Source organism: Bacillus rossius, chromosome 1 (genome assembly GCF_032445375.1).
Source record: "Bacillus rossius redtenbacheri isolate Brsri chromosome 1, Brsri_v3, whole genome shotgun sequence".
NCBI lineage: Eukaryota > Metazoa > Arthropoda > Insecta > Phasmatodea > Bacillidae > Bacillus > Bacillus rossius.
This window is the reverse complement of record NC_086330.1, coordinates 356,772,831-356,844,919: the sequence shown is the minus strand read 5'-3', so window position 1 is coordinate 356,844,919 and position 72,089 is coordinate 356,772,831. Positions and strand designations below refer to the sequence as shown.

The 72,089-nt window shown below is 36.0% G+C and overlaps 4 protein-coding genes across 10 annotated transcripts in view; 1 reads left to right on the top strand and 3 right to left on the bottom strand.

Annotated features, from left to right (window-relative positions):
* The first annotated feature begins 25,580 nt into the window (after window positions 1-25,580).
* LOC134528279 (NADH dehydrogenase [ubiquinone] 1 alpha subcomplex subunit 8) lies at window positions 25,581-30,467 on the top strand. Its single transcript, XM_063361770.1, has 3 exons — window positions 25,581-25,790; window positions 28,126-28,301; window positions 29,909-30,467. The coding sequence occupies exons 1-3, from the start codon at window positions 25,662-25,664 to the stop codon at window positions 30,129-30,131; spliced, it is 528 nt and encodes a 175-aa protein (XP_063217840.1). The 5' UTR covers window positions 25,581-25,661; the 3' UTR covers window positions 30,132-30,467.
* A 1,369-nt stretch (window positions 30,468-31,836) lies between these two features.
* On the bottom strand, window positions 31,837-53,184 carry LOC134528278 (guanine nucleotide-binding protein G(f) subunit alpha-like). 7 transcript variants are annotated; one of them, XM_063361769.1, is made up of 11 exons: window positions 52,985-53,184; window positions 49,433-49,584; window positions 45,824-45,896; window positions 43,754-43,928; window positions 42,479-42,576; window positions 42,050-42,104; window positions 40,319-40,465; window positions 37,801-37,931; window positions 37,024-37,151; window positions 36,871-36,929; window positions 31,837-35,386 (listed from the first exon to the last, which is right to left on the bottom strand). In XM_063361769.1, the coding sequence occupies exons 2-11, from the start codon at window positions 49,545-49,547 to the stop codon at window positions 35,384-35,386; spliced, it is 984 nt and encodes a 327-aa protein (XP_063217839.1). In that variant the 5' UTR covers window positions 49,548-49,584; window positions 52,985-53,184; the 3' UTR covers window positions 31,837-35,383. The 7 variants fall into 7 exon arrangements, with proteins under 7 accessions (XP_063217839.1, XP_063217833.1, XP_063217834.1 ...); XM_063361763.1 differs by having other exon boundaries at window positions 31,837-35,365; XM_063361764.1 differs by having other exon boundaries at window positions 31,837-35,365; window positions 36,871-36,926.
* Window positions 53,185-56,207: 3,023 nt separating this feature from the next.
* On the bottom strand, window positions 56,208-67,373 carry LOC134528464 (guanine nucleotide-binding protein G(s) subunit alpha-like). Its single transcript, XM_063362113.1, has 6 exons — window positions 67,174-67,373; window positions 63,623-63,774; window positions 60,014-60,086; window positions 57,945-58,119; window positions 56,670-56,767; window positions 56,208-56,295 (listed from the first exon to the last, which is right to left on the bottom strand). Exons 2-6 carry the CDS (start codon window positions 63,735-63,737, stop codon window positions 56,208-56,210), a joined length of 549 nt encoding a protein of 182 aa, XP_063218183.1. The 5' UTR covers window positions 63,738-63,774; window positions 67,174-67,373.
* Window positions 67,374-71,720: 4,347 nt separating this feature from the next.
* LOC134528277 (coatomer subunit zeta-1) overlaps window positions 71,721-72,089 on the bottom strand; it is an 8,864-nt gene continuing 8,495 nt past the window's right edge. Inside the window, exon 5 of the mRNA XM_063361762.1 lies at window positions 71,721-71,851. Coding sequence (XP_063217832.1) covers window positions 71,804-71,851 — 48 coding nt within the window. The 3' untranslated portion in view covers window positions 71,721-71,803. The remainder of the gene's footprint in view (window positions 71,852-72,089) is intronic.

The window sequence follows — 72,089 nt, the reverse complement described above, 5'->3', positions numbered from 1 at the left end:
AGCTTAGAGCGAGTTTCAGATTATGCCTACTAAGGTAATTCTGCAGATTTGAACTCCAAAAATTATTTTCCATTTTTTAATAGCTACAGGTTTATATAAAAAAGATTTTTTGAACCAAGGTTTAAGAAAAATTAAGATGGTTTATAATAAATTCGAACAATTTTGATAGTAAAGTGAAAACTTCTTAAGCCGCGTTGAACGATTTTTTGGTAGGGGGAAAACTTATGGGTTCGCGTCATCGACATGGTAGTGACGTGTTGCGCCAGACTGGTCACGCGCAGCGGCCTGTATACATGTATATATAATAAATATATATGTGTACATATACACACACTTAAACATTGTATATACTCGACTATACCATGTGCGTGTAGGACTCTTTTTGAATGGGTAAAATCTTGTGAGTTCACGTCACAGACATGCTGCAGTAGCAGTAAGCGACCACGTGAAAAGTTTAATTTGTGTATACTGTGCATTGCCCAGTGAACACATGACCTAGGTCTGACCTCACTGGTAAGTCATAGCTAGGTAATGAATTATTACGTAATTTTGACTTACCACTGACATCTGTTGTGACTAAAAAATGATAAATGATATCAGCCTGACGTCATACTGACATTTATAGAAATCGCGGTATAGGGAGCTGAGAAAATCGGTATGAAATCTTCTGAAGCGCTCGCCAGATAAAATAGAAATCAATTATTTCAATTTTCTTATTTAAAATTGTTTACAATAATCCTCCGAAAAGTAAACAATAAAATAGAAAATAAGGATATATTTTGTAGCCAATAAGTCCAACTTTTATACAATTGCCAACTGCGTACATAATAATTTTACATGTGATCGTGACCTTTAATCCCTTCTCCTTTAAATATTCGACATAATGCATTGTCATTTGTAGAGGCGTGGTTTACAACTACCTTATATAAACTTACTAAAATAATATTATATAATTCGGTTGTGTAGCGTTGGGAATAGCACATAATTTTGTTAAGCGGTATGTACTAGGTTCGGATACCGAATGTTCCTATTATTCGTCTAATTTTTTTTTATATTTGAGTCACATTAGTTTATTATATATTTATAATTCAATAATAATTATGATTTCATAAATATATAATTGTATACAAATTATTATTTCAATTTAGTTGTATTGATATTTTGTACTGGACTTGTGCAGCCCATCATATGTTTTGATTAATAAATAAACTATATGAAAAGTATATAATTATTGTTCGGAGTTCCAATAGATGTGAAATCCAGACTAACGGTAATAATTTGAATTTACAAATTATAAAATTTAAATTATACAGACTATAATGAATGAATGTTTTATTAATTACTACCTCTCATTTTACGGCATTAGTTCGTCTCAACAAAAATTGTTTTACATAATGTTTAGAAATTAGGAATAAATTATAACCGATTATAATTATAATGGTTGGTTACACCGCTACTACCAATACCTCTCAGCAAAATGGTGTCGACTAGCTAAATCACAGCCAGCTTTACTTAAGCGAATGAATTAGACGTCTAAGCTTTTATTTTTCTTGCTATTTGCATGACAGTTTTCCCTCTGGTAGGAAACCCTATGTTTGTTTATAAATCAAAAACTCGAAAAAGAGACAAAAAATAAATAATAGTTTAAAAAAACTAAAAAACACGCTTTAATAAAAAATCTAATTAAAAAATAGAAAATAAATTTTAATAAATTTGAATTAAAAATAGTGTAAAATAAAAAAATGTATTTTATTTAAAAAAAGCGTGGGGTGCTTTTTATGATATTATCAAAATGATAATAAAATAATTAATATAACTATTGACACCATGCACCCCACGCTTTTTTTAAATAACATACTTTATTTACACTAATTTTAATTCAAATATATTAAAATTTATTTTCTAATTTTTAGTTGGATTTTCTATTAAAGAGTGTTTTTTAAAACTATTATTTATTTTTTAACTAAACACACTCTTTTAATATCAAACATTTGTTTCATAATAACTTTACCATCGACGGTGCAAGCTCTTACAAATTTTTTACTAGTCTATATTTCTATATAATTATTGTACAGCGGGACTGTAAGTTCGTTTGCAGGAAATCATCTAAAAAATTGCGAGACAAGTTACACAAATTATATTTCACTGTTATGAAATTTCACAATTCATGCTGAACGAAGAACATAAGAATACATTAATTTGTTCGTTACCAAGCTTAGATGTTACTGCACGTACTGCAAGTGTTATTGACACACGAAACTACAGTAAACTCGTGGAATAACATCATGTCAGTGTTAAAAAGACTGCAAGTATCCGCTCTACCACTCTGGTTCTGGGGTAGAGCGCCTGCCTTGTGACTTGTAGGACCCGGGTTCGCGCCCCGGCTCCTCCAAGGCGGATTGCCCAGACAAAATGGTGGCATTTTATCTGGTAGGAATACAATCCCTTGCAACAAGTCAGGCTACCAAAAGAAACGGTGGGTGGAACAGAAAAAAACCTTCCAGGTGGCTTCCAAATGGGGAGCCCGTTTCTTTTCTTGGGCTCCCCATGCGGTGGCCATTCCGGGGGTTTCTCCGGGGGAACGGAGTTTTGCAAAAATATATATATTATTTTAATTTTGTAGCGTTTTAGTTTTTAGTGACTGTAAATAAAGCTCAAACAAACATTTAATTTTTTTTTGCTTTTGTACATAAAATATTTGAATTAAGTCTGTATCAGTCAGTGAGTGGATGTATACCGATGTTGTTCAACCATTTATCGGTATATATTTTCTTGAAGTATTATTGACAGTTAAATTTTAGTCACAAAATATTGACCAATACCTTTGTTATGTAATATTTTAGAAGTTTTCGACAAAAAAAATATTTATAGGCACATAGATTTTATTCCAAAAAATATTATTTCTGAATAACCACATAGTTTTCAAACAGGAATACTCCATTTATTTCAACATGAACAAAGCCTTTGATATATTCCAACACAATCTTATGATTAAAAAATTATCAATTTTAGGCCTCGTCAAGAAATTCGGGGTACATATATGTTTTAATTATCTTACAAATAGACGTTTTCCAGTCAAATTTGCAAATGCAATTTCATGGTATTAGGTGTTCCGCAAAGTAAAAGCTTATCTCAACTACTCTGTAATATTTAATAAATGTCATTCCAACTGTAATCAGAATTGATCATGAAAAAATTTAATTGGGAAATATGTTTGTGAAACTATTCAGCAAGGTATTTCAGCTGTCCAGATCTGATTTTCAAGATATGAAACGTCTCTGAATTACGATAATTTTAATTTGAATAGAATTGAAAGTATACAGAAAAAATATCTTAAATTAATATTTAAAAATATCAGGCAATTAAATTATTTTGAATATGCTACATTCCTACATAAACAATTTGGATTTTCTATTTATTAGACGTTCAATCAATGATGAAAGTTTTATTATATATGCTACATTGTATTACCATTTTTGTTGGTTCAGACACAATATCTCGGTTTGGATTAAAAATCCCAACTTGCAATTACAGAATTAGTGACACTTTTAAAACCATTGGTAACTATAAAACGTGTATAAATTTATAACTCTTTTTGAATAATCTAGAAATATTAATTTGTAAAAATTTTTAAACTTTTGTAATCTACATATTTATTTTGTATACACCATTTTAGTTTCTGTTTAAGTATTTATTGAAAACCAAAGTAACCAATTAGTTAACATGAACTGTGTGTTGTGTTGTTTTTTGTTGTTATTTTATGTGTCATAATTCGTTTATAGGTGCTGTAAGGCACAAAAAAACGGAATTTCAATTTGATCTGAGAGTTTTAATAAAGCATAATAATATGCTACGCATAATGATATATTTTTATTTCCTAATAAAGACTGCAAGCCTGTGCAAAGCCCATCAACATTCGATGTACGAGCCAATGTCTTGCCCTGTGCCAACCAACTACACTACAGAAAAATATTTCCTTCGCATTTCAGCATTTTTGTGTTCTATCACCCTAATAATGAAAACATTACATAAGAAAACCCTTGAATATTTGCGTTGGATTTTCAATCATTAAATAATGATCTACAATTATTTTATTTATTCCAATGTGGAAAAATGTAAATTCTATGAACCTAGTTACATAACGATTTTACGAGTGAGGCGTTTTCCTCGTTCCGTAGAATGTACCTATAAGAAATTCCCCTTTGTCCTTTTAATTTTTTTTTAACAAATCGTCGTAATAAGAATTCAGTGCTGCTCCCTATAACACATTTTTGGAAACTTTTATTTCTACTAGTGCGCGATCTATGCGGTAATTTGTGATTGAAACTATGACAGTCAGAAGCATTATCTGTAGGCTTTAAAACTAACCTGAGAAACAGCTAGAGGGTTGACAGCGCTACCTACCGAGTATTCTATACACTACTTCGAGAGCAATGCTGCTGTACTCATTCCATGGAGTCTTATGGCAGTTTTCCGTTATGGTACCTTTTCGCCTTTTTCGAAGATACTCGGCGGAATTTCTGTAATTATGGTAGATGGTAGTCATCCGCGCAACCAATTCCGATGTATGAATTTTTCCTTAAATAACCTCATTTACATACTTTACAACCTTTGGAGATGGATTTCAAACCAAATTTATAGAGAAGTATTATTATTACTATTCACTTTCGCTTGCAAAGTATTAGAGTTACGTTTCTTTTTAATTATAAAAACTAAAATTACCCCATTTTCATTCCCCTAACTACATATTTAATAATAATAATTAAGATTCTGTAACGGAACATAATTGTAGAGGTTTGGTTTCGTTTCAACTCCGTTGGCTGAATATGCTGAAGTTTGAGTGTTTTCGTAGATTAGCTTCTTGTAATAAGTCGTCACTGGAGTCTGTGTGACCATAATATTTTGATTGGCCCTCTGGGCTAGTATGAATCCCAAGTCATCGCAGTCGGGCGAGGACCATGGTGAGAATCGGGCAGACTTTAATGAAAATGGGATTCGCGGTGATGACGATTTAGGATTAAATCCACACTTGAAAGGTGAAACCGTACAACAATTAGTCCTGAACCACCCGGGGAGGGAATAATTTTCTACGAGTGGGAGATCCCTACCAAGGACGGGAATATCGAACCTGGGACCGTTGGCTCGCCAGCCAGTAGCCACAACCAGAGGCTGAACCGGAGTTAGCTTGCCTGACAAGTTGATTCGAATATTTGTGGGGAGTATACTCGAGTCGTTCTGGTCTTAGGATGCCGTTCCCATGTGGCGAGACGTTGGAGCAAGGATTAGACCCGAGCATGATTCGTGATTCACGAGCATCCATTGTGAACTCGAGTTCGGAGCCAGTAGTAATATCGAAGGTCCACTCACGATAACTGGAACCACGGTAGTAGAGCGGTCGGTACGCTCGACTTCAAGAGGCAACCCAGGTTTGATTCCTGGAGAGTTTGGGGCCCGGATTTTATTTATTTATTTATTTATTTTTGCAAGCGGGAGATATAGGGTTGTTTTAGTTAGTCCGAGTGTTCTCGGGGTGGTATCATTTTCTCAGCATTCCGTACATCTCCATTCACATTATTTTATTTTTAATCCAGCTTTAATGACCGCCGAGCAGATAAGACGGACTATTTTATTCATGTAATAATTTTTATGCATAAAAATAAATGTTAACATAACAACAATACACTTTTCATTTCATTCACCATCATGTTATCTTGAAACTGACATTTTCAAAATAAATTTAATATATGATTTTTATTCCTTGTGTTTTTCGTTACCTATTTTTGTAAACAAATGGTAAAAAATCTTGGTGTCCAAACTGTTAACTGGTGGAATAAATGTTGATATTAACTCATTTTATAAATAATATAAGGCACTCAAATTAGCAGTTGTTTTACTGAAGAAGTATCTTACTTAACTGTGATGAGTATTATAAAAGTCATCTCCTCCTTAGATCTAATTGAATTGTCACCGTATCGATTTTTTTAGTTAAAATTAGAACGCGCTTGTGCACACTTTTGCACACATTATTGCGTACTTTTGCACACATATTAACAAGTTGAAACTCCCGAAAGAGGAGACGGCTGGGGAATTAAGTTCTTAAGAATGTTAGTGTTAAGAATTATGTACAGTGAAATATAATTTTTTGCATCTGTGTATGTTAAGCATCTATTACCAAATTCAGCTATAACTTAACATTTCAAAAAATTAGTATTGCGATTTCGTGGCCTACAGCAGCAATGGCAATATCGTTTAATTTTTTAAAAACAAAAAAGAAGAATTTTGATGAACCAGATACTACCAAAGGTGACGCGATTCTACTTAGAATTCATGATGCCTGAAATAAATAGCCGCATTAAAGGGAAAGTGTAATGTAGAGACCCAAAAGCATAAACAAATGGCGAGTAAAACAACGTAAATAAATAATAATTTAAAAAAAACTAATAAAACACGCTTTTATAGAAAATCCAACCAAAAAATAGAAAATAAATTTTAATAAATTTGTATTAAAAAAAAGTGTTAAATAAAAAATAATGTATGTTATTTAAAAAAAGCGTGGGGTGCATGGTGTCAATAGTTATAATTATTTTATTGACAGATATGAGTAGAAGAATTATAATTTTGATATCTTAAAAAGCACCCCACGCTTTTAAAATAACATACATTTTTTTATTTTACACTAATTTTAATTGAAATATATTTTCTATTTTTTATTTGGATTTTCTATAAAAGCGTGTTTTTTTTTGTTTTTTAAATTATTATTTATTTTATACTTTCTAGTTTGGTTTATTTATAAAAGCGTGTTTTATTTTTAAACTGTTATTTGTTCTAATCTACTATTAATTCCGTGATAACTGTAATTATTTTCCAAATTATTAATGTGTACAGCTGTATTGATAGTCAGTGAAGCGTTCCACATTTACGTAACAGGAATTTTGGGAAGGATAAGGATTGAGAAAGAATGATGAAAAGACCTTCTCAATGAGAGTGTATAGAATATGTGAGAAAAATTCGGATAGCCCGGACTGGGATTCGAACCCAGAGCCTTCCAATGACATGTCGGCTGCTCTACCATCGGGCGCTCGATGTACGATAAATATGGAACAAAGCGCCCTACGCTTTTTTCACAATAATACTAGTATTTTTCATTCATTATTGTTTTAAGCTTATTTTAAAAAATATTTTTCACTTTTTAGTTCAATGTGCCTTAAAAGCGTGTTTATTAGTTTTTTTTAACTATATTTATTTTCACTATTTAGTTTGAATAGAAGGATTAACGAAGTCCCAGACGAATTACAGTTGGGTTTACGGCACCAATCCCAAAATTTGTTGAATAGAAAACAAAATAATATTTTTTTACAGCTGTGGACAGGATAAGAGCCCACGACCGGTGTAACCATAGGTTGACGTCATCGAAGACTCGCTCCTTAATCCGCTCGGCCAACAAATCAACTGTCGAGGATATATTGGAATAATACTAATACCCAGAGTGCTCGAGCTGGAAAGTAGGTAGACGGTACGCATGAGCCGACTGCACGGTTGTCTCACTTGCTCTCACCCATAGGCTGGGTGAGGAAATTATTTAATCCTGTCGATCCTAATCAGTATAATGAGATAACCTTATTAAATTAGTGTATTTTCACCGGTCCTCGATAAGTGTACGAAGTTTAGATTAAATCTGTCCGTTTAAAGTGAGTCAAAATCGAGTGCAAAGGAGTCGGTTACAAACATACAGGTGAAGCTAATATAAAGCGTGTAAAAACTCCCGCGCCTTTGTCGACGAAGCAAAGTTCGGCACGCTGTTGTTTCAATCACCGCCAAATTGGAAAAAAATCTAAAATCAAATATATGTAGACATTTTACACACGTTAAAGTGCGTTATTTTTTAAAAGTGTTTTGTGCAATTCTGATAGATTCACAAGCTTAGTTAAAATAATCATAACCCACTCTCACGTTTCATTTAATTAAATCAATATTTAGTAGGCTTTGTTTATATCGCGCCAAAGACGAACTGAAAGAAAAGAGTTCGCACATGAGCGAAATGGTTTTCTTTACAATGTGCGAACTCTTTTCTTTCAGTTTGTCTTTGGTGCGATATAAACAAAGCCTACTAAATATTGAGAAATTATATAAATCTTATTTTGTAAGACGAATAATGGAATAAACTTATCAAATCGGTCCTCGATAAAACTGCAAAGTTTGAATGAAATCTGGCCGTTTAAAGTGGGTCAAAATCGCACCCAAAGGAGTCGGTTACAAACCTCAGTAACGAGCAAATTCTTGTGTTCTCGTGTAGCAAATACACTTGAAAACACGAAACTAAATTTCAACAAGGAAATTTTTATCAAAAAAACCTCCCATCTTGTTAAAATTCACTAAACAGTTAATACTTATAAGGTTTCTCTTTGTCTTGTGCCCACCACAGACGGCAGCACTGTGGTCGTTACCCGTTGCCGTTCCTTGATTTCCGTCGTATTCACACAATTACTCCCACCATATACAGAGATGTATCGATGTTACACAGCACTATATATTTTAAAAGAAATCAACTTAGTGTTACTGCTTCAATTAACTTCAAATAAAAAAAACGATAGTTTAACGTTACAACGTCATAACAAAACATTGATGAAATTATTGCATAATAAAATTGAATCATTCTTAATGAATTATCACTATTTTGTATGGATACAAAGAAGGAGTGAAATGAAATATACAATTTAATTGATAAATTTACTTTAATTTGCACTCATTAATACAAATATGTTTATTACTTTAAGAAGAGATTATTTTTAACTATAACTTTTATACATGTTTGCTATTTAACTTCTTCCAATCTGTGTTATTCTGTTAAGGATAGGACGATGATAGGAAAAGTAGGAAACGAATGGGAGTGTTTCAAGTTTAATGTGCCTCGAAAAAGTCAAATCGATGGTTGTTCCAATCGAGTGGAAGAGAGATATATGCGGCGCAAGCGTACAATAAGCGTAACGGGACACAGCGTAACGGGACAATGTGCGTAACGGGACACTTTTTCGTGCGTGCAGCCTGCGTTTATCGATTTAATAGACGTCACGTCAAAAATATTTGGAACGTTGAGAACAACCACGTGGTGCCAACATGCACAGACACGTTCTGCTGCGACAGGGCCCCATGTTTGCCGAGAGCGCTGGGGAGCCAGGCTCGCGCGGAGGAGGTCGTGGGTTCGACCCTGAAGCCCTGGCACGACTCAGCTCACGAGCACCGGGTCGGCAGCCAAGAATGCCTTCCACAATCTTGGTAGCCTACGTCACATCGCCTTAAGCCTCTACGCAGAGCCGCGCGACGTAACACCCTAGCATTTACCCCTTTTTTTTATTTCCTGGTTAAAATCATAACCATTGTCTGCAAGACGACTCCTCGTTTGTTTTTGGCGCGGTGTTGCCATTCACCCCGAGGGTAAAAAAAAAAAAAAACTTGTTACGACGCGAAGAACATAAACAATAGATGACATCTCCGTGACATTTGGCAAACCACACAATGCAAATGAGAGAGAATGAGAGGGAAAGAGCGGACGAGAAGAGTTCTTTGAGGTGGATGAGGCAGATGGAAGAGAGAGAGAGAGAAATTGCTTCCGTCATTAACCTCCTCTGCATGCCGGCGTTGCGTGCGCCAGCCACAGCAAGTAGAAAAGCTACATTTCATTTGGCACGTGCTGCTCTTTCTTTACTTAACACCCCCCCCCCTCCTCCTTCCCATACACGCATCCCTGCCCCTGGCACCCTATTAACCCTGCACGTACCACACCTAAACGCCTACAGCTCATCTACTCTTATCTGGACACTTTTGAAACCAACCACTTTTGGGGGGGGGGGGGGCGGGGGGGTTAGTAAAAAAAATGTGAGTGAGTATTTCAGTACTCGCCAGAGATGTGTAATATCTAACCTCGGTAACAAGCAGGTTCGTGTGTCCTCGTGTTGCAAATACACTTCCAACACGAAACTCGGACACGAAATCTAACATTTGACCTCCTTTAAAATAATGACGAGCGTGATAAATATATACGCAAAAAGTGTTTTCAACTACATTTTATGAACGTGAATCACACGTAGTTTCCGCATCCGCCGCTAGAATTCGCTGCCGGAGCGTAAGAATTAATCGTGCTGAGGAGAAAGTGTGTCATAATGCTGTGATCGCTCCACATGGGATGGCTATATCTCGATAAAGAAGGGTCCAGCATTCCGCAAGGTAACGGGCGTTTAACCCAAAGACGTGAGGGGTAAGCATCATTCAAGACCGAACAAAGCTCTTAATGATGTTCGCACACATATAACAGGGCACATACAGTCATTCAGGTCCATGCATTCTCATTATCCCCGTCGTGATGATACAGAGTGTATTTACCAGAATGTTTTAATGTGAGTGCACAAAATATTCATTCATGAACTAAGAGTGAATGTGTCATAAAAACTTTATCATTCTGTTCTCAGTGAATTTAACACTAAATCTGGCATTCTAAGAAAAGAAACAAATAATAAATGTTATTGCAACAAAGGCAGTATTCTAGCGGTTAATTTAATTAAAAACTCTAAACCACACGGTACAGTGCTCTTAGTTCATGCTAGGGTTAAAATTACAATTTACCTTTATATTTCCATATGCCATTAAAAAATACCTCTTCAATTAATTAAAACATAAAATAAACTTTATTGTGGTTGTATTACGAATTTTTTTTTAATACATGAGTAAAAACACGAAATTATAGGCGCGTGCAGAGCTTCAGAATCACCCATGCGATTTCTTTATGTTCGCGAACAGCATTTAGGAATATGTCTAGTCGGAACTGGAATATTAAGGTTTATTTTTCCCCCATTTCCTTTTTTATCTGTACGCTCCCGAGAGTGAAAATGGCAACAAAAAAATTGGTTGTCTGTAAAGTCGGTTAGGGACGATAGTTTAACGTGACAACGTCATAACAAAACATTGATGAAATCATTGCATACTTTTATGAATAAAATTGAATCATTTTTATTGAATTATCACTATTTTGTATGGATACAAAGAAGGAGTGAAATGAAATCTACAATTTTATTGATAAATTTACTTTTATTTGCACTCATTAATTCAAATATGTTTATTACTTTAACAAACAGATTATTTTAATTATAACTTTTATACATGTTTGCTATTTAACTTCTTCCAATCTGTGTTATTCTGTTAAGGATAAGACGATGATAGGAAAAGTAGGAAACGAATGGGAGTGTTTCAAGTTTAATGTGCCTCGAAAAAGTCAAATCGATGGTTGTTCCAATCGAGTGGAAGAGAGATATATGTAGCGCAAGCGTACAATGAGCGTTACGGGACAGTGTGCGTTACGGGACACTTTTTCGTGCGTGCAGCCGGCGTTCATCGATTTATTAGACGTTGTCACGTCAAAATAATTGATGTTTTCAGCATAATATTCAGGTACTAAACAGAGATTCAATACACCTTAATATTCATTTCTACGCCGGGAAATGTTGAGGTCACCACACACGATTATCGTTGTTGTCCTAAAGCACGACGTAAAGACAGCGCGCCAGTTCAGAGCCGTGCGCTTAAGGGCGATACCGCGCCAGAGGCAGATTCGAGCGTCGCACTTATCATTATGCATCACCGGCGGGGGGAGGGGAGGGTGTAGACATAAACCTCCTCCTCTACAATGTCTCAACGGGGCGCGGGCGCATGGGCCCTCTTTATCTGATCGCCAGAGCCGTCGCTCGGGCTGATTTACTACCCGCGAACAAGCCGCGCCTGTTCTCCTGGCGCCGGCAGTTACGCCACGACGCGAAACAAACAACTAACTCCCCCTGCTCGTTCGGAGCGAATTACCCTCGGGTTTGAATACTGCAACCGCCGGCGCGATTTCCGTTTCTTGCGCCCGGTATACGCAACCAACCACGCTGTTCTCGAGGCTCGTTTTACAACCGGACCTGTGCTACATATGTCCGCGATGTACGGACACGTAACAAACGGCAACCTGAGAAACTGAACTTTACAGTTTTTGAGGTTCCAGGACAAAACACGTTGTAGGATTTACAGATTTAATAACAAAAAAATTGGTTGTCTGTAAAGTCGGTTTACAGACGATAGTTTAACGTGACAACGTCATAACAAAACATTGATGAAATGATTGCATACTTTTATGAATAAAATTGAATCATTTTTATTGAATTATCACTCTTTTGTATGGATGCAAAGAAGGAGCGAAATTAAATCTACAATTTAATTAATAAATTTACTTTCATTTGCACTCATTAATTCAAATATGTTTATTACTTTAACGAAGAGATTATTTTAACTTTAACTTTTATACATGTTTGCTATTTAACTTCTTCCAATCTGTGTTATTCTGTTAAGGATAAGACGATGATAGGAAAAGTAGGAAACGAATGGGAGTGTTTCAAGTTTAATGTGCCTCGAAAAAGTCAAATCGATGGTTGTTCCAATCGAGTGGAAGAGAGATATATGTAGCGCAAGCGTACAATGAGCGTTACGGGACAGTGTGCGTTACGGGACACTTTTTCGTGCGTGCAGCCGGCGTTCATCGATTTATTAGACGTTGTCACGTCAAAATAATTGATGTTTTCAGCATAATATTCAGGTACTAAACAGAGATTCAATACACCTTAATATTCATTTCTACGCCGGGAAATGTTGAGGTCACCACACACGATTATCGTTGTTGTCCTAAAGCACGACGTAAAGACAGCGCGCCAGTTCAGAGCCGTGCGCTTAAGGGCGATACCGCGCCAGAGGCAGATTCGAGCGTCGCACTTATCATTATGCATCACCGGCGGGGTGAGGGGAGGGTGTAGACATATCCCCTCCTCCTCTACAATGTCTCAACGGGGCGCGGGCGCATGGGGCTGGCTCCCTCTTTATCTGATCGCCAGAGCCGTCGCTCGGGCTGATTTACTACCCGCGAACAAGCCGCGCCTGTTCTCCTGACGCCGGCAGTTACGCCACGACGCGAAACAAACAACTAACTCCCCCTGCTCGTTCGGAGCGAATTACCCTCGGGTTTGAATACTGCAACCGCCGGCGCGATTTCCGTTTCTTGCGCCCGGTATACGCAACCAACCACGCTATTCTCGAGGCTCGTTTTACAACCGGACCTGTGCTACATATGTCCGCGATGTACGGACACGTAACAAACGGCAACCTGCGAAACTCAACTTTACAGTTTTTGAGGTTCCAGGACAAAACACGTTGTAGGATTTACAGATTTAATAACAAAAAAATTGGTTGTCTGTAAAGTCGGTTTACAGACGATAGTTTAACGTGACAACGTCATAACAAAACATTGATGAAATGATTGCATACTTTTATGAATAAAATTGAATCATTTTTATTGAATTATCACTCTTTTGTATGGATGCAAAGAAGGAGCGAAATTAAATCTACAATTTAATTAATAAATTTACTTTCATTTGCACTCATTAATTCAAATATGTTTATTACTTTAACGAAGAGATTATTTTAACTTTAACTTTTATACATGTTTGCTATTTAACTTCTTCCAATCTGTGTTATTCTGTTAAGGATAGGACGATGATAGGAAAAGTAGGAAACGAATGGGAGTGTTTCAAGTTTAATGTGCCTGGAAAAGTCAAATCGATGGTTGTTCCAATCGAGTGGAAGAGAGATAGATGCGGCGCAAGCGTACAATGAGCGTAACGGGATACAGCGTAACGGGAAAATGTGCGTAACGGGACACTTTTTCATGCGTGCATCCAGCGTTCATCGATTTATTAGACGTTGCCACGTCAAAAAACACAAAAGTAATGATAGAACAAAGATATTCTTAAACTTGAAACAAATTTTTAACGTGTTTAGAAAATAATAAACAACCGCGGCTAAACTCTCGGTTTCTTTTGGTCCCAAGGAGTAACGTAAACGTAAGAGAAGGAGTAACGTAAACGTAAGAGAAGGAGTAACGTAAACGTAAGAGCTGGGCATTGCCGAGCTAATCCGTTCGGGTCCCTGTCCGAATGCGGGCCATCGTAGATACTCCGTTCCTTGAGATCCGCCTCCGCTTACGTGTCATTGTAGAACGGGCCTTATTGTTTAATTTAAACTGTACATAAAACATGATGTTTCTGAATGCGACCGACACATTTCGGCTGCAGGATTACCACGAAAAATTAAGTTGTAACGTACAATCGACCTACGGTCTGAAGTGCTTCCCACATCTGGTATACGTCTAGGAAGTTGGTTATAAAGACTTATATATATGTAATTAAATTAGATAATAACCCGCGTCAGTTCAGTGCCTGCGCATAGAGGCGAAGAGACGTTGTAGCGCGAGCCGGGTTCGTCCTTATCGCTTTTAGAGCTCATGCTCCCGACCAGCCGGCCAACTCGGCGCTCGATTACCACCTGAGAGTAAATTTTGGAGACTGGTCTGGTTTTATATTTTCTCGCTAGCAAGAAAACTTTTATAGGTACGAAAATGAACCTGCCTGAAAACGTACACATGTATTATTTTGTTAGTAAGTCTGAAATAAAAAAAATTAAAACAACTTAAAAAACAATGATATTCCATGAAATGGGTATCTTTTCTATATTTGAAGTCAACTGATTAGCAATTGGATAGCCAAAAAAAAAGGTTGTTTTTAAGGTTGTTTTGTTTAATATATAGAAAAGAACTCGCTAGTATGACTCGAAAAATTGCAAGAATGTACTACATATTGCTTAAAAAATCATGATACTAACATATCCACAAGGATTTATCGTTAGACTTCATTATAACCATAAGTTGTTTTGTTTTGCAGATAGGAAAGAGGGATGAGGGGTCGTTCTCATTTTGACTTCAAGTTTTAACATGGCTAAGATAGCAAACATCAACCCTCTTACTTCTTACCCCTGTGTTATATTCAAATAATGAAAATATATTTCACGAGAAATCATATTATGAGTGTGGTGGCGCTGTTGTATGCATGCGACAGTATTTTAATAATTTTTCCTTGTCGAAAATCAGGTCCAAAGCCGGGGGTAAGTACATTTTGACCAGTATTTTTAGCTTTTATCGGAGCCGTTTCATAATATAGTTTAAAATTTCTCTCTGCAAATCGAATGATTCAATACGATAGTCGTATTAGCTGCTCCGGCAACGAATTCTAGCGGCGGGCGCGGAAACTACGTGTGCATAGCGTCGGGAAATTTAGTTGAAAACACATCCCCCGAAAAAAAAAAAAAAAAAAAAAAATTGGTTGTCTGTAAAGTTGGTTTATGGACGATAGTTTAACGTGACAACATCATAACAAAACATTGATGAAATGATTGCATACTTTTATGAATAAAATTGAATCATTTTTATTGAATTATCACTATTTTGTATGGATACAAAGAAGGAGTGAAATTAAATCTACAATTTAATTGATAAATTTACTTTCATTTACACTCATTAATTCAAATATGTTTATTACTTTAACGAAGAGATTATTTTAACTATAACTATAACTCTAAAACTATAAAAGTATACGTGTTTGCTATTTAACTTCTTCCAATCTGTGTTATTCTGTTGAGGATAGGACGATGATAGGAAAAGTAGGAAACGAATGGGAGTGTTTCAAGTTTAATGTGCCTCGAAAAAGTCAAATCGATGGTTGTTCCAATCGAGTGGAAGAGAGATAGATGCGGCGCAAGCGGGACAATGAGTCATCCTTTTTCCGTGCGTGCAGCCGGCGTTCATCGATTTATTAGACGTTGTCACGTCAAAAATTCCCGTGTCCGCCACTGCGCCCAGTGTAAAATCGAGGCTCGACTTCGAGATCCTCCGAAGAACCGAACTGCTCGGAAGTGCATCGCACGCACGCGACAATGCGACGGCGGACAGACGTCTGGTCCTCTCCGTCCGATGTGCCGCCTGCTGTCGCCGGACGGACGGCGCACCAAGGCCGCGTCTGTTGGGGAGACGCCCCGAACGGTTCCTGCGGGGCGCCCACACGTGTCCCGCGTCGCGAACATCTTCGGCCCCGGGGGAGATCCTGCCCGGCGATAAAAGTCAAGGCGCCTCAGACACTCTTGACCTCAGCGGCTCTCCGCGAGAGAGAGAGAGAGAGAGAGAGAGAGAGAGAGAGAGAGAGAGAGAGGCCGGGAGTGAGATCTCGTCGTTTCTTTTCATTTTCTTGGCGCCGCTGGAGGCCGCTGTGGGTTAGTGGTCAGATCACTCGCCTCACCAAGAGGGGATCCTGAAGAAAAATTAAGGCTGAAAGCTCTCAACCTTGTCCTACAGACAAGAAAGCTTGTGTGTGCCCGGAGTCCGCGCGCGTTAAATGTGAAACTTCTTGCTTATTATATATATTCAGGGGCGCAACAACAGCGGGGAGGGGGAAGGGTATTTTGCCCCCCCCCCCCTCTGAAACCTTGAAGTGGGGGCAAACGAGGGCAAAGAAAGTGCTGTGTAATCAATTTTTAGATAATAAAACTGCTTAAATAGCACCATTTTCCACCTTGAAATACAATTTTTCAAGGGGGAGGACCCCCGGACCCCCCGCTTCAATAGGGGGATCGATGATTCTTTATAAAAAGGTATATTGCCCCCCTTCGGAAATTTAGTTGTTGCGCCCCTGTATATATTACTAGCTTTTACCCGTGGCTTCGCTCGCATTGAAGCCATTAAATAAGTATCAGAGATCATTACAATAGAAATGAATCAATAAAATATATTTCTCTGTTACAAAAATAAATAATTTTGAATTTTGAATTTTTACCGTCGATAATACAGTGCAACGGTATTACAGTACTCAGGGTTGGAACTTCGTAACTGGAATACTAGATGGCGTTAAAGTAGCTAGATTTTGAGATTTTTTGACCAACATTTTTTTTTATCTTTCGTAAAAAAAAATTTTTATTTTCAATAAAAAGTATCCTATGTTACTTTTAATACCTCCAAGAAAATGTGTACAAAGTTTCATGATGATCGGTTAAGTAGTTTTCGCGTGAAAGCGTAACAAACAAACTTACATTCACATTTATAATATTAGTAGGAATTAGGGATAGGAAACACAATTCTCCTTGGCTGAGGTCGCAGACCAAAAAAAATTTGCATGCACTGTGCGAGCGCTGAATGTTGCAATTGCGCAAGTGTGCTAGTGTTCAAGAATCAAGTGTGCAAGTATTCAAGCGTGTAAGTACACTGCGTCGTTTCTATACATCTTCCCTTCCGTCTTCTCCTCCACCTCGTTACTATTTCCCTCGTGCGATCGGAATTTTACGTAACGATTGAAAATTGTAGCCCTCCATCAGCAAAGAAGTTTCACTTAAATCCTTTTTTGATGAAATAAAAGAAGCTGGATCAGCAAACATATAGGGACTCTTTGACGAATCAATTCAAATCTAATGCCGAATGATGCAACAAGAGACTTTGGTAAAAAAAAAAATACTAGCGAACTAAATAGACTTGCTGAAGAGCAGAAATTCGATTCCCTGCTGAGTCACGCTCGGGGTAGGTATTCTTTTTTTTTTCCTGTGCGTACACATTCTTTACTCTTTCACTATACAATATGTGCAGTGTAAGTGTGTGTATGTATGTATGTATATATATATATATATATATATATATAAGGTCCCACTTTGAAGCGACAGATATATATATGTATGTACACACTAAGTACAAATGGCCCTACTTTGTGGAGGTCAGATAAATTATGTAAAGCTACTTCCTATACTCTTTGTGGTAGGAAGGGCTCCACTTTGGGTTTTACAATAAAATTATATGAATTAACCTCTGTGTAAAAATCCAATGCTTGGACCCAAATCAGTTGACATGTGTTATTACTACTAGGCCACAGTTAGGTATTTGCTTGAAAGTCATGGGTATGGATATACTTGTAATGGGTAAATTATAAATAACATATAACAACACACTAGCAATTTTAATTGTTTATTAATGGAAAAATTTTTGGTTTATTCTTAATAATAATACTTATTTTTTTATTACTTTCTAAATTCCTAACCATTGGTTGGCACTGCAGAACACATAAAAAAATCAAATGACTGGAGTGACGATGCGCACATTCTTTTTTCTAAGCAAATGTCTTTTAGTTCGGGTTCGAAGATATCTTACACAAGTTCATTTCAAATATTAGGGTTCATAAAAGTTTTTACCGCAGCTAGCTCTCGCTCATCAGACCACTGGGTGATTACAGTTGTGTGTAAAAATTAAATATATCAAATTATATTCTCGTGGTTAACATTAACATTAGTCCAGTTTATCAATGTTTATTTTATATTTAGGCCGCGATGTGACGATGTGTAGGTGAGAGACGTATTGATTGACATATAAATGGAGTAACTGACTCTTACATTTCTTACGTATTATTTCACAGCGCGCGATCAGTCCAGCGCCCAGTTCGGACTGCTCAAGTTCAGAAGCCTCCCCCTCACACCACCAATCTCGTGGTTGCTGTTGCTGTTGGACGTATCGTTCCATCGTAGAATACGGGGGGGAAAACCCTTATAAGTTGCAGTTGCAAAACATAGAGAATCAACCAAAGAGTATAAACAAATATGTCTGCTACGACACTCAGCTGATGGACTGATTGTTTGGACTGCTCCTACACACGGCAGTTCGGACTGAGTTCTTTCGAGCCAACATGGGAAGCATCAGCTCGTCGGTTCATCAGTTCCGGCTGTTCAGTCCGCTGTCCTTGCTCACTCACGGCTGTTCTGACTGATAAGTTCTGACGAATAAGTACGAACTGACAGTTTGGACTGATCGTGTGTGTGTGTGTGGGGGGGGGGGGGGGGGAGCTTTAGTCCTAGCTCACTCGCGGCTGTTCCGACTGATGAGTTCTGACGAATAAGTACGAACTGACAGTTCGGACTGATCGTGTGTGTGGGGGGGGGGGGGGGGCCCTTTAGTTTTCACAATTTTGATATGCAGCTTATCTAACTAGGTACCTGTGTATCCAGTGGCGGATATAACCCCTCCGTTGAAAGGAGGTTGGGGAAAATATCTTTAAAATATCAGCAAAGGGGCAGTATGTTATTTTGGGTGATGCAAGTGACACCTGATATTTTTCAACTGTTTGAGAAGCCGCGTCGCCTACGGCTAATACTGTAGGTCCATTTGTCAGTATGTGCCAATAGTAATTGAGATTTTTAAATGCACGTGTTGAAATCTTAAATTTATATATCTGTACCTCGATGGCATAAGACACTATGTCACGCAAAATATTTTTTTCACGAGAGCAGTTTACAGAGTGTTAAAATAATACCTCACTTGTTCACTCAACGATGGTTAAGTTTACGGTTAACACTGCTCTTTGACCAAAAGTGAACATTTTTTTCCACCCCACCATTGAAAAAATCCTTTATCTCCCTCTGTATGTATATGTATGTGTGTGTATATATACACACACACTCACACCTAAACACAAGAATAGAAATGCATTCTTTCATTTCCACCCATACAGCACTTAATTAACATTGCAGAAACATCAAAATGTTTCAGTAAGTTAACATTACATTTACGAAATAAATCTGAAACATTGTATGTTGTGTGGGCCGTTTGTGGGTAGCATTTTATTTTATTTGAACGGTTGATATTAAATTTTTAAAATGTTTGAACGAGCCTGATATTTTTGTTGTCCATCTTTGGAAGGGCATAGGTATTCCAAATAAATTCACTGTCACGGTAATGAAAAAAAAAATATATATATATATATATTTGATTTTCAACATCTTATCTCTCGGTATACAGCATTTGGTAGGAAAAATTTCGGGAATGCGACGGAAGTTAAGGAACGGAAATGTGTATCAACCACAGTGCTGCCATCTGTGGCGGATGGGGCGACCCGTAAGAAAAAAGAGAAACTTTATAGTATTATCTGTTTAGCGAATTTCAACAAGAAGGGAACTATTTTAATAAAATTCCTTGTCTTTTTTTTTTTACTCCATCCGAGCCATTCCATTAAACAGTTTGAAATTTCGATCTGCAGATGGAACGATTCGATAGTCGACGAAACTGCGGAAGGGTGCGGAAACTATATACGTGCGACTCGCGTCCAAAAAAAAATGTTGCATGTGTTCATCAGGCTCGGCATTATCCCTGAAGAATTCCGCGATGAATATTTCGTGTCCGGGTCTCGTGTCGTTGAGTGTGTTGTTTGCAGCCAACGAGAACACGCGGGGGTTTTGCTCCGGCGAGCACCGAAGGACTCGTCCACACGTGCTGCGAGTGCCTGCCGTCTGTTGTGGGAAGCCTTCTTTTCACAGACGAGAGAGCCAAACACCCGATCGTGCATCTTCGGTTTTTTTTTATTCATTTAAATAAATATGGCGGTGTTGATAATAGGAAAGACCATAAACAACGCAACGGTATTTATTTGTACACCGCCATATTTTTCGTTTGCCGTGTGTCCGTGTGTGAATGTTTATTTTGGACAACTCATGATAACCAATGGTCAATTAGGTTAGGTTAGCTACATACTAAATACTTTAAAACATTGTGGACTGTTGATTTGGTAAGGATAGCTACATTAAAGCTACCGTGAAATCATGTAAACGGTTTCCTAGCCCTGGATAGCTACATATTAAAAAAGTTATTTGCTAAGCAACCATAAAATGATTTTACAGTATTTTTAATGTAGCTATACTTACCTAATATGACCAACCATCCACAATGTTTTTAAAGTATTTATAATGTAGCTAACCTATCCTAATCGACCGCAAAATTTAATGCCACACCGGTTTATACAATGAGATAGAACGGGGGGGGGGGGGGGGGGGGGGAAGCGAGCATGAACTTCGGGGAACTTCGGGTGTGGCTCTCTCGTCTGTGACATGGAGGCTTTCCGTCGGTTACGCCCTTGTTGCCGCCGGGTGACGCCAGCGGGCGCTGCGCTGGGTCGGCGCCCAGAGACTCCGCGCCAGCCCTCGACGGGAGACCGGCGCCGTAAATCCCCGGAGGACCGATGGCGGTCCTTGTGCCGGTTGGCTGCGCCGAGGACGTCGCTCTCTCTCTCTCTCTCTCTCTCTCTCTCTCTCTCTCTCTCTCTCCCTCTCTCCCTCTCCCCCTCAACCCTTCCAACACAGCAGAAGCGAAGAGAGAAGAAAACTCGGAATTTTTGTGTCTCGTGTTTACGTGTACATGGACACGCGCATGGACGTGACTACATTATTTAAAAGGGAGAAGGGGGAGGGGGTAAAGAACCAAGGTAGGGACGTAGCCAGGGAGAAGGTTCCTTGGGGTGCTTGGGGTGTGGACCCCTCCCTTCCAGGATTAAAAAAAAAAAAAGCATGTGTAACTCAGTACACGTGATAGAATTGAAACTTCTTTGGCAATTAAAACCTCGACTCGTAAGTACATCGTAATGGTTAAAATGGCAGTGAGGAGAGAGAGGGGGTACAGAGAAGGGGGGGGGGGGGGAGAGTGAGAGAGAAGACAATTTTCTAAAAATAGTTTTATTTTTGTATTTATTAGGAATTTTATTAAAATAAAAATAGAACCTGTTAGTACTCCACATTTTTAAATTAGCGAATTCTTAGTTGTTTACACGCTCGTGAACTTATAATTATAATAAGATGTATGATTTAGCTAATCAAGTAATAATTTGTGACAAATAATTACCCTGTCTAACTAAGTGTAAAAAAGTATCATACTATAAAAAAAAATATTTAGTTACAAAGCCAAATAAATACTCATAGTAATTAAAATAATGCGTAGTTACTTGAAAGAACGCCATTTTATTGTTATAAATTGTACAGATTTCTGTAAACGGATTTCTAAAAGTTTGCTATCCCTGGGATTTTAATGTGACAACAAATTTTTATTAATTCAATTGTAAAGGAAAATTTCCCATAGAAAATGATATAACGGTCAAACTGGACACCCTCCTTCACAAGACCCTGGCTACTCCCCTGCCCAAGGAGTTACTAACGGCGGCAACAGCTCGTGCTTCGAGTGCTACATCAGTGGTTTGTTTAACTCTAAGCACGATGTAGTCAGTTAGCATCAGAAGCATATGTTCACAGGGTTTCATTTCTGGAAGGGATGTTTTAAAACTAATATTCGAACTTGGTATCCTTAAAAGTGCTATTTTACACACACACACACACACACACACACACACACACATACACACACACTTTTATATATATATATATATATATATATATATATATATATATATATATATATATAGCGTGACTACCAAAACAGTAAGTAAATTTGACCACTTTTTATTTTTGGAGGGGGGAAGAGAGAATGAGAGAGAAGCAAATTCTAATATATTTACTCCTCCCCGACTATTCCTGGTATTCGGTATTCAGTGTTTTGGTGTTAGTATCCACACATATGGGACTTTAATTATCGTCTCTGTAATTAAACTGTTTCAATGTGTAACGTAAATATCCATGCTAAGCTGTTATATAATTTCTTAGATAATCACTTGGAAGGTTTTAAGACGTCACGATTCTATAATCATGGGTTAAAAATTACAATCGTCATGCACGAAGTCTTGAAATTTGTCTTCGGGACAAGCTTTAAGCTAGTGTACAAATAATTATTGTGGTTTCCCGAGGGGGGGGGGGGGGGGGAAATGGTGTAATATGATCAATTTGCACAACATTTCCGCAGAAAGGAGACGGACTTTCTAGGTGCCTTAGTTTTTCTGGTGGCTGGGATTGACCAGCAACCTTCAGCTGTAAGCATGACATTTAGTTGATCATAGCGACCCATAAAAGTAGACTGAGGGAACACAGTAAATGATCAAGCTTTCTGTTTCAGAACCATTATATTTTTTCTGTATAATCATACTTAGGTAGACTGCACTACATACCTACTTGTTTATAAATTAAGTCCATGATCATGCTGATGTCTTTTTTATCACTGCTGAAGTTTTTCTCACTAATATCTCCAAGTAATACCCCTGCACTGGTATGTTTTGGGAAAAAGATTATGCATTTTACCTCCTGAGTTTTTTTTTTTTTATGTATAAACATTTTAGCTCGCGGTACACTGCAGTTGATAGGATTAATTTCGTGAAAGGAACGAAAGTCGATTGGAATGTAAATATGTAAACACGGTGCTGCCATCTGTGGAAGTCTAAGAAATATCTAAATATGGCGGACCCGCGTGATTTGACGTCGTCCAACCGAAGGCCACCCTAAAGCCCGACCTGCAACCGCCAGTATCCGACCCCGCTAACGGAACGCGCCCCTAGCCATGGCCCACCCAAGTTAGACGAGCGCCGCGGAACTTAGGTATTATCAACGCCCTTAACTTAATCGGCAAGACAAACCGAGTCATGTACACTGTAAATTCACTACACTTTAATGAATACGCCACTTTGAATTAACAACACCGTGGAACACAAGTGCGACGTAGGAGTGCCCGGGTCACTCACCTGTAGTTTTTTACTAAAACAGCTGTGAGTGCTCCCCTTGCGGCCTTCAGCCTGATTTCAATAGTGTAATATGTGACTTAACTCAAACCGCCCCAAATTAGCATTTATGATTCGCCACTGGAGCAGTCATCAAGCGACGAACAGTCTCCAGTGTGACTCTAATAATTCAAACTTATTTTATACAAATTTATTAAATGTCATTTCTAAAACATATATATATTAAGTTAATCATTAAGTTTTATTGTGTGAATTTAGAGCCACTTACATTTTGTTATTAATATAATTTTTTTACGAATAACGGAACTTTAGAACCTCTGGCGCGACCGGGAGCTCACCCCTCCCCTCGCACCAGAGCCAGACGCCAGTACAGCGCGACTCGCGGACCGGGATGAGCGCACGTCCCACGGGGAGCCATCATCTCTTTGTCTTCATTGAACTTCCATCTGGTAACTATAGTCAAACCCTGAAACCTTTTTTAACTACTCCCCGTGTGCGCCCGGTCCTTTTCCGGTGTAGGGCCTAACCCAGCCGCGTCAACTTAACACGCCCCGCACAACGCATTATGTGGGGCCGTGCAATATACGGTACGGGCTGACTCCCACCACAACAGACTTTTAATTAATCGCCGAGTGCACAGGCACTGGCTACATCTAATCGTAGACTTTACCTAATTTAATAGCGAGCCGCGGTCCACCCAGGTGGGCCCGCGTGTCACCGTTCACCAATTACAGGATTAGCCACCTCTAATCAAACTCTCTCCCTCAACCTCGACTGGCGTGAGGACGTAACTTTAGTAACGGCGCGTCAGAGCGCCCAGTGTTTAATGACAGTGTACTTTTTGTAGGGAAATCGTGTGAATGTAATTGCAAGTGTAATTTGCCAACGTAATTAAACGTCCACTCCGCACACTCTGTGCGCGGCGTATAAACGACAGTGCAAAGCCGTGTACGTTATTTCTGAACCTCACCAATCCAGTTAGGGATCAGCGTCCTATGCTGTGTAGGGCCAGTGGTACAGCAGGCATTAGGGACCCCTAACATAATCACCACCGCCGCCATTCCTAGTGGGCCACGCAGGGGCTTTCGGACCTCACGACTCACCTCGTGGCTAACCACCACGTTAGCCTGGCGCCCTCCCGGACACGTTTCCCTGCAAGAAAACAGCCTTCCCGCTAGGAACACCGCCGAGTCTCGAACACGAGAACCCAGGCGATGGCAGATTAATCCATATATATTAACTTTCGCGAACATCGGGGATTACTAACCCTATTGGTGAGCCAAAATATACTTTATATTAGTACAAGTATATTATATATACTCTATGTTATAATTTATAGTCTTATAAAGAAATAATGACTAATTAAAAAATACACATCACAATTTTGACAATCCTTACTTAACTTTGAAATGTAGAGAGAGGCAACCATTCCTCATAATGTTGAGACACTTGTACCTACCCTAACTATATTCCTAGTGCACTATAGTACACAGCCAGTCCCTTATTTTTAGGCAACGGATTCTGGTGTCCTATCCGTTGCCGTTCTGTTGCTCAAATTCTGCGCCTGCACAGAACTTACTTTTTCACTGGTTTCGTCCAGATGGCTGGACCGCATCTGGCCCCATTAACACGTCTATAGTCATTTTTGTGATCAATGGGGGATGTACCAAGTGTATTATAGTGCCAAATAAAACTTTATGGTACCTAGCGAAACCATCCTGGAATACATTTGGTACACTTTAATGACCATAACAAAATAATAATAATTGAAACTTAAAATTACTTGAGGAAACTAAAATTACACCATTTATTTTGTGCAGTAGTGCTGCTATCTGTAGGACTTTTAGCACAAAAATTGAATTATTGGTTGTCAAACGTTCAATAGAATGCATTGAAATCATATTATAGCCTCTTGCAGGACACAGTTTAATGAAACAGTTGCTTTTTCTTCACCTAATAGGGTTTGTGTTTGGAAACGTTCTGGAATACGGCCTTAGATTTTGGTTAAAGTTGTATCAAACAAACATACCTACCTTACGCGAATTTTTGGAATGCCATCCTAAGTTGTTTTTTTTTTACATTTTTCCTGACAATGTTTTGTAACGAAAATTTAACTACTACACTCTGACACTCACAGCGTTGTAAGTTTAGATTATCTTCATAAAATAATATTTGTATACGTGTATTTTCTCTCTGTTTTCGTAGTTACGTTATCTATGGATATAATCTTCATTTCGTCTGCTGTTTGATGTTGATTTTGAGACGTTGACTGCTACAATTAATTAAAAAATAAAAATGGTTGTTACGAACTCAGTAACTTTACCCTCTGAAGAAGAATTAACTGTCCAAGAAATAAATATTAGTGGAGCAGCTCTTAAGGCTGGTGCGTTCCATTTTGGAAAGCAGTGTGAATACCAGAGCAATGTAAGTAGACTATGAATTGCCTAGGAATGTTAAGAATATTGAATTCGTTGGTATAACATATATATAGTCTCTCGTTGTAAGAGAGAAAAAAAACAAAATTGAGTTTTTAAGTTGTACAAGTGTTGCGGAACATATTTCAAAAACATTTTTTTACATACATAAATTCTGATTTTGAGTAACCTTAAACACCATTTCAAGTAATTGCCCTTCGCTCAATCTACGTGCTTAGAATGTAAGAGTTATTCAAAACCACACTTAAATACTGGGAAGTACACTAGAATCTAGTGTATATTATGATACCCACACTGGTTTCATATGAAAAGTAAAATTCTCGCGTCGCGGCTTTTCCATAAATAAAATAATAAAATTCGGAAAATACATTTTTCAAACACTAAAGACAATTCCTCCATTTACCTTGAAAACAGGGTTTCTAAATTCCGACTTTTTTCTGACAGTTAATAGGTTACATAACAATACTTGTGCATTGACGTGACCGTCGCCATTTTTTGCTTTCTAGTGTGAGTCAATGTGTTTGTTTTGGAGAAATTAAGTCAAATATTGAGAATGGTCTATTAGGTTAGGTTAGCTGCATTAAAAATACTTTAAATCATTTTGGACGGTAGCTATACTAACCTAACTAACTGTCCACAATGTTTTAAAGTATATTTAATGTAGCTAACCTAACCTAATTGACCATTCTCAATATGTGACAATTTCTCTAAAACATAATCACACTGATCCAAATGGGAAAGCAAAAAATTACGGCGGTCGCTTCATTGCACAGGTATTGTAATGTAACGTATGAACTGGTATTTTTTCAAAAACCAGTCTGAATTTATAAATTCTGTTTTTAGGGTAAATAGAGGAATGTTTTTATTGTCAAAGTGTTCTTGGAATTTAATAATTTATTTAAGCAAAGCCACGACGTAAGAAATTACCACCATCCACAATGTATTTTACAGTAATTTTAATGGAGCTATACTAATCTAAATGACCATTATCACCATGTAAAAAATTTGTAATTTTTGTACTGAATACACAAACACAACCTCGGACTGGACTATTGTGAATATTAGGTTTGCTGATTCTGTGAATCTCCATGTATAAGGACGTAAAAAAAATGGCAATGGCTGCATCAATGCATAGTTATTTTAATGTAACCTATAAACTGTGATTTCACAAAAACCAGTTGGAATATAAATAGATATTTTCAAGGTAAATGCAAGAACAGTTCTAGTTGTTTTTAAAAAAAAGTATTTTCTGAGATTTATTATTAATTTCTGGAAAAGCTGCAACGTAAGAAGAAATTATATATATATAATTATATATATATATAATTATATATATATATATATATATATATATATATATATATATATATATACACATACACACACACACACACACACTTTCCAAATGTGGGGTTTTTGAAAACTTCAGATGTTCCTGTAACTACCCTGAAAACAGCATTTCAAAATTCCTAATGGTTTCCAAGAAATTACAGTTGATAGGTGACATTAATAGCCTGTGCAGTGACTCTGCCGCCTTCCTTATTCTTAGAGTAGCAGAGATGGTTTTCCATGAGAGATTGGCCGGACTGTTTTCGCCACCATACATACCGTTTTCTTGATAATAGTCAGCGGCAGTTGTCATGTTGTGCTTTATTAGTGTGGCCAGGACTGTTTTCAACGAGAGATTGGCCTAATTGTTGTCGCCGTCATACTGTTTATTTGATACTAGCTGCAACTTGATCCTGTGGTTCTCCAGAGATATTTGGGAATACTGCGTAGCCGAGGATGTTTGCTAAAAGACAGGGATTTTTACTGTCAGTATATTACGGCTGGGTCCAAAACTTTTTTCCACCCTTATCGGTTTTCCACTCTAATTAGACACCATTAGGGTGGAAAACAGTCTTGGACCCGGGATCCAGGGGGCTCCATTGAGTTTCCAGATTGTTAATAGGATACATATGAAACTTGCAAGTTATGTGATGCATGCGGATCACATTTACATCTATTGCCGCAGTAATGTTTGCATGGTTTTTTTTTATAGTGGTCTTGAGTGATTATCGAAAATTTGTACATTAAACAATAGACAAATAAATATTTGCCTCCAGGTCCTTAGTTTTTCTCAACGGCCCTGGGAGGAAATAGTCAACATTTCAAAGCATGTTTTGCTGGGATAATTTTTTGTAATATTATTTAATTTTTTAAGGATAGCCTGATCATCATACCATTTTAATGATTTCTAGAGTATTTTACTTTCCCATTGTATTTAGTTGTTTTTGGATCTGCAACACATTATAAAATAAAAAATTTGTTTTATCTGTCTACAGGAATTCATGCTGTGTCGAAAGGAGTTGCAAGACCCAAGAAAATGTTTGAATGAAGGAAAGGCAGTCACTGGTTGCGTCTTGGATTTTTATCAGAAAGTAAAGAGTTCGTGCTTCGATGAATTTACCCAGTACGCGAACTGTTTGAACAAGTCCAGCGGAAATTTCGCATTAGAAAAGTATGTATTTGTAACCAAGAAGTTTTTTTTTTTTTAAATTTAATTTATTTAAATTTGTAACATGCCCACCAACAGTTGCAAACTTTTTAGGTGGGCAAAAATACAACAAAAAAGTACACAGCACAGTGTAGACCCAATAGGCATGCAAAATGCCGATCCTAGGTAGGCACCATCTGCAAGGAAATGACTAACGGGTAGGCACTACCAGCAGATAGCCAACAAACACTGCCAGGCACTTTGTACCTGCATGTATTAAATCATACAAAGAAATAAGACACAAAGTACAATACATTTAGACAAGATCAAACCATTACAGTTACAAATGTCAGCAAATAATATTGTACCATCAGAATATAATATACATAATAAAGTACATAAATCACGAGGGTGGGAAAAATGAGCAAGGATTAGAACAAAATAATACAAGAAAATTGCAATACAACTAGGCTAATATTTGATACAATATGAAGGTAAGTTGTAAAAACCTATATAAAAATAAGTATATATTTCAGTTCAGACAAAAGATTGATCGAATAATTAAATTATTGCACTTTATCACAACTTTTTCATGTCTATTTTATTGTCAAAAAGTTTAGCATATTTGTATACATTATTGAAATTGTTAACCAATCTGTATATTATATTAATATTGGTAAGAATACTATTCTGTTCTATACTATACTATGCCTGTGATTGTCTGTTATATTGAGGAACTCTGAGCCCAGAGTTATCAAGTAAATAATTACAGCTTATTTTGGAACTAAGGAAATTCCGAACAAAAAAAATAATCTAATAGCTTTCTGCGATCGTTTAAGTACAGTAGAAAAGTCTTAAAAGATGCTTTTGATTTATAATTTTAAGAGTTTTAATTAAGTATATTTTCATGTTTGTCACTCTGAAGAGTTGATGTTATTCAAAATTATGGAACCATATTCTAGTTTGGTTCTAATTAATGAAAAGTAAATTGTAAGTAATGAGTCATTTTCTGATGCAAGGTAAGTAAAGTATTTAATCAAAGCTAGAGCTCTGTGTGAGCTAGATATCAAAGTGTTCATATGTTGATGGAAATATAATTTAAATTCAAGTGTAATGCCTAGGTGTTTAATACATTAAGTTTTAATCATATTTATATTATCAATCTTATATCATACCTTATGAAAAAAAATTTGTTTCTCTAGGATACAACTAATGTTTTATCTTTATTAAGAGTGACCAAATTGGTGTTACCTACACCAATTTCAGAAATGTTATGTTGATTACTAACTTTTTACTATATATGTACTTGACTGTGCCTCAATATGTGAATTAGGTAGATGAACTGTCTGATTAATGTAATATATATATATATATATATATATATAAACTACTTCAAAGAAAACCCTATTTCCTTTGTATCCTTTAAATTTGATGTTACTAACATAGAAGTTACTAGTGAGTAGCGCTGGTGAGGCAGCGGGGAAGGGAGGAAGAGGTGGGGTAGGAAGGGGAAAGGAGGACAGGGGAGGGTAAAGGATGGGAAGGAATGCTGTGCAGTGCCCACAATATGGAGCAACTGCTTCAGGCCAACACCCGAGACTGCGTAGTGAAGCCGGGGGTGGTGTGTGCAGGTGCCGCAAGACGCAGGCGGTGTACGACAAGTGCGTCACGGACAACCTGGGCATAGAGAGGCCGCCAGTGGACTACTTCAGCAAGGTGCGTGTCCACAACACGTCGCGGCCCAAGCCGGAGCCCCCCAGGCCGGACGTCTACCCGGACGCCACGCCCCGGCTGCCGGACGACTACCCCCGCGAGCCCGCCAAGTACGGCTCCCGCTTCCACTGGCTCAACTGAGGCCCCGTCGCAGCTCGTAGCGTCATTTCGTTTACGTAAAATAAACCACTAGTTGCTCAGCAGTCTGTTACGCTGGTTCCTTTCCTTCGACTCCTGCCGAGGCGATGTTCAAGCCCGGGGTTTTTCCCAAGGGGTACTCCTCGATGCTCCATTCTCACCTACTCACTACTTACGTCTCTAATGACCCCAGTGGTAGCGTGAAGCTGTTAAAAAAAAAAATTTAAGATATCCAATATTTCAACATGATATCCACCACATTCTGGAAAACCAGGGAAGTTGGAACTGATCAGCGATTGTACTTGGGTGTTTTAATAAATATTCTTACAAACTATAAAATGGTGTAAGGTTCTATTTCAAATTAAGAAAGTGGAGAGAGAACTGGGCCAGTTATGGGGATGATGGAGGCTGGATTGTCTTGTTTCTTTCAAAAATTTTCAACATAGCTAAAAAAAAAATTTAAAAAAAATGCTCTGTGAAATTGAACATTTTGGGCGTTAAATCAGGGAAATTTTATTACAGATTTGTGTGGACAGCCTTGTTATATGTATGCATATAAGGTAATATTGCAAATACATTTAATGATACATATGCTCAAATACTCAATTCATAAAACAGTAATTCACAGAATGAAATACACAATCAGTACTCAATTAGCTGGAAAAAAAAATTCTTGTTCTGAAATTTTTATTTTTTGTTTGTTCTTTGTTCCGTGGATCCCACATGGAGTTAAGGCTCCGGATATGAAACATGTAAAGTTCTACAAATCACAATGCAGTATATGTGTATGTATGTGTATTAATGTGTGTGTGTGTATATTTATATATATATATATATATATATATATAATTATATATATATAGTATATATATATAGTATATATATATATATATACACACATACATGTGTCTATATATGTATATACATATACATATATTTATGCACAAGCATTACTATTTACTTAATATTAAAAAATTACAAATGTGTTAATGTACTTAAAATACAGTATACGTACACTGTACAGTAGATACATGATAATGGTACCGTTAATTTTTGATAAATATTTTTATAAAGGGAAAAACTATCACTTTATACAATAAATGTAGCTGTCAACAATAAGTGTCAGGTCAACAAAACAAAGGTTCTATCCAATTAAAGAATTCCTTTTGTTTTTTTTTTTTTGCTGGGCTAGGATGGAATCATAAGAACATATAAGTTTTAAGGGGTATTTTATTAATGTGGTAACTACCTAGCACTCTTGGAATTAAACCATCATAGTTTTAAAACTTTGCACTGCACAAGACAATTTTAAAGAATAACATTATTAGTTGAGCTTTTCGTGTACTAATAAACACAATCTTTTTGTTTTAAATGCGGAATGTCAAATTTTAAATTTACAAACTACATAATATGATATATAACTGATATAGACAATATCGCTGTCTCCCCTAACAGTATTTCATCAGAGTGGAAACCATATAGTTTCCTAATATGGTAACAAAAATTTTTTTATACTTGAAAGAATGCTAAGAACTGAATACTGCTGTTAGTTCTTAATTTGAAGAACATTACATAAAATTGAAAGTATTTCCCATTTAACGACAATTGAACTTCTCCCTTGTAGAACACCTATATTACATGTTTTAAGGAACCAAGAAAAGAATTTCGTAGATCTGCAAAAAGTATAAATTAAGGTAAAACACAAAAGTTCCTTGTGGATTACTTTAATACAATCTCACATACACTATACATGCCATTTATCAACTTTGGCTCTATCTTCTTATAAAATCTGTACCCTTTAAAACAAATACATATATACAATATTAGTTTTAGATCCTAAATAATAAATTTAACAAATGGAAGTGGATCTAACGATATTTAAACTATGTGTTTCATTACGTAGTAAAACTGCAAATGTCTGTCAATCAGAAACATGTGTACTCACAATAAAACATGGCTGTTATGTGTATTTGACAACGGTACATTATAAACATTTGATATTAAGTCAATCATTCATTTCAGCATACAGAAGTACATATAAAAATGCAAACACTTTTTTCAAAACATCACAATGGACATGCAATAACTTACCTACTTTGCGATTTTGCAACAAAAAAAATCTCCCTTTCATCACTGGCAAAGTGTTAAGTGACCAGCGCAAAATATAATTACATATTTTAAAAGCAGGCACTAGAAAAGTAAATCGAGGGAAGCCATATCCATATGGAATGCATAGTAAACGCAAATTGTTAAGGGGAAAGTTTAAATGAGGCAAATGTGAAGTCCAAGTTCTACTTTATGTTAAATTTTATAGAATTAATATTTCCTATTCGCCTGCCTTGTTTTACATCTTCGTCTGACAAAATCTTTCCGTCCCGACTACCTCGCAGTCTTCAAATAATACAGTAGAACTTGGATAATTCGAACCTCAAGGCACCAGTCAAAAACTTCGAATTATCCAAAAATTCGAATTAAGGAAGTTCGTAGTATAAATAGGGCCAAAACAATAAAAGTCATATTTTCTATTAAAACTCTTTATTGGTTGACATTTTTTGAATAAATACATCGATTAATGCCTAAACGATACATACATATTAAAATTACCTTAAAACTATTGAACTGAAACATAAAAGCAACCTATTGTTTTTGAAAAAAAGATGATATTTTGGCCTGTTTTCTCGAATTAAGGCTCTCGGCCATTACAAAAGATTCTAACTTATTCAAAGAGATGAAGTATGAATCACTTACATTAATTCGGCTCTCAAAAAAACGTCTAAGTTCTTTTATGTGATTCATGGCGTCAGCTGCACTCGGCACCGGTTCTTCTTCTACTCCAGCGATCTCTTCTTCCGAACCTTCCCCGTCATCGTCTTGCTTCTCACTGCCGAGCACCTCTGCGATGATTTCGGTGTCAGTGACGTCACCGCACACCGCAACATCTTCATCGACATTGAGAAAGTCTTCGTACGAGATGGTCGGGTCGGCTCCCACATTCTCCCAGCCGTCGACTGCTGCTGGAATGGCTTCCGCTTCAGTGGCTTCCACAGTTTCGTCCTCGGTTTTAACAAAACCTGCCTTTTTAAAACAGTTTTTGATTGTTTCTGGCTTCACTCTGTCCCACGCTTGCTTACACATTCTGGAAGCTTGCAGAATATCGAGCTTTATTTTCAGGGCGTTTCCATCTCCGGACAGTATTTTTTCTACCAGCAAGGTTCTGTAGAAATGTTTCAAATTTTTTATTATCCCTTGGTCCGTTGGCTGGACAACAGATGTCATATTGGCTGGGAAAAAAACCACTTTAACACATTTCAACACTGGTATGGTGTTATGCGCAGTACAGTTGTCGATGAAGAGGACCACCTGACGCTTTTCTTTAATAAACTTCTTGTCCAACTTTATTAGCCACTTTGAAAACAGGTCGCCTGTCATCCAAGCGTTTGAGCTGTTAACGTAATACACCGGTTTCGACTTGACATTCTTAAAACAACGGGGATTAGCCGATTTTCCAATCATCAACAAGGGCAGCTTTTCTGAGCCGTCCATGTTTGCTCCGACTAAAAGCGTCACTCTTTCTTTGCTTAGTTTTCCACCATGACATTTTTCGCTTTTAAATGCCAATGTTTTGTCCGGTGTGCATTTAAAAAAAAGGCCAGTCTCATCAACATTGAAAATATTGTTTGGGTCTCTATCTTGGATCATCTCTTCTAAATCTCGCTTCCACTGGCCGGCTTCTTGCTGGTTCACTGCCCCACTTTCGCCACAGACTGCTTTGAACGTAATTTTATTACGTTCTTTGAAACCATCCAGCCATCCAGTGCTAGCTTTGAAATTTTGTTTGCCCAATTCTTTAGCGAATTGCTCGGCCTTTACCCTTATTAGGGGACCACTCAACGGAATTTTTTTGTCTCTGGCTTGCTTGAACCACTTAAGAACACAATTGTCGACGTCTGGGTTATCTGGTTCTCGTAGTCGTTTTCGGTCTTTATCAAATTCCTCTGCACTGCTGAGAATTTTATCTCTATTCTTCAAGAAAGTGAATAGAGTGTTGGGTGGAATCCCAAAGTCCTTCGCGATTTCCAATTTCTTTTTCACGCCTTTGTCCACTTCCCTAATCGCCGCTACTTTTTAAGCTAGAGTCAAAGTTTTATAAGCACGGGATTTTGTAGACGAGGTCGACGCCATGGTTGCTACTCTCACAGTTCACTCACTAAACGTCACTGTACGTAAAAACTACACGTAATCACACATCAAAAGACAATTTTAAATAAGCTACAGTACACTGTATGTTACAAAACAAACGATACACAGAACGATGCACAGTTGTACAGTACGGAGTGGAGAGGGGTGAGTGTGGGGAGGGGTGACCTTGGAGACACTACTGCTGCGTGTTGTTGCTACGCGCAGGCGGTCGGCACTCGGCACAAGTGTGCGGGAGGGGAAGGGTGAGTCATCACACTACAAGCTACCGCGCATTTGGTCAAACGCTTAACTTTTGCCGAGTATTGTTTGTAAAACGTATTTCCCGATAAATTTACAATTTTTTGAGCCGTAGTTTATAATTTATTCACTAAATTAGACGCACCAAAAATTCGAATTATCCAAAATAAAATTCGAATTATCCACGATTTTTAGCATTGTTTAGATACAAAATGCTAGGGACCAAGAGGAAAATTCGAATTAAAGAAGATTTCGAATTAAAGAAGATTTCGAATTAAAGAAGTTCGAATTATCCAGGTTCCACTGTAGTCATGTTTGCCCTTTCTTATCACAATGTGGTTTTGCATGCACCCTAAAACCTATTACTAGAGACAAGATTTTGTTTTATTTTCAGTCCAATTTCGTTTTTAAAACAGAATATTTCAATGTTACAGTTTATATTTTGAGCATTTATAACACTTGAAATATCACTAAGGTGTAGTTAGAGTATTGCTATTTTATGTTTAACTATTAAATTTAACACTTCTAGAGTTATTTTGCTCCATACCACTTAAATTTGTGGGTTTGCTGAAAATGTTCGGCAAATCGCATGCTTGTGGTCACTGTATGCCGATAGCTTGCAAGTTCATTTCAATTATCATGCTGTGCACATCGTCAAACACTTTCCTGATGTTGTCGGTGTCTGTGGCGGTCGTGAAGTGGTAGTAGCACTCGCGAGGCTTCGTCCTGGCCGGCACCACGAGGCCGCTGTTTCGGAGCTGATTGTCCAGCTGGGTGTTACGGCGCTTCCTCGTCACCTCCTGAGAACAATCCGTTTCTCACTGCAAAACCAAACATCATCGGACGTTCAGTAAAAAGTTCTTGATGGCCCCGCCTGCCAGAGCGCACATACAACTCTGAAAAAAACCATGCGATTTAAGAACCGCTCAATACATTAGAGGGGTGTCTGTTTACGAAAAGGGCTTAGGAATACACTGAAGGCAGATGTTTAGTTCCGTTTTCGTAGTTCGTTTGTGAACCGTATTCTTAGGCATGAAAAACTCGGTACAGATTCTTGAAAGCACTCAAAGAATTTCATTACACCTTTATCTTCATTCCTCCACCAAATAATGTTATGGTTACCGCTCAAATATCATAGTTGCCCTATCAGTACACAGCCTTGCACTTAGAGGCAACACCATGCTAGAAGCACCAGTGAGCAATGCTCGTATCATCCCACCTCCACCACAAATATATCCCTGACTAGGCGGGCCCCTTAAACTAGCACATAGCAAAGTGGCAAGATAATATACAGTACTTGCATTCTGTTCAAATCTGAATTTTCCGAAAACCGTTCCAGGATACCTCATCAAAAATAATTTGCGTTAGTGTTAACTAAAATATGTCAAGGATTTAGGAATTTCTTGCAGCACTCTTTAATCTGAAATTATTTGGTTCTGCGCTCATTGTCATCCAGGTAAATTTGTGTGTTTGTTGACAATGGAAGCTATGTGATATCAGAGACTTTTTATGAAGTAATGCTCATGTACAATTTATTCTTTTTTGTTTACTAAGCTCAATACTAGAAATTTGTTTTGAATGTCATTTTACTGTATCAATTTTTCTTTGGTATTCCCATTAAAACTACATTGGTGTTCGATATTCCGGCAAAACCGCCTATATGTCACGGCCTTGGTCTCAGAGGTGCCAGATAAAAGAGCATTTACTATAAATATTATAGCATATACTATATTTGCTTGATGCTTTCTTGGTTCATCTGAAAGAGAAGGGCAGGTCTCACCATGAAAGACAATTCGCTTTATTCTTGACACTTCCTTCGGCTAGTCATCAAAAAGTTTTCTCAGGAATAAAAAAAATGTAGAACTGGTATTTTTGTCTACAAATAAATTAATGGTAAACGTACAGATTTTTTTTTTTTCGATTAATATTGTATGTCCTTTTTGTTTCATTTTACATAGTGTTTAAAAAATTCTTATGTTTGCTTTAGTTGATTTAATGACTCAATTACTCACTGCCACAAATCATCTAAGGTTGTTGAAAATATTTTGTGTGTCCTTCTACCTGTGGAGAGTCACCAGGTCCTTTCTGAATTTTTTATATCATCCATAATTAATATTTTTATTGTTGCCTCATGCAGGTCCTATGATCAATTATAGAGAATTTTTATTGTTATTTTTTAAGCCAAAATGGACTGGGAAAGGGTTGCATATCATATAGGGTGGTTATTAACTGCCCAGTACTTCCCCTTAAGATTATGCAGCTATATATTTTATATGGAAATTTTTTAAGTTGTTTGTGTACTCACCACGAAAAGATCTCGGATGAAGCATTTCGTCTTTGTGTATTCGTCGAAAGGAATGCCTGCTGTAATCAAAAATTCAAATATGCAAATTATGGGAATCAGGTGTGAAACCTCACTGCGGGTTTGTTAGCTCCACACAAAGACTTCTTCACGTACCCTTCTTGATGAATTTGTAGTTGTGGTACTCCGGGAAATAGTCGCCAATGCGTTTCCCCGACTCTGTTTTCTCCTTGAGCACATCCTGTTTGTTTAGGAACATGATGTACCCGGCTTCTTGTAGGAACCTGCCGCAGAACGCATGCGTCACTTTTCAGTTTGTGGATATTTAAGGTGCTTCCTTTGTTTGCATTTACTGATGATGTTTGCAAAAACGTTAGTTCGTGTACTTAATTTCACATTTTATTGATCACATTCTGAGTTTTAAAAAAATGGGATCTTCTTACAATCAGTGGCATCTTAAGATTCAACAAATTTATTTGATTTTGAGACACAGTATTTTATTGAGCTTTGAGATTAGAAAATTAAGTGTGGCTTACAACTAGGCTTGAACTTAAAGCCTTGTTTGAATTTGTACAAATTGTAAACAAATTACAAAAATGAGTTTTTTATGGTCAAATGTGTTACTACAAGTGTATATTTTAAATTGTTGGTGAATGAAATTTGCTACATTTTATTCAGTATAAATTTTAGTACAATTTGCGTAGTAGTATTGACTTTGATGCATAAATACAAAGCATTAACTACAGGGCAATGTAATTTATGACACGAGACAATGGATAAAATGACAATGTTTTCCAAAGGCTGTAACTAACTTGTAGACCAAATGTGACGTGTTGGGTGTTTGACAAGGAACCGCCACCAGCGTGACAAAAAAACTTGCGGAACAGTAGCCACGTGACACTGCAGGGGTCTTCCTGGCGACAGGGTGCTCACCTGCTGTTCCAGACGTTGTCAAACAGCTCAACAGTTTCCCGTAGCCTGTTCACGGTCCTGTCCTCCCTCAGCACCAGGTCGTAGTCGCTGGCCGCGGTCAGGAACAGGATGGCTTGGATGCCTTCGAACACCTGCAGTCAACCACAGCTGTGTGGTGCCTCGTCGGGGTTCCCGCGGTCAGTGGAAGTTGCGAACAGTCGGGATTTTGAAGGAAAAAAAATGTGCAAAGAAAATCAGGAGCTTGGCAAATGGTGTGCAGAAGTTGGAATTTTGAAAACTTATGAGTTAAAGTCATGAATTTGAAATATAATCAGCAAAAAACAAGATTTTGGACAGCGGTCAGTGATAGTTGGAAATTTGGAAACTGTTCAGTGAATGTTCATAATTTCAAAATAATGGTTAGTCAATCAGGAATTTTTTTTTTTAATTCACTTGAAAATATGGTTTTAGTAATAAAAAAAATACTTCCTGCAACTATTTAAGCTAAAAAAAAAAAAAAAAAAAGAATAAGAAATAAAGTGTGAAAACTCTCTTAATATTCTTTTATAGTAATCCAAATAAACAATTGCATAAATTTGTTTCTCTGCTGCAGTCTGTAACTAAGTTACCAATGAATGTTTTTGCTAGATACAGCCTTTAAATCATCAAACCGATCACATTGGTGAATTTATCCAGCACGTTTTTCTAATGTCTCTTTCTATTTTTGCTTGTTATTGATTTCTTTTTATGTTCCAGTACAGCTTAAATGAGATGGGAAATTTTTTCTGTTGTGGTCAGGAGAAAGTGTGGAGTTTGTAAATACTAGTCAAGTGTCGTTGGGAACAAGCTCATGTGGAAAAGGTCTGTGGTCACTAACAGTGTTTTATAAGAGCCATGCGGTCAACGCATCTGCCTCCCATCATGGCAGTTGTGGTTTGATTCACAGCAGAGTCTTCTTTTTCACATGTGGAGAAAATGTCTGACTTTGCTGATAGCTGGCGGGTTTTCTTGGGGTAATATCTTTCCTACCTTATCTTCATTACTTACCCCCTCACCCCCCTCTGTTCTCTTCCTATCCCTTACAGTACAGGGTATTATTTACAAATTATTGGTCTCAAATACTGAACCATTAATGTTTTATAACAGAAAATTTTAACACATAACACTTTCTGTCACACTGCCAATTCCAAAGATATACCAAATTTTAATTTTTTTATTGTAACTTAAATTTATTTTTTGGGATTTTTCTATATAATTATGTATAATTATTTTATATTAATTAATAAACATAAATTAAAATGTATTTATTTTATAGCCATAAAGTATGCTGTCTACTAAAACGTAGGTGCATCCTAACCCACGCATTCTGTGTATCATTGAGATGTAAATTGTCCACTTCAGTGGACGTATAGACTGAAAGAGTTAACTACTTAAAATAATCTGGTTGCAGGAGAGGCTATGCCCCGCCTTGATTAAACGAGGTTCCCAGAACCGATGTGAAGTGCCGTTCCTACCAAAGACTGTTGAATGAATTGCTCGATGACCTAGAGAATGATCTAACCTAACTGTTGACGAAAGCCGTAATAAAATTAACCCCAATGGTGCAACTTACTGGTTATGCGAATCATAAAGTGATGTGAAAGAATTCACACTGAAAAAAAGCTGGGAAAATGTTACCCTGATAACTATACTACTGAGCCAACTGAAAACCATGGTAATTTTTAAATTATATCCGTGTTATCCAAGATTTTGCTTATCCGAATTTTCCGAGATCCACATTAACCGGTTAATCAAGAAAACTACTGTATCAATTTTTCCATTGAGGTCATAATCGCTCATGTCTTATTTATGTGGGACTAGGCAAGGGTAGTGGTATAATTTGATCTCAACTCCTTGGAATGACTCATAATTAATGAGCATGAAGTCACAACAAAATATTTTGGTGATTCACGTGAAGTAACAGCTGAACCTTTGCCAAGTGGTTGTACCCACCATGGAATTCTCGTTCTCTCATAGTTTTCTGCAGGAGTTACTAAATTTTTGGGCAGGAATTTTTAACTGGGTTGTTTCACAATGGGTCACAATACAATGTGGGGGGGGGGGGGGTTCATATGGTATTCCTGTTTACTATCAAGTCTTTGTCTCATTGTTGCTTAGTCCTCATTTAAATTTCACCTCACACATCCTTTCAAGGGCGTAGATTTCGGGACGCCTGGGCTCCTTCGGTGGAATTAAGAAGCCCTTCACTGAGGGAGGCCCTCTTGAGCTTGCAAAAGGGTGACTGGAAAACTTCCTGTATACATTATAGTTTTCTGCTGATTGCTTGCATTTAGGCCAAACTATGGGAATCGTACAACAAACAAGCACCCTATCCAGAGATGACTTGAGTCGGTTCACCCCAAGCGCAAAACTCTCTGGCCAGACGGGTTCCCCCCACGTCTGCAAATTTCTGCGGGAGAATCTTACAGGTTTGCACCCTTGCATCCTGTCAAACTGACTGAGGATAGGCTGCAGATCAGATTGAGGCTGACCCGAGTACCTGGATCCACTTGTGCCGTTCACCCCTCTGACCTCCCACGTCGAACATCCAGAAAGTCTGTGAACCCCCGCCGTACGACGCGGGGACTTTCACGGTGAACTCTATCTTCTGGATGCCGGTAGTTCTCTTCCTGCTGTGCAGGATGTCCTGGCACGGGAAGAGAACTGTCACCATTTTCGAACAGCGCACACATTGTCTTGTCTCATGGATGCTGTTTCCGTATTTAGTTTTTAAATAGTATTCTTGGAGGAGTGAAAATTGCTCAAATGTATGTTTTCAGAATCATTTTTAGGAATGAATCACCGGGTAAAGATTCTTGAATGCACTCAACGGACTTGCAGTACACCTTTATCTTAATTTCTCTGCCGTATAATAGCTGCATCCGAATACTACCCTAATGGATCCCTTAGCTAAAGAATCCACTATAATTGCATCGTAGTGGACGCGGTCATCTTTGCATTGCTTCCGAATTCTCACAAGGGATGCATCTGCATCCCTATATGCATCCACTGAAATCTAGGTTTCTAGGGATGCGACACTCGCATACACTAATGCATCCCTACATCCATTAGCTTTGGTATTGTGTTTTATTTTGTTTGTATATAATATTACTTTAGATTTTCGACATTAGATTTGTTTAAAATGTTATAAGTGTAAGTATTAACTCAAAGAGAGACAAAAACCGAAATAAAAATTACAGATAAGCTAACTTAAATTCACAAGGGTATTTAATTCTAATTATAAGTATTTGTAATATTTTTAGATTCATAACAAAATTTTAATTTTGATCGTTTACATTTATAACAGTCACACTAAAATAAATTTTTAAAATTGGTGTTTGTTATTTAAGTTTTGCTGAATATTCGTAGATATCACGACTCAAAATGGCTACGTGCACATTAGTATGACCAAAGGTCAACAGGTGATGATAGCAGTAAAAGTATTTAAATACTGTCCATTCATTAGAAATGTGTCCTTCACATTGTGGCTACGTTTGCTAAGGGATGTAGGATGTGTGTGCTATGGACGCATCCCTGTGTATTCAGATACAGCTAATGTTAGGGTTACCACTCAAATATACGTCTTGCACTTAGAGGCGATTCTGTGCTAGAAGCACCAGCAAAGGTGGACCTCATTTACCCATCTACACCTCTGAATAGGCAGGTCCATTAAGTAAGTCAGGAAAGATAATTAAAAAATAACTAACAGGGATAATCACTTCAAAATTATTTCTATACCTCAACGTAACCTCCACCAATATATAATCCCATCTTTGGGTTGCTGTCTCAGCCATATTAGAATATAATGCTGCTATACTATCACACAATCATTGAGCACCATCGTAATTTTGAAACTGGATGACACATGCTACCTGGACAAAATTAAACGAATATCATAAAGCTGAATGATGCAGCCATCTATTAACGTTCTTGGAAGTATCTTGCTACTAATTTAAGATAAATCATATCAATTTGTGACTTGTGGAGTGCCGAACCTCTGTAGTGCAGTTGTTTGAAGCACAAACATCAGTGAAAGGAGTTATGGGTGAGAATCTCGGGTTAGGCATGAATGTGTGTGGCATTTTTTATTGTGATATTAGCCTAACATCATAACAACGGAGGTGTTGATAAGCCCAGTAAATTAAAAAAGAAATTTTAAAAATTGTGTAATTTTGGTTAATCTCAATGAACACTTATTTTAATAAAAGTAGCAACTGTTTGGATACTGCACCTGGTCGGAAGGATTGTACCCCGGTAACCTCACTTTGTCGATCCGGTCCAGGAAACTGCAACATCCCATCACAACACTCATCCACATGCACCGACAACATACAGCAGGCTCAGGAGGTGTGAAACCGTGGTATTCTTGCACAAGGGGGCAACAAAAAATGATTGACCGGGTCAGTATATTAGCCATGAAAATTCAATAATTTTAACATGAATATTTCGACACCGCAGTATAATAGTGTTAAAATCTCGAAATATTAGATTTTTCAGTATACTCATTTTAGTAAATTGCTGTTTCTTCAACTGGATACTGTAACATGTTCAGAGTTATGAAATCAGAGATTTACTAAATTATTTTTTTTTCCATACGTGCTCAGTTTACTGTGGGCCAACGACAGTAAGGGGCAGGTCAGACGCTGATGTGTTAACTCACTACTTGGCACTGCTGATCAGCTGGAACTCGCTGGACCGCCTGTAGCACTCCTGCACTCCGCTGTCTCCCCAAAGGATCTGCACGTGGTCGAAGTATTGCTGAAACGGAGATCAGTCGCGAGTGTGAGTCAAGCACGGGCCAGAGAAGCCAAGTTTCCTCAGAGTTCCAAAAGCATTACTGAGAATTTACAAAGCAAAACAAAAAAAATTGTGTTCTTTGTGGTTTTTATTTTTATTTTTGTGGATCACATTAATTTTACTGTGCGTAAAACTCTGCACTTGACATCCGTGCATCTTTCACAATTGTGTTGTACCATAGTTTATCTGACACACAGTGAAGGTCTCGAACTTACAGTGATTCCTGGGGGAAAATAAATCTCGAATGATAGTTCTCTTGAGTTGTAAAACTGACTTGTCGCGACTGCAGCAGCCACTGAGAAGATTTATTCCAATAAATTGACTGTATGTGGGCACCAGAAATCTGGCTTATAGTTAATTGAACTCTTTCTTTACTCTAACTAGAAATATTTGCCTAAATAATAACTACATAATTAATTTTGTTTCAGAACTTCCACGCATAAAATTTTTACTGTCATCATTTGACTCACGATGTTGCATGCAATATCAACCCTGTACGTGAGGGAAGTGATGAGCATATTGTTAAGTGTTAACTAAAATTAGCTGTATCATTCTAGTTATATATATATGCCCAGCTTTTTCTTGGCAAACTTTCAAGTAGATTGACAAAATAAAATAAATGGAAATAAACTAAGCTCTCAGCTATATTCTTAAAGAAATTGACGTTTGAATTTTAGTGCATCGATGTCGTACAGAAAGTCCAGAGTTTCTGCTGGAATTTTCGGGTGCCATCTTCAGGCTAGCGCTCTGAAGTTTTGGTTGCTTCTCAGTAGTCAGTAGTCTAATGCTCAGTAGTTAACTGCATTGTCAGCAAAAACGTTAGTACTGACATCGCCAGAAAGCCAATGATAATGACTGCAAAAGCCTTAAAATTATGTTTCCGGAATGGTCAAGAGAAATTTCTTTTGAGTTCATTATGTGTTTCTGTTATTTGAAAAAAAAAAAATTGAAATTTAAAAACCTATATTTTGTGGCAATTAATTCATTAAAAAACATAACTTGCTGAAACTTTACTTCGTGGATGAATAAATAAATAACTTGTTTATTCAAACTTAAAATCAACTCATTTTATGCTAAAGTATTCTATAGTAAATTGTTTAACAGTAAGAAATTAAATAGTGAATCTTCTCAAGCTTACGGTATCAAATTTTTGTGGACCCTGTTTTCCCAGGTCTAGTATGTACACAGCACTGTTTCCACTCTGGTCGTCGTCCAGATCGATGGGTGGGTCTAGTTGCGTCATGTTCCTCACTATATCGTAGATGGACTCGTGCACATTTTGTCGTATCTGAGAGACGATGGCAAGTCGCTCACTGGAAAAGGAAAAACAATTGAATTCCATAGTTATTATTATTGAAGTGACAGGAAACTTCTTTGGGTAGATTAAAGTAAAATTTAAAGGCCGAATTTCATTACAATGTTTTTTGTGAAACATTGTTGTGTACAGATAATAGGTACTTCGCCAAAGAGATATAAAGAGAGCACTACGCAATATACGTTGCTGGGCTCGTTTTCGTTCTCCTCATGCGATGATTCATCACCCACCCAAAAAAAAATTAGAAATGACAGGGATAGATGAGCGAAATAATAAGACATTGTACGCATGCACTTGTTTCAGAAAATAGATGTAGGTGTCCTACGCAGTCAGCTTTGAGTGCCTTGAACTTTGTTTGCTACCAGCATGCTCGCGTTCCTCCTTGTTCAACCAGCAGCGCAGAGAGAGTTGTTGAGACAGTCCCTGCATTTCCCGCATAGATAGCACTACCTATTATGAATTTCAGGGGCGCAACAACAGGGGGGGGGGGGGTGCAAGGGTATTTTGCCCCCCCTCCCCCCCCCCCTCTGAAACCTTGAAGTAGGGGCAAACGGGGGCAAAGAAAGTGCTGTGTAATCAATTTTTAGATAATAAAACTGCTTAAATAGCACCATATTCCACTTTGAAATACAAATTTTCCTGGGGGAGGACCCCCGGATCCCCCGCTTCAATGGGGGGATCGGTGATTCTTTATAAAAAGGTATATTGCCCCCTTTTGGAAATTTAGTTGTTGCGCCCCTGATGAATTTCATATTTCATTCAGAGGTTTGGCGTGTTCCAAATGGCAGAATTGTTTGAATAATTAGTGATATGCATAGTTTTTTTTTATGGTGTATCTCAACAGTGGGTAATATTTATTGTTAATTAATCATTATAGATTGATCAATAATTATTGATATTCCGAGCAGTTATTTTGAAGTGAATAATAATTTTTTTTAATTCATGTTTATTTAGAAATTTGACTTCTTTCTCTCTTTTCTCTCTCTCTGCCCTGTACCCTTACGATAAACTTCCGCGTCGGGGTTTTAATTGCCAAAGTAGTTTCACTTCTGTCACGTGTACTGAGTTACAAGCGCACTTTATTATGAACACAAGAAAGTGACATGTTTAATTTTTCTTCTCTGCAAGGTGACAAAAAAATCCTCTTGATAAATCCAATTCGAAGACCTCTCAAGATAATACATCTTGGCAAGTAAATCTTTGCATCATGGAGCCGCCAACAGATGGCGCGTCATTACCAAAAGAGGTTAGATAAGGGCATTGGGTCCTTGTTTAATATATCGTGTGAAAAAATTGACTTTGAATATTTCCTCACTGGTGAACTGGGAAGGGATGCTTCCACAGGTTAGAGTAACGAAACATTACATATTTTACTTTGTTCTTAAATCAATTATTTGATGATTTCTTTAAGACAAGTCATAAATACACACATACTGATGTTATTAAATACATGAAACACACATGTCAATGTATGAAAGGCATGCTTAAAGTAACACATGTGCAAACTGGCTTTAAATACAGGCTACTTGGAAACACAATCGCTTCAGCTTCTGTGTATGAGGCATGTCAGGCTATGATGGGGAGGAAATACATTATTGTAGCCCACTAAGTATTACAGTAATTCTTCTAAAATAATCTATAAGTAGCTAATTCTATCTTTGCTTGTTTTTTTTTTTAATACTGGAAGGGAGGGACCGTACCCTACGGACTCCCCCCTCCCCTGGTTACATGCCTGAGTGTTAGCAAACATTTGAAACATCAGTGATGGTGGAGATTGACATCCCATATGCTTGAAATCACTGCCTTCTCTCATCAAACCAACCATGTGGCCTTATGAGTCTTGCTTTTGCGACATTCTCAGTACGTAGCTATATCTGTCTCAGCTTTGCTTACCTGTCCGAGAAACCTTTGATATGCAAGATCTTCATCTGTTTGAGTATAGTTGTCTTTCCAGATTCCCCTGGTCCTAACACAGAAACAAAAAATGTATGTTAAGTCCTACATTTCATTACATACAAAATACTCCATTTTTCAATAAAAAATAAGTTAATTCAGTTTGTCGATTTATAGCACTCGGTAGGCAAAGCATTCATAAACACCAACAGGTTTAGCATGCAAAACCACTATGTTTGGCACACTACAGTTACTATCAAACTCATTTTTTTGTGAAAAAAAAAAATATTATGTTTATATATTTTTTGTTTCATATTTTCTCCCATTATAATTGAAAGAGAAAAAATCGGATGTTGAAATGTTGTGTTAGATTTTCATTTTACCACTCAAAAGTTTTTTTAAATATTTTATTATTCATTAATTGAATAATTCGCCAAGGCTTTGCAGTAGGACAGTTGAAAAATAGTTGTTGAACCTAAAGCCCTTATTGCTCGGTCTTCAATCCTGCAGTTCCCATAGACTCTTGTTTTTGGCTTTTGTTAAGTGAGGATCATTCTTCAGTCAGATTTGCATCACCAGGTCCTTTATAAACTTATTGCATGCATTTCTTGTTTTGGTTGACTTAACTTAAAATATAAACTGTTTAGTCACAGAAGTCCGAGAATTGTCTTTGTTCATCTCTCGCTTTTTATTGATTATATTCATGTTATCTAATCTCTGCACAGGAGCAAGTCTGAACTTTTTACTGAAGATTTTTATTTTGTCTGTTATCCAGCCTACAAATGAATACTTTCACACTTCTCCTACCGTATCATTTTCTTTATTAAGTATTTATTATGATTGGTGTATATGAATACTTTTGCTGCAATTACAAAATAAACACCCTTCCTTCTTCACGCATTGTATTTGCTTAGTTAAAAATTAAACATTTATTTTAGAAAATATAAAAGGAAACAAAATTTACATGTCCAAAAAGTCTCAATACCATACTTGGTACTCACTAGAAAAACTGAACAAATAATTAAAATACTAGAGCTGACAGATGAACAAAAAAAAAAGTTTTTCCCCATGATTAAAAAGGTGCCATTATTAAATTTTATGAGACATAAATAATTAAATGAATATATAAAATGAAAACAAAGTGATTAGGTGAGTTTTTAGTTGTATATGATGGTACACTTTTACACCCAACCTTATGCCAAAGGTACCTCATTATCAAGTAAATATTTCATTTTTAAATACTTCTCACTGTAAAGTATGCATTTTCAAATTACTGTCAGATAATGTTCATTTGATTACAGACTTATATCAATTACTTTCATTCTTGAGAATCAATAATGTGTACACTGTACTACATTTTTAATTACAGTATATTTTAATTGTCACTCTCACATTATCCTACAATTAGGATTGTGCATTGAATTATCCACAAAAATACTTAATTTTTGAATGATCAGGCATGACTTTTGAATGCCTTTGAAGTTATATTTAATGCCCTTTTCATCGCTTTAAACACAGAAAGTCATAACCAGACAAAAGTCATTTACGGCCATTAATCTAAATGTCAGTCAGTATAAATGCAAGATAATGATACAAGTTACCAGTAATGTCAACGAAATGTTCAACACAGCTAACAGGTTTGTTTTACTTGCATTCATTTTAGCTCCTTAGGAGTTGTAAGAGCTAGGAGCAAATGAACCTAGGTAAAAAAAAAAGTAGGGGGGGTGGTAACTCTCATATAGGCAAAGAGAACGACTTAAAGTTTTGTTTTACCTGGCACAAAAGCAGACTTCTTGAAAAATACAATTCCAAATTAATATTCGTCTTGCAGTGAAACTGCTTAGGTAATACTTAATACTGTGCCGCAAATTATGAGAGCTTAATCAAATTATGCGTGTTTTAACGTAAGTTCGTCAATATGAGTACCGTATTTACTCGCATGTAAGTCGCCATCGCAGATAGGTCACACCCATAATTTGAGGTCTTGAATTTGGTATTTAAGATTCCCCCCATATAGGTTGCACCGGTAATTCATTACCGCGCCGTGTGCCGTGCGCGGAGAAAGGTCATTGTACTCGATCAGCTGGCCAGCTGCTGTTACGGCGTGCCTGCTGGCTCTCTTTGTTCACTCAGCTGCGCATGCACAGTATAACTCACTCAACGCTCCGCCCAGACTCGTGACCTTGCATCAGCAGCCAGCCAATAGATGCGAGCTTAGCGGAAAAAAATATAAGCTCCACCTCCCGTGTACCAATTTTGTCCAGTTCTAATACCAGTTTATTGGTATACGCACCAGTTTTCTCGCTGCCGTGACGTGTTCAAGTTTACGTCCATCTTGATGTCTTGATACCAATAATTAATTAATTAAGATCCCCAGAAATAAATTATTTTAAAAAATATTTGTCAACTGTACAATACTTCCGAAATTATAAAATACGTATAAAACAGTTACCAAGACTCCGCTTATTTTATCTTGTGAAGTTTATGTCTCGTACCAGTATTTCGGCTAAGTTGTGACATAAATACAGTATCAGAACTTATAAGCAGTCACATTTATACATTCATGAGTTTACGTTTTTCCCTCGTGCATTTTAGATTGTCTCCTGCTATAATTACTCGGACTTTTACACGCCTAGGCTGAAATTGTTACTTGTTTAGAAATAAAAGCAACTTTTCATGTTATAAAATATGTATATTTTGCGATTTAAAATGTTCATTGCCGACTAATAACGTTACGTTTTTCAAGATGTTTTTAGGCCTACTAGCTAATCTTATCTACTCTTAAAGTACCCACAGTATTTTCTGGTTGTTTATGGTTGTTACGTGACGTAAATAGCGGGATGGATTCGATTTTTGAGTCGTAATTTGCGTGAAAGTATTGGGAACTTAACGGGACCTGAAGAAAATAGTGCAAATAACGGGAAAACGTAAATAACGGTAAAGTAAATAAGGGGTTTCGCTGTATGTGTACATTGTAAATAAACTTGCCTATACCTATATAAACTTCTTTTTCGCATTTTAAAGCAAAATATTGCAAAAAAAAAAATCCTCGAAAATTTAAAAAAAAAATTTTCTTCACATATAGGTCGCACTTCATTTTTTCCCCATCAAATCTGGTAAAATTGCCGCGACCTATATGCGAGTAAATACGGTATACTCCACATAACCAGTAGTAATTAAATACTTTATTTATTCAAAATTTCGTGAGATCATAGAGAATACCTGGACAAAGAAAGATGAATACAAAAAAAAATCAGAGAATACAAGCCAAAATCAGTTTTCGTCAAATTTTAGGACAGCACAGAGAATTATGTGGAAGGAAGTAGTCAAAACAGTATCACAGTGGGCTGACAAAGATGAAACAGTTCCAACAATTACAGACAGTTAATAATGGCCAATTTTGGCTTCTTTTTTTTTCTGTATGTTTGTGTATTTCATCTTTCTTTTTCCGTTTTCGGGTTTATCTCTGTGACGTGCAGTGCATTCTAGCAGTGTGGCGTATGCCCACAAATATGAATTTGAACGGTGGCGTGGCGATGTCACGACGCAACGAACGTGTTTCCCCGAGAGGGAAGGTGGGTTCGGGGGTTCTCGAGAGCGACGCCGCACCTAGGAGCAGCAGCTTGATGGCCTTGTTGTACTGCTGGCTCCACAGGCGGATCTTCTTGTCCAGTTCCTTGCTGGCCTTGCGCTCCTCGCTCTGCTGCCGGCCCAAGCACCGCATTTCCCCGCGCCGCTCACACTGCAACTTGAGGTGCACCCTGTCACGACGGTTAATACTGTTTTATTTCCCTTCGTCCAAGTTGAATATCACGATACTCACGAATATTGAATATTTGTCAAATTGAATTTCAACACAAAGTGAAACTTGCTGTTCACACTTCACAGGAAAAATTTATCCAAAATACAGTAAAATAAAAAAACAGAAATATACATGGGACATTAATAAACAGATATAAATTAAAGGGAAATAAAAAAAACTGGCAATACATTTTCTTAAACCAGTAAAATTATAAGTTAAAAAAAAAATTTTAAAAATTGGGGCGGAATTGTTGATCTTACTGCTTATATATTATGTAAAAAATTATTATTATTTTGAATTTCAAATCATAAATGATTATTTTATAAATATACAAACAATGTGTGGAGTGTGAAAAAACTAATCTGTCTCAATATATCATCTTAACCTCATGCAGATTACATTTTTTCAATAAAATTTTTGTGAATGAATCCCACATGGTGTAGGTCTAGCTATAATTTTAAAGAAAAAATCAAATTGAAATGTTGAGTTGAACATCAAATCATTCATGAATATTGAATACCAAATTATTCACGAATATCAAATATTTTTTTGAGTATTTACATACCTCTTGTTTATTAAGGAGGAAAAAATCAATTTTTCATGCAGGAAAAATGTTATAAACTGGAACCAAATTTTCGGGACCTCTATTCTACTTCACTAACTTTTTTTTTTCATTATAAATTTTACTGACAAGTCAAATAGAGTTTTAAACACAATTAGTACTGTTGGGTGTTTATTAGGTTTTTTTCCCCCGGTTGCAATTTTGGTATAAACCAGTAGGTGACTAATTAGCTTGATTGTCAGTCACAGTGTAAAATTTATGTTTAATGTTAACATTTTAAAGCTTACTTTACGATGTTACAAGTAGGAAATTTATGCCTCTCCTTTGTGGAGAAAAAGTTAGGACTTCAAAATAATGGTGTTACAAGGAGGAATGTGTTATAAGAAGGAACTTGTAACTTTTTACTGTATTACATTCCTGCTAGTCTGGAATTCTTGCCAAGTGTTTAGTTTCAGTTTTTAAAAAAAATGCATTAGAGAAGGAAGCAAGAAAGCTATTCGTCCCAATGTTTTCAGGTAGAACAGTTGTTTAACAGGAATGACTGTCAGAAGTCTGTTAAAAATGTTCATATTAGACGGAATGCACTGTTAGTAATAGGTGGTTATTATTCACTCAAATAATTGAATACACCAAAAAAAATCATTATTGAACACTATGAAACAAAAATTTTCAGATGTTTAAGACATTTTCTGTAGCTTCACACACGTTTTACTCTCATCTGTTTGCAGTCAATAGATGTAGTTTACTGTTGAGATATTTATGTACAAGTCCAGTTTGAAAGGTGTACGGAGGGAAGTGCACTTAGCATAACCATTTCAAATCTAGGGTTGAATCAATATACATGTCAGAAACTCAAATATATAATTTTGAGAATAAATTCCTAAAATGCATTGCATTCTAATTTGCTTGTAAAATTGAGTGAATTTTTAGTTTTAAATTACTTCCTACTTTTTCCATAGGTAGTAAATTCAACTTCATTTCCATTTTTCATGTTGTTAAAAATACATTTTTGTATTTTATATGAATGGATTCCACAATTTATCATAATTTATCTGTACACATTTTGGAAAAAGTTTACATATAGGTAGGAACATTCTTAACCAAGTGATATATTTAGTGTTCTTAATAATTATGCAAAAAAAATTTATGTGTAATTATCAAGTTTGTACTTAAAGAATGAGTGATGATAGAATTCATAAATTTCGCAAGGCCATTTCTCCCAATAAATGAAATTGAAAACCATTATGATTATTTGTACGAAATTAATGTTCAAAATTCTATAGACACCTAAAAATTTAATTTTCAAATGTGTTTAAAAAATGTGAAAATAATAATTTATTAGAAAATTTTAATCCCAAGTAGTTTATATATGTGTGTGTGTGTGTGTGTGTGTGTATCAGGGGTGCCCACAAGGGGGGGTAACGACGCAGACTGCGTCATTAAAATTTCAGGGGGGGGGGGGGGGGGTTGTGGTTAAAAGACAAGAAAAATGTATATATTATTTACATAATCATAGCTTCTAATGTGAAAATACGTTTCTGGTGCTTTGATAATTGAAAGGGATCTTGTAAATCAAATTGGCAACCCCGCACTTTCCTCAACAAAAGTAGTTTGGCATCTGTCGGTTCAGGATGGAAATATTACCTGATATGACCAGAACTATTATTAGAAAATCAGTTTTAATTAATGCAAAATTTGATAAAATATAATACTAAAAAAGTATAATATTATAAAATAATTGAGTAAATCATTGAGAAAATGGCATTAAAAATTTCGGGGGAGGGGGGGGGGGCGCATCATTAGGTTAGGGGGGGGGGGGGTTGAGTCATAGTGTTTGGGGGGGGGGGGGGCACCTCTGTATATATAGTGTGTGTATGTATGTTCATAAAATTGTAGATGTTAGTTGGTAACAATTTTATGAAGACATAGAAATGAAGAAGCCAAGGTGGTTGAGTGGTCAGATCATTTGCCTCCGTGGCAAGAATCGAACCTGGATTTTTCATAAGAAGGAAACTCTCACTTCCCTCCCCCTCAGTGAATTCTCCTCTCTCCTGATCAGGCGTCCTGTCAATGCTCCAACCATCGCTAATTAACCAGCTTTCCATGAACCTTTAAGCATTTATTCAGTCATTCATTCAATCATTAAAATAAATCACTTCCAATTCTTAAAAAAAAAAAAAAAAAAAAAAAATTAATTTTAATGTACCTAGTAATTTCAGTAGCATGGTACACAGCTCATTTAACTTTACTTAAACATCCTTTTTGTTTTAGCCATATTTACTGTTTACTATGACCATGTTTATTGTGATACGCTGGCGTGTGTACAACTCTGCTGTATCAGCAGTGTATCTAATTAACATAACTTAAAATCTAATAACACCAAACCTACAAATTGAAAGTTCCCTCTTGACTGATTGACGAATTCGGAAAAAGCATGAATCTTAGTCTTAACACTCATAAATTTGTAAAAATAATATTTAAGCACAAATATATATATATATATATATATATATATATATATATATATATATAAAACTAAATTATGCAAGATTTCTTAGTGATAGAAAAATTACTAGTATATGTCCACATTTGCTATGACATATTTGTTAACCAAATAAAACATTTTTAACTGTAGTATCTAATTAATAATTGTTATTACCATCTTTCCCACCCACAGTGCAGTTACACAACCTATAGTGGTACCTATTTTTCTTTTTTTTTCTCCCCCAAAATTTAGTTTGTGCAGTACTTTATGAATGTTATTTTAGAGTCAATGCAAATACTTTTAGTTGGTTACCTGTCACGAATACGGACTGAAATTCTCGGCACGACTTGACTCGTGCTGTTTATGCTAACAGGGTGTGCCGTGGTCAAGATATTGTTCTATCTTTTATCACCACTATGTACATGCTTCAATTGGTTGGACTACTGGCTGCTCAAACAGTTGATAAGATTATCAGCAAGAAGTGAGAAGTGCTAGATTGCCCACCATCAATTATCAAGTTGTTCACACATCTTTTTTTAACATAATTGGTGCAGTACCTAACTCTGAAATATAATTAAAATGAAAACACCTAGATATTGGTTATTTTTAATTAGGTATCTGCCTTTGTATTAAGATTGATTTATACTTAAAGTTATATATTTTGGTCTATAGCTATATTATTTAATTTTTGTCACACAAGCTAGGTATCATAACTCTTAAAAAAATTAATTACAAATGTGAAAAAACCTCATTTGTAGATTCAGATTCACCAAATGACGTTAGCATTCACAGGCATTGAAGTAATTGTTTTGCTTGCATTTAATTGATCACCCACAATGTTTTTGTGACTGCAAGTTTTACTGCAGTGAAAGATACTTTAGTGAAAGTAGATTGAACTCTACTGCCTTTTACTGTAATTACGATAAACTGCTAGCCTAAAATATCTTTTTAGGCGTTGTTTATATGACCCAGAGTTTTTTCAAAGAAAATTGTAGAATAAAATTTAGTTTTAATGATCAGGAATTTTTTTACGGTGAGAACCAAAGTTACAGGATATAGTATCTTCAGTATTTTGTAGTCTGTGCTACAAGGGAATGGTTTCCATGTTGTTTAATGATTTGGCACATTATGTATTATGTATTTATTTAATTATTTACAGTTTGTCACATGCGGACCAACACACTATCAAGGGTATGCACAACAAAAAATATTATATTAATAAAACAAACAATAATACATACATACAATAAGGAACAAAACACAAAGAACAAAACAGACACACAATAGAGTATTCCAACAAAAAAAATTAACATAATTGGACACAATAATAAAACAACAGAAATGTTAACACTGGAATGTTAAGTTATAAATCTAGAAGTTAATAGTAAACAAAGAAATTATATGTGAAGTGTGGTCATAACTATTTAAACAGAATTATCAAGCGTGTTATACTTATAAATTAGTCTATAGATATCATTTTGTTTGCAGAGTACAAAAGTACAAAAGGTAAAAACTTTAGGCACCTGAGAAATTGGGTAACTGAATCCAATGTTGTCAAGAATATTATTACAATCAATTTTAGAGATATAACAATTTTTTAATGAAGAGAGAATCAAGTAATGCTCTACGATCAACTAGAGGAACTAAATAAATTTATAAGTTTTACTATTTTCTTTTGAATGGACTCAATTTTAACATAATCAGATGAATTGAAAGAATTAATTCCAAATTATTGAACAATATTCTAATTTGGACCTAATTAAAGAAAAATACAGAGAAAGAATGGAATCAGGATTAGTAGAATAAAAGATGATATATTTGATTAAACATATAGTTCTTCTTGAACTATAAATTAAGTGGTCTATAGACAGATGAAAATATAATTTTGAGTCAAAAATTATACCCAGATCTTTTATGGAAGATGATTTAGGAATTACAGTCTATCTATGATACAATCAAAATAATGGGGAAATATTTACTTTGTGAAAGATATTTTTTTTTTTTTTTTTTTTTTTTTTTCCTTGTTGAAAGATACTAAATTAAGATTGCACCATTTGATTTATTGCAGTTTTGCACAGTTTGTCATGGAAAAATTCTGAAAATTAAAAATAAATAAAAATATGGTTTAGGAATGAATCACCGGGTAAAGATTCTTGAATGCACTCAACGGACTTGCAGTACACCTTTATCTTAATTTCTCTGCCGTATAATAGCTGCATCCGAATACTACCCTAATGGATCCCTTAGCTAAAGAATCCACTATAATTGCATCGTAGTGGACGCGGTCATCTTTGCATTGCTTCCGAATTCTCACAAGGGATGCATCTGCATCCCTATATGCATCCACTGAAATCTAGGTTTCTAGGGATGCGACACTCGCATACACTAATGCATCCCTACATCCATTAGCTTTGGTATTGTGTTTTATTTTGTTTGTATATAATATTACTTTAGATTTTCGACATTAGATTTGTTTAAAATGTTATAAGTGTAAGTATTAACTCAAAGAGAGACAAAAACCGAAATAAAAATTACAGATAAGCTAACTTAAATTCACAAGGGTATTTAATTCTAATTATAAGTATTTGTAATATTTTTAGATTCATAACAAAATTTTAATTTTGATCGTTTACATTTATAACAGTCACACTAAAATAAATTTTTAAAATTGGTGTTTGTTATTTAAGTTTTGCTGAATATTCGTAGATATCACGACTCAAAATGGCTACGTGCACATTAGTATGACCAAAGGTCAACAGGTGATGATAGCAGTAAAAGTATTTAAATACTGTCCATTCATTAGAAATGTGTCCTTCACATTGTGGCTACGTTTGCTAAGGGATGTAGGATGTGTGTGCTATGGACGCATCCCTGTGTATTCAGATACAGCTAATGTTAGGGTTACCACTCAAATATACGTCTTGCACTTAGAGGCGATTCTGTGCTAGAAGCACCAGCAAAGGTGGACCTCATTTACCCATCTACACCTCTGAATAGGCAGGTCCATTAAGTAAGTCAGGAAAGATAATTAAAAAATAACTAACAGGGATAATCACTTCAAAATTATTTCTATACCTCAACGTAACCTCCACCAATATATAATCCCATCTTTGGGTTGCTGTCTCAGCCATATTAGAATATAATGCTGCTATACTATCACACAATCATTGAGCACCATCGTAATTTTGAAACTGGATGACACATGCTACCTGGACAAAATTAAACGAATATCATAAAGCTGAATGATGCAGCCATCTATTAACGTTCTTGGAAGTATCTTGCTACTAATTTAAGATAAATCATATCAATTTGTGACTTGTGGAGTGCCGAACCTCTGTAGTGCAGTTGTTTGAAGCACAAACATCAGTGAAAGGAGTTATGGGTGAGAATCTCGGGTTAGGCATGAATGTGTGTGGCATTTTTTATTGTGATATTAGCCTAACATCATAACAACGGAGGTGTTGATAAGCCCAGTAAATTAAAAAAGAAATTTTAAAAATTGTGTAATTTTGGTTAATCTCAATGAACACTTATTTTAATAAAAGTAGCAACTGTTTGGATACTGCACCTGGTCGGAAGGATTGTACCCCGGTAACCTCACTTTGTCGATCCGGTCCAGGAAACTGCAACATCCCATCACAACACTCATCCACATGCACCGACAACATACAGCAGGCTCAGGAGGTGTGAAACCGTGGTATTCTTGCACAAGGGGGCAACAAAAAATGATTGACCGGGTCAGTATATTAGCCATGAAAATTCAATAATTTTAACATGAATATTTCGACACCGCAGTATAATAGTGTTAAAATCTCGAAATATTAGATTTTTCAGTATACTCATTTTAGTAAATTGCTGTTTCTTCAACTGGATACTGTAACATGTTCAGAGTTATGAAATCAGAGATTTACTAAATTATTTTTTTTTCCATACGTGCTCAGTTTACTGTGGGCCAACGACAGTAAGGGGCAGGTCAGACGCTGATGTGTTAACTCACTACTTGGCACTGCTGATCAGCTGGAACTCGCTGGACCGCCTGTAGCACTCCTGCACTCCGCTGTCTCCCCAAAGGATCTGCACGTGGTCGAAGTATTGCTGAAACGGAGATCAGTCGCGAGTGTGAGTCAAGCACGGGCCAGAGAAGCCAAGTTTCCTCAGAGTTCCAAAAGCATTACTGAGAATTTACAAAGCAAAACAAAAAAAATTGTGTTCTTTGTGGTTTTTATTTTTATTTTTGTGGATCACATTAATTTTACTGTGCGTAAAACTCTGCACTTGACATCCGTGCATCTTTCACAATTGTGTTGTACCATAGTTTATCTGACACACAGTGAAGGTCTCGAACTTACAGTGATTCCTGGGGGAAAATAAATCTCGAATGATAGTTCTCTTGAGTTGTAAAACTGACTTGTCGCGACTGCAGCAGCCACTGAGAAGATTTATTCCAATAAATTGACTGTATGTGGGCACCAGAAATCTGGCTTATAGTTAATTGAACTCTTTCTTTACTCTAACTAGAAATATTTGCCTAAATAATAACTACATAATTAATTTTGTTTCAGAACTTCCACGCATAAAATTTTTACTGTCATCATTTGACTCACGATGTTGCATGCAATATCAACCCTGTACGTGAGGGAAGTGATGAGCATATTGTTAAGTGTTAACTAAAATTAGCTGTATCATTCTAGTTATATATATATGCCCAGCTTTTTCTTGGCAAACTTTCAAGTAGATTGACAAAATAAAATAAATGGAAATAAACTAAGCTCTCAGCTATATTCTTAAAGAAATTGACGTTTGAATTTTAGTGCATCGATGTCGTACAGAAAGTCCAGAGTTTCTGCTGGAATTTTCGGGTGCCATCTTCAGGCTAGCGCTCTGAAGTTTTGGTTGCTTCTCAGTAGTCAGTAGTCTAATGCTCAGTAGTTAACTGCATTGTCAGCAAAAACGTTAGTACTGACATCGCCAGAAAGCCAATGATAATGACTGCAAAAGCCTTAAAATTATGTTTCCGGAATGGTCAAGAGAAATTTCTTTTGAGTTCATTATGTGTTTCTGTTATTTGAAAAAAAAAAAATTGAAATTTAAAAACCTATATTTTGTGGCAATTAATTCATTAAAAAACATAACTTGCTGAAACTTTACTTCGTGGATGAATAAATAAATAACTTGTTTATTCAAACTTAAAATCAACTCATTTTATGCTAAAGTATTCTATAGTAAATTGTTTAACAGTAAGAAATTAAATAGTGAATCTTCTCAAGCTTACGGTATCAAATTTTTGTGGACCCTGTTTTCCCAGGTCTAGTATGTACACAGCACTGTTTCCACTCTGGTCGTCGTCCAGATCGATGGGTGGGTCTAGTTGCGTCATGTTCCTCACTATATCGTAGATGGACTCGTGCACATTTTGTCGTATCTGAGAGACGATGGCAAGTCGCTCACTGGAAAAGGAAAAACAATTGAATTCCATAGTTATTATTATTGAAGTGACAGGAAACTTCTTTGGGTAGATTAAAGTAAAATTTAAAGGCCGAATTTCATTACAATGTTTTTTGTGAAACATTGTTGTGTACAGATAATAGGTACTTCGCCAAAGAGATATAAAGAGAGCACTACGCAATATACGTTGCTGGGCTCGTTTTCGTTCTCCTCATGCGATGATTCATCACCCACCCAAAAAAAAATTAGAAATGACAGGGATAGATGAGCGAAATAATAAGACATTGTACGCATGCACTTGTTTCAGAAAATAGATGTAGGTGTCCTACGCAGTCAGCTTTGAGTGCCTTGAACTTTGTTTGCTACCAGCATGCTCGCGTTCCTCCTTGTTCAACCAGCAGCGCAGAGAGAGTTGTTGAGACAGTCCCTGCATTTCCCGCATAGATAGCACTACCTATTATGAATTTCAGGGGCGCAACAACAGGGGGGGGGGGGGTGCAAGGGTATTTTGCCCCCCCTCCCCCCCCCCTCTGAAACCTTGAAGTAGGGGCAAACGGGGGCAAAGAAAGTGCTGTGTAATCAATTTTTAGATAATAAAACTGCTTAAATAGCACCATATTCCACTTTGAAATACAAATTTTCCTGGGGGAGGACCCCCGGATCCCCCGCTTCAATGGGGGGATCGGTGATTCTTTATAAAAAGGTATATTGCCCCCTTTTGGAAATTTAGTTGTTGCGCCCCTGATGAATTTCATATTTCATTCAGAGGTTTGGCGTGTTCCAAATGGCAGAATTGTTTGAATAATTAGTGATATGCATAGTTTTTTTTTATGGTGTATCTCAACAGTGGGTAATATTTATTGTTAATTAATCATTATAGATTGATCAATAATTATTGATATTCCGAGCAGTTATTTTGAAGTGAATAATAATTTTTTTTAATTCATGTTTATTTAGAAATTTGACTTCTTTCTCTCTTTTCTCTCTCTCTGCCCTGTACCCTTACGATAAACTTCCGCGTCGGGGTTTTAATTGCCAAAGTAGTTTCACTTCTGTCACGTGTACTGAGTTACAAGCGCACTTTATTATGAACACAAGAAAGTGACATGTTTAATTTTTCTTCTCTGCAAGGTGACAAAAAAATCCTCTTGATAAATCCAATTCGAAGACCTCTCAAGATAATACATCTTGGCAAGTAAATCTTTGCATCATGGAGCCGCCAACAGATGGCGCGTCATTACCAAAAGAGGTTAGATAAGGGCATTGGGTCCTTGTTTAATATATCGTGTGAAAAAATTGACTTTGAATATTTCCTCACTGGTGAACTGGGAAGGGATGCTTCCACAGGTTAGAGTAACGAAACATTACATATTTTACTTTGTTCTTAAATCAATTATTTGATGATTTCTTTAAGACAAGTCATAAATACACACATACTGATGTTATTAAATACATGAAACACACATGTCAATGTATGAAAGGCATGCTTAAAGTAACACATGTGCAAACTGGCTTTAAATACAGGCTACTTGGAAACACAATCGCTTCAGCTTCTGTGTATGAGGCATGTCAGGCTATGATGGGGAGGAAATACATTATTGTAGCCCACTAAGTATTACAGTAATTCTTCTAAAATAATCTATAAGTAGCTAATTCTATCTTTGCTTGTTTTTTTTTTTAATACTGGAAGGGAGGGACCGTACCCTACGGACTCCCCCCTCCCCTGGTTACATGCCTGAGTGTTAGCAAACATTTGAAACATCAGTGATGGTGGAGATTGACATCCCATATGCTTGAAATCACTGCCTTCTCTCATCAAACCAACCATGTGGCCTTATGAGTCTTGCTTTTGCGACATTCTCAGTACGTAGCTATATCTGTCTCAGCTTTGCTTACCTGTCCGAGAAACCTTTGATATGCAAGATCTTCATCTGTTTGAGTATAGTTGTCTTTCCAGATTCCCCTGGTCCTAACACAGAAACAAAAAATGTATGTTAAGTCCTACATTTCATTACATACAAAATACTCCATTTTTCAATAAAAAATAAGTTAATTCAGTTTGTCGATTTATAGCACTCGGTAGGCAAAGCATTCATAAACACCAACAGGTTTAGCATGCAAAACCACTATGTTTGGCACACTACAGTTACTATCAAACTCATTTTTTTGTGAAAAAAAAAAATATTATGTTTATATATTTTTTGTTTCATATTTTCTCCCATTATAATTGAAAGAGAAAAAATCGGATGTTGAAATGTTGTGTTAGATTTTCATTTTACCACTCAAAAGTTTTTTTAAATATTTTATTATTCATTAATTGAATAATTCGCCAAGGCTTTGCAGTAGGACAGTTGAAAAATAGTTGTTGAACCTAAAGCCCTTATTGCTCGGTCTTCAATCCTGCAGTTCCCATAGACTCTTGTTTTTGGCTTTTGTTAAGTGAGGATCATTCTTCAGTCAGATTTGCATCACCAGGTCCTTTATAAACTTATTGCATGCATTTCTTGTTTTGGTTGACTTAACTTAAAATATAAACTGTTTAGTCACAGAAGTCCGAGAATTGTCTTTGTTCATCTCTCGCTTTTTATTGATTATATTCATGTTATCTAATCTCTGCACAGGAGCAAGTCTGAACTTTTTACTGAAGATTTTTATTTTGTCTGTTATCCAGCCTACAAATGAATACTTTCACACTTCTCCTACCGTATCATTTTCTTTATTAAGTATTTATTATGATTGGTGTATATGAATACTTTTGCTGCAATTACAAAATAAACACCCTTCCTTCTTCACGCATTGTATTTGCTTAGTTAAAAATTAAACATTTATTTTAGAAAATATAAAAGGAAACAAAATTTACATGTCCAAAAAGTCTCAATACCATACTTGGTACTCACTAGAAAAACTGAACAAATAATTAAAATACTAGAGCTGACAGATGAACAAAAAAAAAAGTTTTTCCCCATGATTAAAAAGGTGCCATTATTAAATTTTATGAGACATAAATAATTAAATGAATATATAAAATGAAAACAAAGTGATTAGGTGAGTTTTTAGTTGTATATGATGGTACACTTTTACACCCAACCTTATGCCAAAGGTACCTCATTATCAAGTAAATATTTCATTTTTAAATACTTCTCACTGTAAAGTATGCATTTTCAAATTACTGTCAGATAATGTTCATTTGATTACAGACTTATATCAATTACTTTCATTCTTGAGAATCAATAATGTGTACACTGTACTACATTTTTAATTACAGTATATTTTAATTGTCACTCTCACATTATCCTACAATTAGGATTGTGCATTGAATTATCCACAAAAATACTTAATTTTTGAATGATCAGGCATGACTTTTGAATGCCTTTGAAGTTATATTTAATGCCCTTTTCATCGCTTTAAACACAGAAAGTCATAACCAGACAAAAGTCATTTACGGCCATTAATCTAAATGTCAGTCAGTATAAATGCAAGATAATGATACAAGTTACCAGTAATGTCAACGAAATGTTCAACACAGCTAACAGGTTTGTTTTACTTGCATTCATTTTAGCTCCTTAGGAGTTGTAAGAGCTAGGAGCAAATGAACCTAGGTAAAAAAAAAAGTAGGGGGGGTGGTAACTCTCATATAGGCAAAGAGAACGACTTAAAGTTTTGTTTTACCTGGCACAAAAGCAGACTTCTTGAAAAATACAATTCCAAATTAATATTCGTCTTGCAGTGAAACTGCTTAGGTAATACTTAATACTGTGCCGCAAATTATGAGAGCTTAATCAAATTATGCGTGTTTTAACGTAAGTTCGTCAATATGAGTACCGTATTTACTCGCATGTAAGTCGCCATCGCAGATAGGTCACACCCATAATTTGAGGTCTTGAATTTGGTATTTAAGATTCCCCCCATATAGGTTGCACCGGTAATTCATTACCGCGCCGTGTGCCGTGCGCGGAGAAAGGTCATTGTACTCGATCAGCTGGCCAGCTGCTGTTACGGCGTGCCTGCTGGCTCTCTTTGTTCACTCAGCTGCGCATGCACAGTATAACTCACTCAACGCTCCGCCCAGACTCGTGACCTTGCATCAGCAGCCAGCCAATAGATGCGAGCTTAGCGGAAAAAAATATAAGCTCCACCTCCCGTGTACCAATTTTGTCCAGTTCTAATACCAGTTTATTGGTATACGCACCAGTTTTCTCGCTGCCGTGACGTGTTCAAGTTTACGTCCATCTTGATGTCTTGATACCAATAATTAATTAATTAAGATCCCCAGAAATAAATTATTTTAAAAAATATTTGTCAACTGTACAATACTTCCGAAATTATAAAATACGTATAAAACAGTTACCAAGACTCCGCTTATTTTATCTTGTGAAGTTTATGTCTCGTACCAGTATTTCGGCTAAGTTGTGACATAAATACAGTATCAGAACTTATAAGCAGTCACATTTATACATTCATGAGTTTACGTTTTTCCCTCGTGCATTTTAGATTGTCTCCTGCTATAATTACTCGGACTTTTACACGCCTAGGCTGAAATTGTTACTTGTTTAGAAATAAAAGCAACTTTTCATGTTATAAAATATGTATATTTTGCGATTTAAAATGTTCATTGCCGACTAATAACGTTACGTTTTTCAAGATGTTTTTAGGCCTACTAGCTAATCTTATCTACTCTTAAAGTACCCACAGTATTTTCTGGTTGTTTATGGTTGTTACGTGACGTAAATAGCGGGATGGATTCGATTTTTGAGTCGTAATTTGCGTGAAAGTATTGGGAACTTAACGGGACCTGAAGAAAATAGTGCAAATAACGGGAAAACGTAAATAACGGTAAAGTAAATAAGGGGTTTCGCTGTATGTGTACATTGTAAATAAACTTGCCTATACCTATATAAACTTCTTTTTCGCATTTTAAAGCAAAATATTGCAAAAAAAAAAATCCTCGAAAATTTAAAAAAAAAATTTTCTTCACATATAGGTCGCACTTCATTTTTTCCCCATCAAATCTGGTAAAATTGCCGCGACCTATATGCGAGTAAATACGGTATACTCCACATAACCAGTAGTAATTAAATACTTTATTTATTCAAAATTTCGTGAGATCATAGAGAATACCTGGACAAAGAAAGATGAATACAAAAAAAAATCAGAGAATACAAGCCAAAATCAGTTTTCGTCAAATTTTAGGACAGCACAGAGAATTATGTGGAAGGAAGTAGTCAAAACAGTATCACAGTGGGCTGACAAAGATGAAACAGTTCCAACAATTACAGACAGTTAATAATGGCCAATTTTGGCTTCTTTTTTTTTCTGTATGTTTGTGTATTTCATCTTTCTTTTTCCGTTTTCGGGTTTATCTCTGTGACGTGCAGTGCATTCTAGCAGTGTGGCGTATGCCCACAAATATGAATTTGAACGGTGGCGTGGCGATGTCACGACGCAACGAACGTGTTTCCCCGAGAGGGAAGGTGGGTTCGGGGGTTCTCGAGAGCGACGCCGCACCTAGGAGCAGCAGCTTGATGGCCTTGTTGTACTGCTGGCTCCACAGGCGGATCTTCTTGTCCAGTTCCTTGCTGGCCTTGCGCTCCTCGCTCTGCTGCCGGCCCAAGCACCGCATTTCCCCGCGCCGCTCACACTGCAACTTGAGGTGCACCCTGTCACGACGGTTAATACTGTTTTATTTCCCTTCGTCCAAGTTGAATATCACGATACTCACGAATATTGAATATTTGTCAAATTGAATTTCAACACAAAGTGAAACTTGCTGTTCACACTTCACAGGAAAAATTTATCCAAAATACAGTAAAATAAAAAAACAGAAATATACATGGGACATTAATAAACAGATATAAATTAAAGGGAAATAAAAAAAACTGGCAATACATTTTCTTAAACCAGTAAAATTATAAGTTAAAAAAAAAATTTTAAAAATTGGGGCGGAATTGTTGATCTTACTGCTTATATATTATGTAAAAAATTATTATTATTTTGAATTTCAAATCATAAATGATTATTTTATAAATATACAAACAATGTGTGGAGTGTGAAAAAACTAATCTGTCTCAATATATCATCTTAACCTCATGCAGATTACATTTTTTCAATAAAATTTTTGTGAATGAATCCCACATGGTGTAGGTCTAGCTATAATTTTAAAGAAAAAATCAAATTGAAATGTTGAGTTGAACATCAAATCATTCATGAATATTGAATACCAAATTATTCACGAATATCAAATATTTTTTTGAGTATTTACATACCTCTTGTTTATTAAGGAGGAAAAAATCAATTTTTCATGCAGGAAAAATGTTATAAACTGGAACCAAATTTTCGGGACCTCTATTCTACTTCACTAACTTTTTTTTTTCATTATAAATTTTACTGACAAGTCAAATAGAGTTTTAAACACAATTAGTACTGTTGGGTGTTTATTAGGTTTTTTTCCCCCGGTTGCAATTTTGGTATAAACCAGTAGGTGACTAATTAGCTTGATTGTCAGTCACAGTGTAAAATTTATGTTTAATGTTAACATTTTAAAGCTTACTTTACGATGTTACAAGTAGGAAATTTATGCCTCTCCTTTGTGGAGAAAAAGTTAGGACTTCAAAATAATGGTGTTACAAGGAGGAATGTGTTATAAGAAGGAACTTGTAACTTTTTACTGTATTACATTCCTGCTAGTCTGGAATTCTTGCCAAGTGTTTAGTTTCAGTTTTTAAAAAAAATGCATTAGAGAAGGAAGCAAGAAAGCTATTCGTCCCAATGTTTTCAGGTAGAACAGTTGTTTAACAGGAATGACTGTCAGAAGTCTGTTAAAAATGTTCATATTAGACGGAATGCACTGTTAGTAATAGGTGGTTATTATTCACTCAAATAATTGAATACACCAAAAAAAATCATTATTGAACACTATGAAACAAAAATTTTCAGATGTTTAAGACATTTTCTGTAGCTTCACACACGTTTTACTCTCATCTGTTTGCAGTCAATAGATGTAGTTTACTGTTGAGATATTTATGTACAAGTCCAGTTTGAAAGGTGTACGGAGGGAAGTGCACTTAGCATAACCATTTCAAATCTAGGGTTGAATCAATATACATGTCAGAAACTCAAATATATAATTTTGAGAATAAATTCCTAAAATGCATTGCATTCTAATTTGCTTGTAAAATTGAGTGAATTTTTAGTTTTAAATTACTTCCTACTTTTTCCATAGGTAGTAAATTCAACTTCATTTCCATTTTTCATGTTGTTAAAAATACATTTTTGTATTTTATATGAATGGATTCCACAATTTATCATAATTTATCTGTACACATTTTGGAAAAAGTTTACATATAGGTAGGAACATTCTTAACCAAGTGATATATTTAGTGTTCTTAATAATTATGCAAAAAAAATTTATGTGTAATTATCAAGTTTGTACTTAAAGAATGAGTGATGATAGAATTCATAAATTTCGCAAGGCCATTTCTCCCAATAAATGAAATTGAAAACCATTATGATTATTTGTACGAAATTAATGTTCAAAATTCTATAGACACCTAAAAATTTAATTTTCAAATGTGTTTAAAAAATGTGAAAATAATAATTTATTAGAAAATTTTAATCCCAAGTAGTTTATATATGTGTGTGTGTGTGTGTGTGTGTGTATCAGGGGTGCCCACAAGGGGGGGTAACGACGCAGACTGCGTCATTAAAATTTCAGGGGGGGGGGGGGGGGGGTTGTGGTTAAAAGACAAGAAAAATGTATATATTATTTACATAATCATAGCTTCTAATGTGAAAATACGTTTCTGGTGCTTTGATAATTGAAAGGGATCTTGTAAATCAAATTGGCAACCCCGCACTTTCCTCAACAAAAGTAGTTTGGCATCTGTCGGTTCAGGATGGAAATATTACCTGATATGACCAGAACTATTATTAGAAAATCAGTTTTAATTAATGCAAAATTTGATAAAATATAATACTAAAAAAGTATAATATTATAAAATAATTGAGTAAATCATTGAGAAAATGGCATTAAAAATTTCGGGGGAGGGGGGGGGGGCGCATCATTAGGTTAGGGGGGGGGGGGGTTGAGTCATAGTGTTTGGGGGGGGGGGGGGCACCTCTGTATATATAGTGTGTGTATGTATGTTCATAAAATTGTAGATGTTAGTTGGTAACAATTTTATGAAGACATAGAAATGAAGAAGCCAAGGTGGTTGAGTGGTCAGATCATTTGCCTCCGTGGCAAGAATCGAACCTGGATTTTTCATAAGAAGGAAACTCTCACTTCCCTCCCCCTCAGTGAATTCTCCTCTCTCCTGATCAGGCGTCCTGTCAATGCTCCAACCATCGCTAATTAACCAGCTTTCCATGAACCTTTAAGCATTTATTCAGTCATTCATTCAATCATTAAAATAAATCACTTCCAATTCTTAAAAAAAAAAAAAAAAAAAAAAAATTAATTTTAATGTACCTAGTAATTTCAGTAGCATGGTACACAGCTCATTTAACTTTACTTAAACATCCTTTTTGTTTTAGCCATATTTACTGTTTACTATGACCATGTTTATTGTGATACGCTGGCGTGTGTACAACTCTGCTGTATCAGCAGTGTATCTAATTAACATAACTTAAAATCTAATAACACCAAACCTACAAATTGAAAGTTCCCTCTTGACTGATTGACGAATTCGGAAAAAGCATGAATCTTAGTCTTAACACTCATAAATTTGTAAAAATAATATTTAAGCACAAATATATATATATATATATATATATATATATATATATATATATAAAACTAAATTATGCAAGATTTCTTAGTGATAGAAAAATTACTAGTATATGTCCACATTTGCTATGACATATTTGTTAACCAAATAAAACATTTTTAACTGTAGTATCTAATTAATAATTGTTATTACCATCTTTCCCACCCACAGTGCAGTTACACAACCTATAGTGGTACCTATTTTTCTTTTTTTTTCTCCCCCAAAATTTAGTTTGTGCAGTACTTTATGAATGTTATTTTAGAGTCAATGCAAATACTTTTAGTTGGTTACCTGTCACGAATACGGACTGAAATTCTCGGCACGACTTGACTCGTGCTGTTTATGCTAACAGGGTGTGCCGTGGTCAAGATATTGTTCTATCTTTTATCACCACTATGTACATGCTTCAATTGGTTGGACTACTGGCTGCTCAAACAGTTGATAAGATTATCAGCAAGAAGTGAGAAGTGCTAGATTGCCCACCATCAATTATCAAGTTGTTCACACATCTTTTTTTAACATAATTGGTGCAGTACCTAACTCTGAAATATAATTAAAATGAAAACACCTAGATATTGGTTATTTTTAATTAGGTATCTGCCTTTGTATTAAGATTGATTTATACTTAAAGTTATATATTTTGGTCTATAGCTATATTATTTAATTTTTGTCACACAAGCTAGGTATCATAACTCTTAAAAAAATTAATTACAAATGTGAAAAAACCTCATTTGTAGATTCAGATTTACCAAATGACGTTAGCATTCACAGGCATTGAAGTAATTGTTTTGCTTGCATTTAATTGATCACCCACAATGTTTTTGTGACTGCAAGTTTTACTGCAGTGAAAGATACTTTAGTGAAAGTAGATTGAACTCTACTGCCTTTTACTGTAATTACGATAAACTGCTAGCCTAAAATATCTTTTTAGGCGTTGTTTATATGACCCAGAGTTTTTTCAAAGAAAATTGTAGAATAAAATTTAGTTTTAATGATCAGGAATTTTTTTACGGTGAGAACCAAAGTTACAGGATATAGTATCTTCAGTATTTTGTAGTCTGTGCTACAAGGGAATGGTTTCCATGTTGTTTAATGATTTGGCACATTATGTATTATGTATTTATTTAATTATTTACAGTTTGTCACATGCGGACCAACACACTATCAAGGGTATGCACAACAAAAAATATTATATTAATAAAACAAACAATAATACATACATACAATAAGGAACAAAACACAAAGAACAAAACAGACACACAATAGAGTATTCCAACAAAAAAAATTAACATAATTGGACACAATAATAAAACAACAGAAATGTTAACACTGGAATGTTAAGTTATAAATCTAGAAGTTAATAGTAAACAAAGAAATTATATGTGAAGTGTGGTCATAACTATTTAAACAGAATTATCAAGCGTGTTATACTTATAAATTAGTCTATAGATATCATTTTGTTTGCAGAGTACAAAAGTACAAAAGGTAAAAACTTTAGGCACCTGAGAAATTGGGTAACTGAATCCAATGTTGTCAAGAATATTATTACAATCAATTTTAGAGATATAACAATTTTTTAATGAAGAGAGAATCAAGTAATGCTCTACGATCAACTAGAGGAACTAAATAAATTTATAAGTTTTACTATTTTCTTTTGAATGGACTCAATTTTAACATAATCAGATGAATTGAAAGAATTAATTCCAAATTATTGAACAATATTCTAATTTGGACCTAATTAAAGAAAAATACAGAGAAAGAATGGAATCAGGATTAGTAGAATAAAAGATGATATATTTGATTAAACATATAGTTCTTCTTGAACTATAAATTAAGTGGTCTATAGACAGATGAAAATATAATTTTGAGTCAAAAATTATACCCAGATCTTTTATGGAAGATGATTTAGGAATTACAGTCTATCTATGATACAATCAAAATAATGGGGAAATATTTACTTTGTGAAAGATATTTTTTTTTTTTTTTTTTTTTTTTTTTCCTTGTTGAAAGATACTAAATTAAGATTGCACCATTTGATTTATTGCAGTTTTGCACAGTTTGTCATGGAAAAATTCTGAAAATTAAAAATAAATAAAAATATGGTGATAAAAATTCACAGAAAACCAGACTGAATCAGTTGATGTCGGACAAACGGAACCAACAATGAAACTAAGCAAGTATTATTGACAACACGACGATGACAGCACGGACAAAAAATGTTCAACATATAAATATCATACAGCACAAGAATTCCTTTGAAGGAACTTAGTCAGGAATGAATATATGTATATATAAAACAGACTGTCTGTTTGTGCCTGATGACGGTAACAGATGTCAGTTCCCGAAACGTCGCAACTGTTGTCATTGGAAAACTTCTGTGTTCGCCACTGCTATCGTAATCATGTTGTCCATAGTACATCGCTCTGTTTATATGTTTGCTGCATGGTACAGGGTTCTTTTGTTGTCTGCCTGCATTTAATCTGTCCGTGTTCGTCTGTGTTATTTGAAAAACAAAAAACTCGTAACTCCCTTAGTAATTACAATATTAAATCCGTTCTAATTTGAGTAAACATCATGATTGTTATATAAAATTTTTGTTTGAAACAATTTTGGACACAACTAACCATTGATGCAAAGTGTGGATAAAGAGGGGTTAAAATACAAAAATAAATTTTTAACTACACACTACTCATCACACCATCAAATCCGTTCCAATTGTTTGTAAATTTTATAATTTTTAACTATAACTTTTATCTGGAATTTTTTTTATTTGATGAGCCATTGCTGTAGGGGGTTGAAAAAGAGGGTAGAATTAAAAAATATATATATCATTATTTCCATATTATGTACACTATCAAATTCGTTCAAATTATTTGTAAAACCTTGTGTCTGAAATAATTTTTATACAACCTACCTACCATGATTGTAAGGGGTGGAATAAATCTTTAATTTTTATCTAAAACTTTTGTTTGTAACAATTTTTGATAATACAAACAAGTATTGCAAGGGTGTAAAAAAAACTTTGATTGAAACAAGAAAATAAATAAAACTTCACAACCATGTATGCTATCAAATTCATTCTTATTTTTGTTTAACTTTTTAAATATTGTCTAAAACTTTTGTTAAATAAATTTTTATGTAACCAACCATTACAGCAAGGGGAGAAAATAACAAGGTTTGAAAGTATACTATCAAATCCGTTATGATTTATTGTATAGATCCTAAACTTTATCTAATCTTTAGCTGAAACAATTTTTGATGAAACAAATGATTATCGTAAAAATCAGAGTTTAAATTTAAAAAATTCAAAACTTCTTAGCATCAGATCCGTTTCAATTTATTTTAAACCATCTTATTACCATTATTACCTTTGTGCAAATTAAATTTTTGTACAACCATGTTATTAGTACAAGGGATAAAAAATAATGTTTGAAGGTCAAAAAAAATTGAATAATTATGTACCTCAGTTGACATAATGTAATTCGTTGTAAGTTATTCAATGCTGGATGCATTGAGTTAAAAACATTCATTTTGTTTTCGCTGCAAGGAAAATGAGCAAATGTTTAATCAATCATTTTGTAATGTTGGAGTAAATAAATGTTTGGTACATTAAGTTCTTCAAATGTTCCAGAATTTTATAAAAGTTTTCTAAAATATTTCTAGAAGAAACGAGTACTTCAAAATCGATCTACGGCTGTAGGCTGTGCCGAAAGCAATTGTTTTTAAATTGTAAATGAGTACTATACTAAAACTTGATATTTTGATAGAAGGTAACTTATATTAAGGTGCTATATAATATTGTAAAAACTAAGTATGTACAACTGTGTCGTGAGGGGGGGGGGGGGGGGGGGGGGGGTTTCGAATCGGCGTACGTTTATACCTTGGGCGCCACCACGTGGACCCGGCTACCGACTCTGTCCCAGGACCGTGACGTGACCCATGTGGAGCTAGGCTAGACTTCCCCCCGCTAGCACTCACTGGCCCGCTCTCAGCGACGGGCACGCTATGTTACTGCTCATGAAGTCTTGAGGCGCCCCACACACCTCCGTCTCTGTGCTGGGAAACTCGTGGTCGAGAATTAAGTGCAACGAGTTGAGCTTTATTGGCGCCGACGCACACAGAAAACAGCACATAGTTCAGGTTTCTTGCTGACCAGGACACCGCGTGGCCTGGCCCGGAAAGTATAAGTCCGCCAATTAATCTAAAAATGCTCTGGGGAGCTTTAATTAACTACACAGTCTGTCGCCGGGGAAGGCCTCAAATGTTGATTAAAAAAGGTTTAAAAAATAGTTACGACGGCGGATGTTAACGGATCGGTTACAAGCAAAAGTTGAAGTCGACGAGGTGCTGAGATGCGTCCTACCCCACGCGGCGAACAGAAGAGACTGCCCCGGGCCCCGGGTGTCATGGCCGCAGGAAGTGCTGAACTTACCGTTAGTGCATTAATATTAAAGACAGTTAAACATAACTATTAAAACCTTTTAAAAATTGCAAGTGAATTAAGATTTAAGGATTAAACATTACAGATATTTAAGAATTACATTATTTAAAAACATACAGTCTCCACTGCTCCAGTTAGGGTGGGCACTGAAAGGGTTCGCGCAGTGCGACCGATCACACGCCCACACGCACAGAGGGTGTCGGTGGGAGGAGAGGGGGGTCGGCAGTGACGTGAGGCACATCAGGCTTAGGGAGGGCGTAGCCCTGGTCGACATCAACTGTATCTTCGTAGCTGTTTAGTTTAGAATGCCATGTTTAATTATGAAAAAAATTAAAGTAACTTATTCATATAACAAAATGAAAGAGTAGAAAGGATAAATAAAAAAAAATACTACAAATTTATTATTTTATGATTTTCTTTATGATATATATATATATATATTACATACAGAAAGATAAATTTCACATTTGGATTTTATTTTTACTTAAGCAAAGACCATTTGAGTTGTTCCTTTGCTGACTGAAGAACCTGAAACGTAAAATTAAAAAAACATGTGAATCAAAATGACTGTAGTGGCCATGTGTATTAAATATATGTACAGTTTACTTATTGCCTATTTTACATGTGGATAAACTAATCATTGAACTGAGGGAATAAAGTGTTAAGTTATTAAACCTGTAAAATAAGTAGGGACCGGAAAAATTCGTGGATTCAATGACCTCTAGGATAGCCTCCATTATCCTCTGCATTTCTCAAGTAAACACGC

Excerpts from the sequence above, each read along its gene's own strand:
- LOC134528279 (XM_063361770.1), top strand. The coding sequence starts at position 25,662 with ATGGTTGTTACGAACTCAGTAACTTTACCCTCTGAAGAAGAATTAACT. Across the intron at positions 25,791-28,125 it reads AGTGTGAATACCAGAGCAAT|GAATTCATGCTGTGTCGAAA; the intron begins GTAAGTAGACTA and ends ATCTGTCTACAG. Across the intron at positions 28,302-29,908 it reads GGAAATTTCGCATTAGAAAA|GTGCCGCAAGACGCAGGCGG; the intron begins GTATGTATTTGT and ends TGGTGTGTGCAG.
- LOC134528278 (XM_063361763.1), bottom strand. The coding sequence starts at position 49,547 with ATGCGGTGCTTGGGCCGGCAGCAGAGCGAGGAGCGCAAGGCCAGCAAG. Across the intron at positions 42,577-43,753 it reads GTCCACAAAAATTTGATACC|CAATACTTCGACCACGTGCA; the intron begins GTAAGCTTGAGA and ends TCTCCGTTTCAG. Across the intron at positions 42,105-42,478 it reads CTGATCAGCAGTGCCAAGTA|TTTCCTGGACCGGATCGACA; the intron begins GTGAGTTAACAC and ends GGGATGTTGCAG.
- LOC134528464 (XM_063362113.1), bottom strand. The coding sequence starts at position 63,737 with ATGCGGTGCTTGGGCCGGCAGCAGAGCGAGGAGCGCAAGGCCAGCAAG. Across the intron at positions 60,087-63,622 it reads CATCAAGCTGCTGCTCCTAG|GACCAGGGGAATCTGGAAAG; the intron begins GTGCGGCGTCGC and ends TTTCTGTGTTAG. Across the intron at positions 56,296-56,669 it reads CTGATCAGCAGTGCCAAGTA|TTTCCTGGACCGGATCGACA; the intron begins GTGAGTTAACAC and ends GGGATGTTGCAG.